At 45.7% G+C, this 72,089-nt stretch overlaps 3 protein-coding genes and 2 long non-coding RNA genes across 5 annotated transcripts in view; 3 read left to right on the top strand and 2 right to left on the bottom strand.

Annotated features, from left to right (window-relative positions):
* The window catches only part of LOC127318636 (uncharacterized), a 10,413-nt gene extending 3,542 nt beyond the window's left edge, over positions 1 to 6,871 (bottom strand). The window contains exon 1 of the long non-coding RNA XR_007862033.2: positions 6,787 to 6,871. This is a non-coding gene — a long non-coding RNA (uncharacterized lncRNA). The remainder of the gene's footprint in view (positions 1 to 6,786) is intronic.
* Positions 6,872 to 33,113: 26,242 nt separating this feature from the next.
* Positions 33,114 to 34,602, top strand: LOC127318622 (uncharacterized). The gene is made up of 3 exons (XM_051349109.2): positions 33,114 to 33,504; positions 33,619 to 33,791; positions 33,912 to 34,602. Exons 1-3 carry the CDS (start codon positions 33,222 to 33,224, stop codon positions 34,026 to 34,028), a joined length of 573 nt encoding a protein of 190 aa, XP_051205069.1. The 5' UTR covers positions 33,114 to 33,221; the 3' UTR covers positions 34,029 to 34,602.
* Positions 34,603 to 42,604: 8,002 nt separating this feature from the next.
* Positions 42,605 to 51,009, bottom strand: LOC139833019 (uncharacterized). Its single transcript, XR_011748001.1, has 4 exons — positions 50,630 to 51,009; positions 50,014 to 50,148; positions 49,819 to 49,921; positions 42,605 to 43,597 (listed from the first exon to the last, which is right to left on the bottom strand). It is a non-coding gene; the product is annotated as an uncharacterized lncRNA (long non-coding RNA).
* LOC127318696 (uncharacterized) lies at positions 44,985 to 47,463 on the top strand. Its single transcript, XM_051349168.2, has 5 exons — positions 44,985 to 46,478; positions 46,580 to 46,687; positions 46,768 to 46,950; positions 47,132 to 47,196; positions 47,299 to 47,463. Exons 1-4 carry the CDS (start codon positions 44,985 to 44,987, stop codon positions 47,189 to 47,191), a joined length of 1,845 nt encoding a protein of 614 aa, XP_051205128.1. The 3' UTR covers positions 47,192 to 47,196; positions 47,299 to 47,463.
* Positions 51,010 to 58,500: 7,491 nt separating the features above from the next.
* LOC127318697 (ribonuclease 3-like protein 3) lies at positions 58,501 to 60,400 on the top strand. The gene is made up of 2 exons (XM_051349169.1): positions 58,501 to 59,211; positions 60,086 to 60,400. Exons 1-2 carry the CDS (start codon positions 58,501 to 58,503, stop codon positions 60,398 to 60,400), a joined length of 1,026 nt encoding a protein of 341 aa, XP_051205129.1.
* The last annotated feature ends 11,689 nt before the right edge of the window (positions 60,401 to 72,089 follow it).

Raw genomic sequence — 72,089 nt, 5'->3', positions numbered from 1 at the left:
TCTCGCTATTGATTATTCTTCAACTTAGACATCCATACCGGGACAACATAGACAACAGATAATGGACTCCTCTTTTATGCATAAGCATATAACAACAATTAATAATTTTCTCATTTGAGATTTGAGGATTGTTGTCCAAAACTGAAAATTCCACCATGGAGCATGGCTTTAGTTAGCGGCCCAATGTTCTTCTCTAACATATGCATGCTTAACCATATGGTGGTAGATCTCTCTTACTTCAGACAAGACGGACATGCATAGCAACTCACATGAAATTCAACAATGAATAGTTGATGGCGTCCCCAGTGAACATGGTTATCGCACAACAAGCAACTTAATAAGAGATAAAGTGCATAATTACATATTCAATACCACAATAGTTTTTAAGCTATTTGTCCCATGAGCTATATATTGCAAAGGTGAATGATGGAATTTTAAAGGTAGCACTCAAGCAATTTACTTTGGAATGGCGGGAAAATACCATGTAGTATAGGTAGGTATGGTGGACACAAATGGCATAGTGGTTGGCTCAAGTATTTTGGATGCATGAGAAGTATTCCCTCTCGATACAAGGTTTAGGCTAGCAAGGCTTATATGAAACAAACACAAGGATGAACCGGTGCAGCAAAACTCACATAAAAGACATATTGAAAACATTATAAGACTCTACACCGTCTTCCTTGTTGTTCAAACTCAATACTAGAAATTATCTAGACCTTAGAGAAACCAAATATGCAAACCAAATTTTAGCATGCTCTATGTATTTCTTCATTAATGGGTGCAAAGCATAATGCAAGAGCTTAATCATGAGCACAACAATTGCCAAGTATCACATTACCCAAGACATTTATAGCAATTACTACATGTATCATTTTCCAATTCCAACCATATAACAATTTAACGAAGAAGAAACTTCGCCATGAATACTATGAGTAGAAACCAAGGACATACTTGTCCATATGCTACAGTGGAGCGTGTCTCTCTCCCATAAAGTGAATGCTAGGATCCATTTTATTCAAACAAAACAAAAACAAAAACAAACCGATGCTCCAAGAAAAAGCACATAAGATGTGATGGAATAAAAATATAGTTTCAGGGGAGGAACCTGATAATGTTGTCGATGAAGAAGGGGATGCCTTGGGCATCCCCAAGCTTAGACGCTTGAGTCTTCTTGATATATGCAAGGGTGAACCACCGGGGCATCCCCAAGCTTAGAGCTTTCACTCTCCTTGATCATGTTGCATCATACTCCTCTCTTGATCCTTGAAAACTTCCTCCGCACCAAACTCGAAACAACTCATTAGAGGGTTAGTGCACAATATAAATTGACATATTCAGAGGTGACACAATCATTCTTAACACTTCTGGACATTGCATAATGCTACTGGACATTAATGGATCAAAGAAATTCATCCAACATAGCGAAAGAGGCAATGCGAAATAAAAGGCAGAATCTGTCAAAACAGAACAGTTCGTATTGACGAATTTTAAAATGGCACCAGACTTGCTCAAATGAAAATGCTCAAATTGAATGAAAGTTGCGTACATATCTGAGGATTACTCACGTAAATTGGCATAATTTTCTGAGCTACCTACAGGGAGGTGGACCCAGATTCGTGACAGCAAAGAAATCTGGAACTGTGCAGTAATCCAAATCTAGTACTTACTTTTCTATCAACGGCTTAACTTGGCACAACAAAACACAAAACTAAGATAAGGAGAGGTTGCTACAGTAGTAAACAACTTCCAAGACACAAAATAAAAACAAAGTACTGTAGGTAAAAACATGGGTTGTCTCCCATAAGCGCTTTTCTTTAACGCCTTTCAGCTAGGCGCAGAAAGTGTGTATCAAGTATTATCAAGAGATGAAGTGTCAACCTTACCTTGGGCTTTACCCTTACCTTTCTTATTGTTTTTCTTTCCCTTTGGTTTAGGAAATATATGAGTTTCCCCCGGTATAGAGGTGAATTTCAGAGTGCCTTCTCCAACATCAATGACTGCTCCCAATAATTTCAGCAGGGATCTTCCGAGTGTGAGTTTTCCTGTTTCAACAACAAGATAATCAATGGATATTGTTCTTCCAAGAATGGTTGTATGCACACCTGCGGCTATTCCTTTAGGAATTATAGTAGAGTTATCAATGAGAGTTATTTCTTCTCCTCCTTCCTCGACTCCCCAAAGTTTCAAAGATTTATAAATACTTTCAGGCATAAGGCAAAATTCATACATAATATCACAATAGGCATGGAGAGTTCGATCACTGATGACAATTTTAACAGCAGGATCCCACAATGAGAGTTTAGAGTTCACTAAAACTTGTTCAAGACGATTACGAACATGGCAATAGTTATCATTCAAGCGAGATGTACTTATCTCGAGATTATTTAATCTACTATATATGCTAGTGAGGACTGAATCAAAGTTATTAGCAGAATCATGTGATGCAACCAACTTCTTTATGGCATTAAAAGCTTGATCCCCATTGCAGTGAAGGAAATCTCCTCCCAATAAAGTATCCAAAGCATATCTATAGCGAACCATAAGACCAAAATAAAAATTACTAAGGAGCAAACTTAGAGTCATTTGAGGTTCAGTTTTACGATAAGAAGTAAAAATTCTAGACCAAGCATCCTTAAAACTCTCCTCATCCCCTTGTTTAAAAGTGAAGACTAATTCTTCAGGCGAAGAAGTAACAGGTTCAGAGCTAGACATGGTAACAAAAGTAACTAATTTTTTGTATTTTTAACATAGAGTGCAAGACAATAAAGCAAACTAGATAAAGTAAATGCAAGTAAACTAATTTTTTTTGTGTTTTTGATATAGCAAACAAGATAGCAAATAAAGTAAAACTAGCAACTAATTTTTTTTTGTATTTTGATTTAGTGCAGCAAACAAAATAGTAAATAAAACTAAGCAAGACAAAAACAAAGTAAAGAGATTGAGAAGTGGAGACTCCCCTTGCAGCGTGTCTTGATCTCCCCGGCAACGGCGCCAGAAAATGTGCTTGATGGCGTGTATTTCACACGTTCGTTGGGCAACTCCAAGAGGAAGGTATGATGCGCACAGCAGCAAGTTTTCCCTTAGAAAGAAACCAAGGTTTATCGAACCAGGAGGAGCCAAGAAGCACGTTGAAGGTTGATGGCGGCGGGATGTAGTGCGGCGCAACACCAGGGATTCCGGCGCCAACGTGGAACCTGCACAACACAACCAAAGTACTTTGCCCCAACGAAACAGTGAGGTTGTCAATCTCACCGGCTTGCTGTAACAAAGGATTAACCGTATTGTGTGGAAGATGATTGTTTGCGAAAACAAGAGTAGAACAAGTATTGCAGTAGATTGTATTTCAGTAAAGAGAATTGGACCGGGGTCCACAGTTCACTAGAGGTGTCTCTCCCATAAGACGAACAGCATGTTGGGTGAACAAATTACAGTTGGGCAATTGACAAATAAAGAGAGCATGACCATGCACATACATATCATGATGAGTATAGTGAGATTTAATTGGGCATTACGACAAAGTACATAGACCGTCATCCAACTGCATCTATGCCTAAAAAGTCCACCTTCAGGTTATCATCCGAACCCCCTCCAGTATTAAGTTGCTAACAACAGACAATTGCATTAAGTATGGTGCGTAATGTAACTAGTGACTACATCCTTGAACATAGCACTAATGTTTTATCCCTAGTGGCAACAACACAACACAACCTTAGAACTTTCTCACATCGTCCCAGTGTCACGTGTGCATGAACCCACTATCGAGCATAAGTACTCCCTCTTGGAGTTACAAGCATCTACTTGGCCAGAGCATCTACTAGTAACGGAAAGCATGCAAGATCATAAACAACACATAAGCATAACTTTGATAATCAACATAACAAGTATTCTCTATTCATCGGATCCCAACAAACGCAACATATAGAATTACAGATAGATGATCTTGATCTTGTTAGGCAGCTCACAAGATCCGACAATGATAGCACAATGGGGAGAAGACAACCATCTAGCTACTGCTATGAACCCATAGTCCAGGGGTAGACTACTCACTCATCACTCCGGAGGCGACCATGGCGGCGTAGAGTCCTCACAGGAGATGATTCCCCTCTCCAGGCAGTGCCGAAGGCGATCTCTGGATCCCCGAGATGGGATCGGCGGCGCGGCGTCTCTGGAAGGTTTTCCCTATCGTGGCTCTCGCACGGGGGTTTCGTCACGGAGGCTATTTGTAGGCGGAAGGGCAGGTCAAGAGGCGGCACGGGGCCCCACACCACAGGGCCGCGCGGCCAAGGGGGGGGCCGCGCCGCCTATAGTGTGGCCCCTCCGTGGCCCCTCTTCGTCTCTCCTTCGGACTTACGGAAGCTTCGTGAGAAAATAGGCCCCTGGGCTTTGATTTCGTCCAATTCCGAGAATATTTCCTTACTAGGATTTCTGAAACCAAAAACAATGAAAACAAAGAACTGGCACTTCGGCATCTTGTTAATAGGTTAGTTCCAGAAAATGCACGAATATGACATAAAGTGTGCATAAAACATGTAGATAACATCAATAATGTGGCATGGAACATAAGAAATTATCGATACGTCGGAGACGTATCAGCTGTCAGCGGCAATGCCCTATTTCCCCTAAGCACGAAGTTGTATGACTCAGCTAGGTTGGTAGTCATCACACCATACCTAGCTCCATGTGTGTCATGCAGCAAAGACCACCTTTCTAATGGCTCGTGCTCTATCCACTCTGCAAAAATTTTAATCCGTCGTCCAGGCCTCCTTCTAGTATTGGGTGGGTCAAATCCAGGCAGGTCACATAGCCCAATAGGATCTGGCTCGGGGCCCTCTTTGGAACCTGTGTACCACGTGCCACTTTCTTTGCATGAGCTGCTACTAATGCAGCTCGGGCGGCTAACCTGTGCCGCACATGGTCCTTAGTGAACTCATCCAGCTTGCCGCGGAGAAAAGTGTACTTGCATTCTTGATTCTGCTTGCACAACTTCTTGAATAGATTCATAAGACCCTTGCTCCTAAACTGCGAGAAGAAATTGGCCCCCAGGTGGCGCATGCACCACCTACTCTGCATATCCTGCCATGGCGTCTCTTCATCAGGTCCGGCTTCTACCAGAGTCTTGATAGCCGCAAGTATACCTGCATGCCTGTCATGTAGCACGCACACATTTTCGCGATCTTTCACTATCGATTTTTTAACTGCACGAAGAACCATAACCAGCTAGCGGTGTTCTCGCTCTCAACAAATGCAAATGCGAGAGGCACACATCGATTGTTGCCATCCACTCCAATTCTTTGTCAGAATCTGTCCCTTGTACCTCCCAGTTAGAAAAGTTCCATCTACACACATCACCGGACGACCAGTGCATGAAAGCCTCGATGCATATGCTGAATGCGAAAAACACCGTGCGTAACCACGACATTAGGGAACTCTGGTATCACAAAGTCTTGTATGTCCACATGGGTGCCCGGATTCCGGTCCTTCAATGTGTGCAGGAGACGGACGACACCGTCATAAGCATCATAGAAGGTCCCGAATCTGTTCTCCAGTGCCGTCTGTTTAGCCCTCCATGCCTTGCCATATTCAATTACATACTTATATTGAAGGTGAACTCTTCTCTGGATGGCTTTAACCCCCATTGCTGTATTCTCTACAATCTCCTTGTAGAACAGGCGAGCAATAAGAGTGGATGTAAGGTTTCGGTGATCCTTCAACATACTCTTAAGGACACATGTGTGCGGCACGAAGTCGCTCACCACCCATGTTGTGTCATACTTCGGACAGTACCCATGCACCCTTGATGGACATCTAGCATCGCTGCAGACCACTGTCAAGAATTTCTGACTTGAAACGGTGGTTCTGAATACCCTTTGCGTGTTCATTGCCCACTGAGTGATTGCTTCCTGCAGATGTCTCTTGTCAGCATATCTAGCACCAACTGAGATGGTGTTCATGCTGTACTCCCAGGCAGAATCGTGCCGATCATCGACTATCATTGCCTCCGACAAATCATGGTTCCAAGAAGAGGGGATCGGATCCGCCTCTTCGTTATCATCTGAAGTATCGGATCCACCGGATTCATCTGAGTCAACCTCATTGTCCACTCCATCCTCGTCCATCATGTTCTGCATCTGTTCTTCTTCTTCGTCCACGCTTTCAAGCTCAACAGTATCGTCATGACCACCTGCTGCATGGCTACTCTGCCCGGATTGGAAACTGCTGCCGCCAGCATCAGAACTTTGACTGCTCTGGCCTGGATGGAACGCACCCTCGCCTTCTTGGAAATTCACCACCTTCGCCTCGGGAAGCATTAAGGCGATGGGGTGAGTTCCCCTGCGCTCGCACGCTTCCAACCAGTGCACCCACTGAGAGGTCCGCTCAATCGGCTTCAACCGCCAGAAAATCTGGGTACTGGAGCTGCTCCACAAAGCATGCACACAAACAGTGTATGCTTCGGGATTAAGCCCGAAATTCACGGTCAACCACTCCTTCAACTGACTAACTCGCCATGTTTTTGGGTTTGTCAGATGCAAATCCTCACACTGAAACTCGCTCAGATTAGCTCCCATTGGAGTTGTTCGGACCGTGCCATGACCGAAGTAAACAACGAATTTTACTCTATCTGACATATCTGTTCACCTATACAAATTACAGACTCGTCAAAAAAATCTAGCACCTACACTCTAAAATAAATACTTTCTACCGGTACATATTTCAGTAACTAATCTGCGAAGCTAACGAACGCAACATGCATCATTACACGATCTAATATCAGGAATTAGGGTTTACCCTTGAAGCGTGCCAAACACCTCCGTCAGCAGCTCAGCTCGTCCACCAGCAGCAGCTCCTCCACCACCACCAGCAGCTCCTCCACCACCACCAGCTCCTCCACCACCACCACCAACAACAACACCTCCACCAAAATGCTTCAAAATCTAACCCATGTATAGATCAGATGATTCTAGAGCTTTTGGTGGTCAAACTACAGCAAATGGCTGGACAAATTGCTCAGCAATGAGAGAAAACGCTGCTGGCCAAAGAGCAAACGAGAGAGAGAAAGCAGATGAACTGAGGCTGAAGGAGGAAGAAGAAGGGCAGAGCGCTCGGGCGAGGCAGCAGCGCGCGCGACGCATTTAATATCGCCTCGATTCGGGGTCGTCCTGCCCGACTCGGGCTCAGCGTGCCCGAAGTTACGGCCTCGGGATTCTCCGCCCCGACAGCATCTGCTCCTGTCCAGGGGACAGTCCGACACGGGCCTTCGGTGGCCGACACCCACGCTTCGGGGAGGAGCACCCCGAAATTGGCCTGAGACGGCAGATTCGCCTCGTCTCGGGCTCCTCAAACCCGATTTTGTAAATTCGGGTTCCCCCACCCGGACGGTGTATTATTTCTGAAATTAGCTGAAAACGAATATTATTTCTGGAATTAATATTAAAAAGTGTATTATTTAAAAAAAAATCGCCTGACCGGACACGGGAGTATTTTGTGCATGGCGGCAGGTTGTGCCATGGCGGGCTAGCAGACGCGATTAGTTAACTGGTTATTGTTGGTCTGGGAGGAGTCAATGTGAACCCTGCAATTCGAGTTGTTTCAGAGTTCCTTCGATCTGGTGTTGTGGTGTGTGTGTGTGTGTGGAGGCCTGGAAGGTGCTGCTGTGTGCCTTTGTTTTTGTGATGGACGATCTTGTCTGTTCATCCATGCACGGCAGGATCAAGACTCTGTCAGAGTTGCGTTGCGAGGCTAGCTTCTGACTGCATGTCTTCTTAAGAGTCATTGTGTCCACAATGCCTTGGACAAATTATCACTCTCTTACAGTGAGAACATATCCTGGTATGAAAATATCAAAATGGAAACAACAAGGTCGACAATTCTTGGGAAATTTCGAAGGAGCACAACGCGAGCGTTTTCTGCCTTCACGCCCTACCAGGACTTAAATCATCACCAAGATAAAGAGGAGGCGAGTGTGCGGAGCTTGGCCAAGGGCAAACGTTCCAGTTATGTAATTTCGGAGAGACTACTTTTCTGAAGTCCTAGGACATTCAAGACATTTGTTCTGTAAACTTCTTCTTAATCAATAAAATGGCAGGTCTTTTGCCTCGTCCCGGAAAAAATATTAAAGAACTTATGAGAATTCAAATGTTATGTTTCACCTTAAAGTGTGTAACTTTTTTTTACCTGGTTGAAACATTTTCCGCAACGAATGTTAGTTTGCACTTCACGATAATGTTGGCTAGCGAGGAAAAATGCACCCTATTTCATATATATCATCAATGGTATTGGAATAATAACTTTGACAAAAAGTAAATTTGTAATCATCCAAGTGAGGTACTATGCAGTTTTCCTATGTATTACTTGTCATGTGTTTATTTTTTCCAGTAACTCTTAGTTGTCTTTTGTATGGTATATTTTGATTCATTATGACAATGTACTACTCAATTAGTATACATTTCACATTCACAATCGGTGTAATTTGTTCTACTCAAAAGTACTTTTGTATTAACCATATAACGACGAAGCAATTGTTTGCAAATTTAGTTTCTTAACAAATCAAATTCGCCCTACAAAGAAACAAAAAGAGTATGTCTAATAATGAAGTGTGCACAATAATTTTGTATAAACAGAATAACGTGGAATTATTTTGTATTTTATATACTAATTTTCCATCAAATATAATTATTTCCTTTCCTACGACCTGAGTGGATTAACTAGGTACATCAAAAGGAGCTGTTGCCTTAAGCATGGCATTGTTTAGAAAACATAGTAATTTTGACCACTATTTCGGTTGCAGTATGTTGAGAAAACATAGTATTGTTTACCATTATTTCTGTTGTGAGACAATTAAGGCATACTAACCAGCATCCAATCTAAATATTCGTTATGATATTTGGAGTCAAAATTCTCAAACCACTTTTGTCCAAAAATGAAAATTTCTACGGGACCAGAGATAGTAGTAGTTTCATGAGGTGTTAATGATTGTATGGTTATCATGTGATTTGGAATAATTCTGTCACTTTCACTTAACCGGGATATATAAGTTTGGCTTCTCTTCTCTGCTGCCACCGTGTTATGTGCTGATTGTTCTTCGGCGATGTCACTTTAGACCTCGTTATTGCCTGGAGAGAGTCACTGGTGGAAAAAAGGGCTTTGGTCGCGGTTGGCAACTGCCATTAGTCGCGATGGCGCAACCGCGACCAAAGTAGCGCGACTAAAGGCCCCCCCCTTTAGTCGCGGTTCCTTACGAACCGCGACTAAAGGCCCGTCCACGTGGGCCGCAGGCGAGCGCCAGGGCGGAGGACCTTTAGTCGCGGTTCTTCTGGCCAACCGCGACTAAAGGCCTCCGCAGGGTTTAGGGTTTTAGCCCCCCTCCCCCTAAATCTGGTTTCTTTTTAATTTGTATTGTTTTATTTCTTTTGGGTTTTAATTTTGAAGGAGTTTCACATATTCTACGGTACTGTATACATACATGCATATGAATGTACAATTTCAAACAAATTTGAAATTAGAACCAAAAAGAATTCAAGAGGAATATACAATATATATTCAATATCGGATGACCATATACAATATATATTCAATATCGGATGACCATATACAATTTTGAACAAGTTAGTTACAAATTCTGGTGCATATAAAGTTCTACGTCATCGTAATAGTGTTCTCCTCTAGGATCGATGACTTCCCTCGCCAACCATCCAGCTAGTTCCTCTTGAAGTGGTCGGAAGCGAGCTTCTGGACTAAGCGTCTTCCGGAGGTTATTCCTCAGGATGTTGTTCTCACACGTCTGATCCCGCTCATTGCAGTATCTCCGGATCCTCTCACAAACATAGTATCCACATAGATTGGTCCCCGGTGGCTGAATATCCCCAGTCGTCCGCACTGCCATTTTAAAATGTAGCTCTTTTTTGAATTCACCGACCTTGGTATCTACGAACCGTCTCCAAACCCTACGAGGCAAAGAAAATTAAATAAACAAGAGAGTTATTAATTAGTTACTTGATATTAGGAAATGATGAACGAAATAGGCCGATCGATATAGAGCGCAAATGAATGAAAATAATTACTTTTGCATCATTTTTCTCATGTCGCCCCAAAGCGCCGGATCCATATTCAGAGAGTCGTGGACGAGAAATGAGGAGGTCTGAACTTTAATTACCATAAGAATCAAGTGGAACCAGCGGACCCGATACATGCACAGTCATGCATAATTCATCGATTAGCCACATACCATGCATGGAGTAAACAAAAGAGAATGTGCTCAAGACGAGTAAACACTCACCCAAAATGGTAAGGAAATAGAATATCACTTTTCTGTTGCTGTTTTCTAATAAACCGCCACAGGTCATCCTCCACGTCGGCGGGGTGGTGTTCTAACACATATGAATTAACGATTTGTGGGTCAATGAACCCAACATCATGGATGTTCCTTATTCGCATTTCCCGCTTCTTCATTCTGCATAATAGCGTACACAACAAGATAGTTAGGACAATATATATATATATATATATATATATATATATATATATATATATATATATATATATATATATATATATATATATATATATATATAGGCAATGAACGAGATGGGGTAGAAATTAATAAATCACTTACGTAACGTAGCAACTGATGATAGATTTGTCGAGGTCGCGCAGATTGAACAGCTGGAACAATTCACTCAGATGAATTTGTACCCAGTAATGTTTGAAGTGATGCTCATATCTAACTTCCGCATAGATATACTCTTTGGCGTTTTTATGTTTTATGTAACCCTTGTACCAATTTAGCAGACCTTTCATTTGTCGAGGTAGATCCTCTTCCTGCGCAGGCTCGACGAGAGGGCCATTCTTCACATATGTAAATACTACGTCCTTCATTGGCGCCTCATCAAGGCCTAGCAGTGCACGAAGAGTGATACCTAACTCGGCCGCTTGTTCTCTGGCACTCGTTACAGTCAATCCATGTGCTGCCGCAGCTGCTATGATATCGGGGGCATCCGGATCGGCGGCTTGCACTATGAGCGGGGCGATCGATTGTTTACTTTGTTCCCCGAGCTGGGCAACTTCTTTCCCCCTTTCTAATTTTGACTCGGCCTCGTCCTCCAAGGCTTTCTTCTCCGCCAACTCTTGGTTCCTCTTGAACGCGAGTGCTTGCCTACGAAGTTCACGTAAATAGTCGTCAGGCAGATTCTTCGCGGCTTGGGACGGTGATGGCGTGTATTTCACACGTTCGTTGGGCAACCCCAAGAGGAAGGTATGATGCGCACAGCAGCAAGTTTTCCCTCAGTAAGAAACCAAGGTTTATCGAACCAGGAGGAGCCAAGAAGCACGTTGAAGGTTGATGGCGGCGGGATGTAGTGCGGCGCAACACCAGGGATTCCGGCGCCAACGTGGAACCTGCACAACACAACCAAAGTACTTTGCCCCAACGAAACAGTGAGGTTGTCAATCTCACCGGCTTGCTGTAACAAAGAGTTAACCGTATTGTGTGGAAGATGATCGTTTGCAGAAAACAGTAGAACAAGTATTGCAGTAGATTGTATTTCAGTAAAGAGAATTGGACCGGGGTCCACAGTTCACTAGAGGTGTCTCTCCCATAAGACGAACAGCATGTTGGGTGAACAAATTACAGTTGGGCAATTGACAAATAAAGAGAGCATGACCATGCACATACATATCATGATGAGTATAGTGAGATTTAATTGGGCATTACGACAAAGTACATAGACCGCCATCCAACTGCATCTATGCCTAAAAAGTCCACCTTCAGGTTATCATCCGAACCCCCTCCAGTATTAAGTTGCTAACAACAGACAATTGCATTAAGTATTGCGCGTAATGTAACTAGTGACTACATCCTTGAACATAGCACTAATGTTTTATCCCTAGTGGCAACAGCACATCCATAACCTTAGTGGTTCTTGTCACTCCTCCAGATTCACAGAGGCATGAACCCACTATCGAGCATAAATACTCCCTCTTGGAGTTACTAGCATCAACTTGGCCAGAGCATCTACTAATAACGGAGAGCATGCAAGATCATAAACAACACATAGATATAACTTTGATAATCAACATAACAAGTATTCTCTATTCATCGGATCCCAACAAACGCAACATATAGAATTACAGATAGATGATCTTGATCATGTTAGGCAGCTCACAAGATCCGACAATGATAGCACAATGGGGAGAAGACAACCATCTAGCTACTGCTATGGACCCATAGTCCAGGGGTAGACTACTCACACATCACACCGGAGGCGACCATGGCGGCGTAGAGTCCTCCGGGAGATGATTCCCCTCTCGGCAGGGTGCCGGAGGCGATCTCTGGATCCCCCGAGATGGGATCGGCGGCGGCGGCGTCTCGGGAAGGTTTTCCGTATCGTGGTTCTCGGTACTGGGGTTTTCGTCACGGAGACTTTTTATAGGCGAAAGGGCAGGTCAAGAGGCGGCACGGGGGCCCCACACCACAGGGCCGCGCGGCCAAGGGGGGGGGGGGCCGCGCCGCCCTAGGGTGTGGCCCCTCCGTGGCCCCTCTTCGTCTCTCCTTCGGACTTCTGGAAGCTTCGTGGAAAAATAGGCCCCTGGGCTTAGATTTCGTCCAATTCCGAGAATATTTCCTTACTAGGATTTCTGAAACCAAAAACAGCAGAAAACAAAGAATCGGCACTTCGGCATCTTGTTAATAGGTTAGTTCCAGAAAATGCACGAATATGACATAAAGTGTGCATAAAACATGTAGATAACATCAATAATGTGGCATGGAACATAAGAAATTATCGATACGTCGGAGACGTATCAGCATCCCCAAGCTTAGTTCTGCTCGTCCCGAGCAGGTAAAACGATAACACAGATAATTTCTGGAGTGACATGCCATCATAATCTTGATCATACTATTTGTAAAGCATATGTAGTGAATGCAGCGATCAAAACAATGTATATGACATGAGTAAACAAGTGAATCATATAGCAAAGACTTTTCATGAATAGTACTTCAAGACAAGCATCAATAAGTCTTGCATAAGAGTTAACTCATAAAGCAATAATTCAAAGTAGAGATATTGAAGCAACACAAAAGAAGATTAAGTTTCAGCGGTTGCTTTCAACTTGTAACATGTATATCTCATGGATATTGTCAACATAGAGTAATATAATAAGTGCAATAAGCAAGTATGTAGGAATCAATGCATAGTTCACACAAGTGTTTGCTTCTTGAGGTGGAGAGAAATAGGTGAACTGACTCAACATTGAAAGTAGAAGAATGGTCCTCATAGAGGAAAAAGCATCGATTGCTATATTTGTGCTAGAGCTTTGATTTTGAAAACATGAAACAATTTTGTCAACGGTAGTAATAAAGCATATGCATCATGTAAATTATATCTTATAAGTTGCAAGCCTCATGCATAGTATACTAATAGTGCCCGCACCTTGTCCTAATTAGCTTGGACTACCGGATCATCACAATGCATTGTTTTTACCAAGTGTCACAAAGGGGTACCTCTATGCCGCCTGTACAAAGGTCTAAGGAGAAAGCTCGCATTGGATTTCTCGCTATTGATTATTCTTCAACTTAGACATCCATACCGGGACAACATAGACAACAGATAATGGACTCCTCTTTTATGCATAAGCATATAACAACAATTAATAATTTTCTCATTTGAGATTTGAGGATTGTTGTCCAAAACTGAAACTTCCACCATGGAGCATGGCTTTAGTTAGCGGCCCAATGTTCTTCTCTAACATATGCATGCTTAACCATATAGTGGTTGATCTCTCTTACTTCAGACAAGACGGACATGCATAGCAACTCACATGAAATTCAACAATGAATAGTTGATGGCGTCCCCAGTGAACATGGTTATCGCACAACAAGCAACTTAATAAGAGATAAAGTGCATAATGACATATTCAATACCACAATAGTTTTTAAGCTATTTGTCCCATGAGCTATATATTGCATAGGTGAATGATGGAATTTTAAAGGTAGCACTCAAGCAATTTACTTTGGAATGGCGGAAAATACCATGTAGTATAGGTAGGTATGGTGGACACAAATGGCATAGTGGTTGGCTCAAGTATTTTGGATGCATGAGAAGTATTCCCTCTCGATACAAGGTTTAGGCTAGCAAGGCTTATTTGAAACAAACACAAGGATGAACCGGTGCAGCAAAACTCACATAAAAGACATATTGAAAACATTATAAGACTCTACACCGTCTTCCTTGTTGTTCAAACTCAATACTAGAAATTATCTAGACCTTAGAGAAACCAAATATGCAAACCAAATTTTAGCATGCTCTATGTATTTCTTCATTAATGGGTGCAAAGCATATGATGCAAGAGCTTAATCATGAGCACAACAATTGCCAAGTATCACATTACCCAAAACATTTATAGCAATTACTACATGTATCATTTTCCAATTCCAACCATATAACAATTTAACGAAGGAGAAACTTCGCCATGAATACTATGAGTAGAAACCAAGGACATACTTGTCCATATGCTACAGCGGAGCGTGTCTCTCTCCCATAAAGTGAATGCTAGGATCCATTTTATTCAAACAAAACAAAAACAAAAACAAACCGACGCTCCAAGAAAAAGCACATAAGATGTGATGGAATAAAAATATAGTTTCAGGGGAGGAACCTGATAATGTTGTCGATGAAGAAGGGGATGCCTTGGGCATCCCCAAGCTTAGACGCTTGAGTCTTCTTGATATATGCAGGGGTGAACCACCGGGTGCATCCCCAAGCTTAGAGCTTTCACTCTCCTTGATCATGTTGCATCATACTCCTCTCTTGATCCTTGAAAACTTCCTCCACACCAAACTCGAAACAACTCATTAGAGGGTTAGTGCACAATATAAATTGACATATTCAGAGGTGACACAATCATTCTTAACACTTCTGGACATTGCATAATGCTACTGGACATTAGTGGATCAAAGAAATTCATCCAACATAGCGAAAGAGGCAATGCGAAATAAAAGGCAGAATCTGTCAAAACAGAACAGTTCGTATTGACGAATTTTAAAATGGCACCAGACTTGCTCAAATGAAAATGCTCAAATTGAATGAAAGTTGCGTACATATCTGAGGATCATGCACGTAAATTGGCTTAATTTTCTGAGTTACCTACAGGGAGGTGGACCCAGATTCGTGACAGCAAAGAAATCTGGAACTGTGCAGTAATCCAAATCTAGTACTTACTTTTCTATCAACGGCTTAACTTGGCACAACAAAACACAAAACTAAGATAAGGAGAGGTTGCTACAGTAGTAAACAACTTCCACAAAATAAAAACAAAGTACTGTAGGTAAAAACATGGGTTGTCTCCCATAAGCGCTTTTCTTTAACGCCTTTCAGCTAGGCGCAGAAAGTGTGTATCAAGTATTATCAAGAGACGAAGTGTCAACATCATAATTTGTTCTCATAATAGAATCAAAAGGTACCTTCATTCTCTTTCTAGGGAAGTGTTCCATACCTTTCTTGAGAGGAAATTGATATTTTATATTACCTTCCTTCATATCAATGATAGCACCAACAGTTCGAAGAAAAGGTCTTCCCAATATAATGGGACAAGATGCATTGCATTCAATATCCAAGACAACAAAATCAACGGGAACCAGGTTATTGTTAATGGTAATGCGAACATTATCAACTTTACCCAAAGGTTTCTTTGTAGAATGATCAGCAAGATTAACATCCAAATAACAATTTTTCAGCGGTGGCAAGTCAAGCATATTATAAATTTTCTTAGGCATAACAGAAATACTTGCACCAAGATCACATAAAGCATTACAATCAAAATCTTTAACCTTCATCTTAATGATGGGCTCCCAACCATCCTCTAACTTTTTAGGAATAGAGGCTTCACGCTCTAGTTTCTCTTCTCTAGCTTTTATGAGAGCATTTGTAATATGATGCGTGAAAGCCAAATTTATAGCACTAGCATTAGGACTTTTAGCAAGTTTTTGCAAGAACTTTATAACTTCAGAGATGTGGCAATCATCAAAATTCAAACCATTATAATCTAAAGCAATGGGATCATCATCCCCAATGTTGGAAAAATTTCAGCAGCTTTATCACAGGCAGTTTCAGATTTAGCGATTTCGTGCAGCTTTTTCGCTTTGCATTCGAAGTGGAAACATTGCTAACACCAATTCTTTTATTAGTATGAGTAGGAGGTGCAGCAACATGTGTAGCATTAGCATTACTAGTGGTGGTAATAGTCCAAACTTTAGCTACATTCTTCTCTTTAGCTAGTTTTTCATTTTCTTCTCTATCCCACCTAGCACGCAGTTCAGCCATTAATCTTATATTCTCATTAATTCTAACTTGAATGGCATTTGCTGTAGTAGTAATTTTATTATGATGATTCTCATTAGGCAAAACTTTTAATTTCAAAAGATCAACATCAGCAGCAAGACTATCGACTTTAGAAGCAAGTATATCAATTTTCCCAAGCTTTTCTTCAACAGATTTGTTAAAAGCAGTTTGTGTACTAATAAATTCTTTAAGCATGGCTTCAAGTCCAGGGGTGAACTCCTATTATTGTTGTAACAATTCCCATAAGAATTACCATAGCCGTTGCCATTATTATAAGGATATGGCCTATAGTTGTTACTAGAATTGTTAGGTAAGCATTGTTGTTGAAATTATTATTTTTAATGAAGTTTACATCAACATGTTCTTCTTGTGCAACCAATGAAGCTAATGGAACATTATTAGGATCAATATTAGTCCTATCATTCACAAGCATAGACATAATAGCATCAATCTTATCACTCAAGGAAGAGGTTTCTTCGACAGAATTTACCTTCTTACCTTGTGGAGCTCTGTCCGTGTGCCATTCAGAGTAGTTGATCATCATATTATCAAGAAGCTTTGTTGCTTCACCAAGAGTGATGGACATAAAGGTACCTCCAGCAGCTGAATCCAATAAATTCCGTGAAGAAAAATTTAGTCCTGCATAGAAGGTTTGGATGATCATCCAAGTAGTCAGTCCATGGGTTGGGCAATTTTTAACCAGAGATTTCATTCTTTCCCAAGCTTGAGCAACATGTTCAGTATCTAATTGTTTAAAATTCATTATGCTACTCCTCAAAGATATAATTTTAGCAGGGGGATAATATCTACCAATAAAAGCATCCTTGCATTTAGTCCATGAATCAATACTATTCTTAGGCAGAGATAGCAACCAATCTTTAGCTCTTCCTCTTAATGAGAAAGGGAACAATTTTAATTTAATAATATCACCATCTACATCCTTATATTTTTGCATTTCACATAATTCAACAAAATTATTAAGATGGGCAGCAGCATCATCAGAACTAACACCAGAAAATTGCTCTCGCATAACAAGATTCAAAGAAAGCAGGTTTAATTTCAAAGAATTCTGCTGTAGTAGCAGGTGGAGCAATAGGTGTGCATAAGAAATCATTATTATTTGTGGTTGTGAAGTCACACAACTTAGTATTTTCAGCGTTGGCCATTTTAGCAACAGTAAATAAAACAAACTAGATAAAGTAAATGCAAGTAAACTAATTTTTTTGTATTTTTGATATAGTAAACAAGATAACAAGTAAAGTAAAACTAGCAACTAATTTTTTTGTATTTTGATTTAGTGCAGCAAACAAAGTAGTAAATAAAACTAAGCAAGACAAAAACAAAGTAAAGAGATTGAGAAGTGGAGACTCCCCTTGCAGCGTGTCTTGATCTCCCCGGCAACGGCGCCAGAAAAAGAGCTTGATGGCGTGTATTTCACACGTTCGTTGGGCAACCCCAAGAGGAAGGTATGATGCGCACAGCAGCAAGTTTTCCCTCAGTAAGAAACCAAGGTTTATCGAACCAGGAGGAGCCAAGAAGCACGTTGAAGGTTGATGGCGGCGGGATGTAGTGCGGCGCAACACCAGGGATTCCGGCGCCAACGTGGAACCTGCACAACACAACCAAAGTACTTTGCCCCAACGAAACAGTGAGGTTGTCAATCTCACCGGCTTGCTGTAACAAAGAGTTAACCGTATTGTGTGGAAGATGATCGTTTGCAGAAAACAGTAGAACAAGTATTGCGATAGATTGTATTTCAAGAAAGAGAATTGGACCGGGGTCCACGGTTCACTAGAGGTGTCTCTCCCATAAGACGAACAGCATGTTGGGTGAACAAATTACAGTTGGGCAATTGACAAATAAAGAGAGCATGACCATGCACATACATATCATGATGAGTATAGTGAGATTTAATTGGGCATTACGACAAAGTACATAGACCGCCATCCAACTGCATCTATGCCTAAAAAGTCCACCTTCAGGTTATCATCCGAACCCCTCCCGGTATTAAGTTGCTAACAACAGACAATTGCATTAAGTATTGCGCGTAATGTAACTAGTGACTACATCCTTGAACATAGCACTAATGTTTTATCCCTAGTGGCAACAAAGACATCCATAACCTTAGTGGTTCTTGTCACTCCTCCAGATTCACAGAGGCATGAACCCACTATCGAGCATAAATACTCCCTCTTGGAGTTACTAGCATCAACTTGGCCAGAGCATCTACTAATAACGGAGAGCATGCAAGATCATAAACAACACATAGATATAACTTTGATAATCAACATAACAAGTATTCTCTATTCATCGGATCCCAACAAACGCAACATATAGAATTACAGATAGATGATCTTGATCATGTTAGGCAGCTCACAAGATCCGACAATGATAGCACAATGGGGAGAAGACAACCATCTAGCTACTGCTATGGACCCATAGTCCAGGGGTAGACTACTCACACATCACACCGGAGGCGACCATGGCGGCGTAGGAGTCCTCCGGGGAGATGATTCCCCTCTCCGGCAGGGTGCCGGAGGCGATCTCTGGATCCCCGAGATGGGATCGGCGGCGGCGGCGGCGTCTCCGGAAGGTTTTCCGTATCGTGGTTCTCGCATCGGGGTTTTCGTCACGGAGACTTTTTATAGGCGAAAGGGCAGGTCAAGAGGCGGCACGGGGGCCCCACACCACAGGGCCGCGCGGCCAAGGGGGGCCGCGCCGCCTAGGGTGTGGCCCCTCCGTGGCCCCTCTTCGTCTCTCCTTCGGACTTCGAAGCTTCGTGGAAAAATAGGCCCCTGGGCTTTGATTTCGTCCAATTCCGAGAATATTTCCTTACTAGGATTTCTGAAACCAAAAACAGCAGAACAAAGAATCGGCACTTCGGCATCTTGTTAATAGGTTAGTTCCAGAAAATGCACGAATATGACATAAAGTGTGCATAAAACATGTAGATAACATCAATAATGTGGCATGGAACATAAGAAATTATCGATACGTCGGAGACGTATCAGACGGTGTGTTCAAAAATGACTTAGCCCACTGCTTTTGCTTGTCAGAATATACTGGCTTGGGCTCGCCCTCTCTTTTCTTCTTGCACTCCTCCTTCCATTTCTCATGCTGAGCAGCCACGGCCGCTGCATTTTCCTCGACACTAAGTTCCCAAGGCCTCGGGATGAGAGGCTTCGATGATGGCTCTGGTATCTTTGTTTTCTTAGGTACATAAGGGTCCGGGTTAATAACCCAGGACTGCTTCGCTTCTTCGCCGGAGGTGGATTGGGGCGGTGTCGCCGATCACCCGCGGACGAGGACCGGGGCGGCGTCGCACCCGCCGGACGAGGACTGGGGGGCGGCGTCGGCTGACGTGAAGGAGGTGTATTAGGTGAAGCACCACCACCACCGCCGCCACCGCCACCGTCACCGCCACCGCCACCGCCACCGCCACCACCACCACCGTAGGGGGGTGGACTTGTTGGCGCCTCGCCTGGAAACTTGATAAACTTCTTCTGCCATAGAATGAACTGGCGCTTGACATCTCCAAGTCTTTTCACCCCTTCAGGTGTAGCAATGTCAATGTCCAGGTCCTCAAACCCTTGGACTATCTCCTCCACCGTCACACGAGCATAGCCATCTTGAATGGGGTTGTTGTGGTGGAGTGCTCCAGGTGGCAAAGCACTGCCGATGGCTACCTTCATGGACATGTTCCCGATAGGATAATACAGATGACATGCTTTCATCTCCTTTATATCGTCCACGGGGTAGCGAGGAGGCTCCGGTGCAGTAATTTCGACCACCAGAGGCTCCGGTGCAGTAATTTCGATCGTCGGTGCACCAGCCGGTGAGGCCTCCGTGGAAGCCACGCTGCTTCTTCTCCGCTGCTGGCTTCCGAGATCCATTGGATGATCTTCATGCTGCGCCCGAGCTGCATCTCTTTCGGCGACTAGTACACTCACGGTTTTCTTCATCACATCCATTTCCGTTACCAACTTCGCCACAACATCTGCATCCCGATCCATCTTTCTCTTACGGCTTCTGTAACCGTACGGGTCATCGTTCTGGGGGAACCCTACTTTCCACGGAATGGGCCCCATGCCTCGTACACATCCTCCGTGTTCAGGATTCCCGAGGGCTTTTGTCAGGGCGTCGTTCTCTCTGTTGAACTTGATCCTCCCCTCTTGAGCTTCCCTCATTGCCTCAATAAGCTTTTGGGTGGGTGTAATTATTTTGCCCTGATAAACACACTCCCCTGTCTCCGGGTTCAGCGATCCCCCATGCCCGTACCACCAGCTTTTGGCCCTTGGGTCCCATCCCTCCATGCACTGACGGATTCCTCGCGCCCTCGGCTCGTTCTCCATCTTCTCCCACTTAGGCTGCCAAAAGCGATACCCTCCTGGCCCCATGATATGATTGTACTCCTTCTTGGCCGCATTCTCCTTATTTTTTTCGATATTTCAAGGAACTGCTCCGATTTCTTTTGCTTCACAAATTCTGGCCAATCATGTTCCAGTTTCTCATATTGTCCTTTGAAATCCGGAGTCTTGCCCTCCTTGACAAAGTCATGGGCTAGATTTTGCTTGTATTTCCGGAATGCGTTGGCCATCCTAGAAAGAGCGAACTGTTTGACTAGCTTGCACCTCTCCTTGTTTTCCTGAATCTTGTTACCCGCCTCATCGTATCTGCGGTATTCCGGAGGTAGAACGAAATGTTCCATAAGCTTCCTGTAGCAATCTTTTTTTGTTCTCTTATCGACAAAAGTGAAACCAAGACGTGCCTTCTTTGGCTCATTCCACTCCTGGACGGTGATCGAGACGTTGTCTCTAACAACGGCTCCGCATTGGCTGACAAACTTGGTGGCGTTCTTGCTGGGCTCCAGCGGCCTGCCGGTTTTTTCATCGACAACATCGATGGTGCATGTTTCGTTTGGTTTCATCGTCTTGGTTGCGCCACGCTTTGACGACGTACTCGATTTTTTCGACGATCCGGCCGAGGGCTAAAATAAGAAAGAGAGTCGCGCGCGTTAGTACACACACATTTATTCAAATCAGTTAGTTTGTATCACCAGACGCTCAATATGTATATATATATACCTCGGCGCCGGAGGTGGTTGCTACTTCCAATTGAAGATCGTCGTTTATCGACGTTTCTTCGGCATCATCCGCTTGTCGACGGCGCCCTTCATCTTCACCCTCAAGGTTCAGATAAGAAGAGATATCATCTTCTTCTTCTCCGGTCGGCACATATGGAATATCGCCTTTTATGATGCCGAACATATGGTCTTCAGCGTCCGGATCATAGTTGTCCAGAATCGGGTCAGCTCTATCGTCCGCCATATGTCAGTCCTGAAAACATGTAGTCAAAACAAATTAATTAAGTGAAGAAGGGGGGCGGTGGCGGTGGCGAAAGGGCGGTGGCGGTGGCGAAAGGGCAGTGGCGGTGCCGAGGACAACACGTACACATAACCCTCGCCGCCCCCTCGATCTCGATCCAAAAAAAACACCGCGCGTATACGGAGGGGGCGACGAGGGGCTCGCTGCCCCCTCCGTATACGCGCGGTGGTAAAGTCAAATTTTAGTTCGGCGCGATATCCCTCTCCTCTCTCTCATTGCATGCGATCGGGCGCCGGCGATGACGATGGGGACGTACGTACGGGCGCGACGACACATACACGGGGTGGGTGGGGCGGCGACGACGGCCGACGACGGACAAAGCGCGACGAGAGGGCGGCGACGACGGAGAAAAGGCGCTGACGGCGAGGTCGAGTACGTGCGGCGTTTTTAGTTAAATTTTTAAGTCAATTTTTTTAACTTATTTAAAAACAATTTAATTAAGTTTTTAGTTTTGTTTTTTGAATTTGTAACTAATTAAGTTTGTTTAGTTTTGATTTTTGAGTTTGTTTAGTTTTATTTCTGGTTTTCTTCATGATTTTAACTAATTAAGAATTTGTAACTAATTAACTTAGTTACGATTTTTTTTTTTAAAAAAAGAAAAACCGGGGGGTGCCGCCCCTGGCACTTTTTCTCTCGTCTCCCTCTCTGATCTGCCAGGGGCCGGGGCGACGGCGGGTGGCGGCGGGCGTCGGGCGGCGATCGAGCGAGGGCGGCGGGCGCTGCTGCCGCACGGTCGGCGAGGGCGGCGGCGGCGGCCGGCGAGGGCGGCGGCGCGGGCGCGCGACATAACCGGCGGCCGGCGCGCGCGCGACAAGATATGGCGCGCGCGCGCGCGTCGATGGACTTACGGCGGGCGCGGAGGACGACGCCGGCGGGCGGCGACGGCGGCGACGGCGGCGACGGCAATCGGGCGCGAGGCGAGGGCGTGGCAGCCGACGGTCGGCTGAGCGAGAGGGCGAGGGCGCGCTGGAGGAAGAAGAACTGGCGCGGCGCGCCGCTCGCCGCGTTATTTATAGCCGTAGGTTTAGTCGCAGTTGGGGTCACCAACCGCGACTAAAGTTACCTTTAGTCGCGGTTGGGGACCCCAACCGCGACTAAAGCCATTTTTCACCCCACATTTGCGGTTCGCGGAAAAGTAGCTTTAGTCGCACAAAGCAATCATGCGACTAAAGGACTTTTTCAAAATTATTTCATGTTAAAAATACAGAAAAACTCAGAAAAATAAAACTAATTCAATTCAAAATTTTAAAAATACAAATAATATATCAAAAAATTCAGAAAAATAAAACTAATTCAATTCAAAATTTTAAAAATACAAATTATATATCAAAAAATTCAGAAAAATAATACTAATTCAATTCAAAATGTTAAAAATACAAATTATATATCCAAAAAATCAGAAAAATAAAAATAATTCAATTCAAATTCTTAAAAATACAAATAATATATCCAAAAAATCAGAAAAATAAAACTAATTCAATTCAAATTCTTAAAAATACAAATAATATATCAAAAAATCAAAAAAATAAAAATAATTCAATTCAAATTCTTAAAAATACAAATAATATATCAAAAAATCAGAAAAATTCTTCCCGCCACTTTCTTCCCGCCACTTTCTTCCCGCCTCTTTCTTCCCGCCTCTTTCTTCCCGCCACTTTCTTCCCGCCACTTTCTTCCCGCCTCCTGTCTTCCCGCTCCCAATTTTCCCGCCATTTGTCACTACATATAGGTAGCCCGGCTTGGCCAGCATTATCACATCTCTACAATCTCTCATCACTCTTTCATGGCTTCCACCGCACCCACTCTAACCTACCAGCAGGTGGAGGAGCTTTGCGCATCGAACTACCCTTGCCCACCGGGCTACCGCGTCCCTGCCGGCTGGAGCCTAAGCGCCGGCGGCGTGCCGGTCCCTCCCGTCCCTCAGGGTACTGCGCGCCGGGCGGCCATCACGAACCACTACTACCTCGACCTCACGCCGGAGCAGCGGATGAATCCCCGCTGGCATCCCGATAACCAGCATACTTGGGACGCCTTCTTCATCAATCGGCGTGAGAGGGCGCTCGCCAGGTATGAGGAGGACCGGTGCGCCTCCTGGAAACTTCCACGAGGCCGGCCGTCGGCTATGGTGGTACGGCCGGACTCTGCAGAGCGTCATGGACTACATCACGGCCGGCGATATCCCCGCCCGCGCTACCCTCGATTCGAGCCACGAGCGCCGCCCGACGACAGCGACGACAGCAGCGACGACGACGCCGGCAACTTAGAAGGCGACGACTACCAGTACAACGGCGGCGGCTATGAAGACTACGAGTATGCATATTATAAGCCTAGGCAGGAGTATGACTAAATCACTCCAAATTTCATGTATGCAGGAGTATGACTTAGTCACTCCAAATTTCCTATATGCAGGAGTATGACTTAGTCACTCCAAATTTCATGTATGCAGGAGTATGACTTAGTCACTCCAAATTTCATGTATCATCAGTGCTATCTCGAGTCAATTGAATCATTCGAAAATGGACACCAAACACATCACGGGTAATATAATTCACATGATTCATTCAACAAAGTTTGGTACAATAAATTATTACACATCATTTCTTCCCTTGTGTCCCTGCTTGCTTACGATTGTGCCGTATACATGGATCATCTTCATCTTTTAACTTAATGATTGTGTCTGTGTTCACTTTTAATGGGTAATTTAATCAAACATATTATAATCTTCTGACATTTCTTTATTGTCCTCCACTCCCCCGATGTTTCTTTTCCACTGAAAGAACAATGTGGCGCTTTGAATCATCGCATGATGTACTGATCGTTTTCTTATCTTTCCGTTTCCTCGGTTTGCTACTCATGTCCTTCACATAGAAAACCTGAGCGACATCTTTCGCTAGGACGAATGGTTCGTCAAGATAACCAAGATTGTTGAAATCCACCATTGTCATTCCGTATTGCTGGTCCACCTTTACCCCACCTCTGTTAGCTTGAACCATTTGCACCGGAACAAAGGGACCCTAAAGGAGGGTCCATAGTCAAGTTCCCATATCTCCTCTATGTAACCATAATATGTGACCTTTTGCCCATTCTCGGTTGCTGCATCAAAGCGGACACCACTGTTTTGGTTGGTGCTCTTTTTATCTTGGGCGATCGTGTAAAATGTATTCCCATTTATCTCGTACCCTTGGAAAGTCGTTATAGTCGAAGATGGTGTCTTGGCCAACATGTACAGCTGATCTACAACCTTATTGTCACTCATTAAATGTTTTCTCAACCAACCGCCGAAAGTCTCCATGTGGGCCTTCCTAATCCAGGATTCAGGCTTCCCGGGGTTGTCCGAGCGTAAAATATTCTTGTGTTTCTCAAAGTACGGAGCCACCAAGCTGGAATTGGTCAGAACTGTGTGGTGTGCTTCAGTCAGAGAATGGCCGTCCATACATATCATTGATTTCCTTCCGATCGTGCCTTTTCCACTTAGTCTCCCCTCGTGCCGCGATTGAGGAAGACCAATCGGCTTAAGGTCGGAACAAAGTCAACACAAAACTCAATTACCTCCTCATTTCCATAGCCCTTGGTGATGCTTCCTTACGGCCTAGCACGGTTACGAACATATTTCTTTAATACTCCCATGAACCTCTCGAAGGGGAACATATTGTGTAGAAATACGGGACCGAGAATGGAAATCTCATCGACTAGGTGAACCAGGAGGTGCGTCATAATATTGAAGAAGGATGGCGGGAACACCAACTCGAACCGACAAGACATTGGATCACATCGTTCAGTAACCGTGGTAGAACTTCTGGATTGATTACCTTCGAGAGATTGCATTGAGGAATGCACATAGCTTCACAATGGCTACTCGAACATTTTCCGGCAGGAGCCCCTCAAAGCAATCGGAAGCAATTGCGTCATAATCACGTGGCGGTCGTGAGACTTCAGGTTTTGGAACTTTTTCTCCGCCATGTTTATTATTCCCTTTATATTGGACGAGAATCCCGACGGGACCTTCATACATCGCTTCAGGCATTCAAAAAAGATGACCTTCTCTTCTTTGGTCAGAGCGTAGCTGGCACGACCTTGAAACCGCTCCGAATGCCGGTCATCAGGGTCTTTCAAACTTTGCTGGTCCTGCCGTGCTTCCTTTGTATCATTTGACTTCCCATACACGCCCAAGAAGCTTAGGATGTTCACGCAAATATTCTTCGTAACGTGCATCACGTCGATTGCAGAGCGGACTTCTAGGACTTTCCAATATTCTAGCTCCCGAATATAGATTTCTTCTTCCACATGGCTACGTGCCCGTCGCCTCCCTTCGGAACTGATTGTCCGCTAGGACCCTTTCCAAAGATGACTTTCAAACCCTTGACCATATCAAATACCTCAAGACCAGTGTGTTCCGCAGCTTCGGCCGGTGATCTGCCTTGCCATTGTAATGCTTGCCTTTCTTTCTTCGGATGACCTTTCGGAAGAAATCGACGATGCCCAAGGTACACGTTCTTCTTACAATTTGGCAAATGTACACTTTCAGTCTCATGTAAGCAGTGCGTGCATGCATTGTATCCTTTATTTGACAGTCCCGAAAGGTTACTAAGAGCAGGCCAATCGTTGATGGTTACGAAAAGCAACGCTCGTAGGTCAAATTCCTCTTCTTTGTGCTCATCCCACACACGGACACCAGGTCTGCCCCACAGCTGTAAAAGTTCATCAACTAATGGCCTTAGGTACACATCGATGTCGTTGCCGGGTTGCTTCGGACCTTGGATGAGCACTGGCATCATAATGAACTTCCGCTTCATGCACAACCAAGGAGGAAGGTTGTAGATGCATAGAGTCACGGGCCAGTACTATGGCTGGAGCTCTTGCTCGCCAAAAGGATTCATGCCATCCGTACTTAGACCAAATCTTATGTTCCTTGCGTCACTGCAAAATCTTTGAACTCTCTGTCGATCTTTCTCCATTGCGTTCCATCTGCGGGGTGTCTCAACTCCCCGTCCGACTTACGGTCCTCTTTGTGCCATCGCAACAACTTGGCATGCTCTTTGTTCCGGAACAGACGTTTCAACCGTGGTATGATAGGAGCATACCACATCACCTTGGCGGGAACCCTCTTCCCGGGTTTCGGCCCTCAACATCGTCACCAGGGTCATCGCCTACGATCTTATAACGCAATGCGGTGCATACCGGACATTCATTCAAATTCTCGTATTCACCGCGGTAGAGGATGCGATCGTTGATGCATGCATGTATCTTCAGAACCTCTAAACCTAGAGGGCAGACAACCTTCTTTGCTTCGTACGTAGTGGCGGGCAACTCGTTATTCTTTGGAAACATATTCTTCAACATTTTCAGCAAGTTTTCAAATGCCGAGTCAGCTACACCTGCCTGTGCCTTCCATCTCAGCAAATCCAGTGTGCAGCCCAGCTTTTTCAGACCATCATCGCATCCGGGGTACAGCGCCTTCCCGTGATCCTCTAACATGCGATCCAAATTCTCCTCTCTTTTCAGTTTCGCAGCGTCTCCGTGCATCAGCAATGGTCCGACCAAGATCATCAACGGGATCATCACGTGCCTCTTCTTCACCTTCCCCTTCACCATCCCCTTCACCATCAGCATCCTCCATGAAAGTATCACCGAAATGAGCAAGATAGCTTTCATCGATGAAATCATCCCCTTCTTCATCTTCTTCCATTATAACCCCTCTTTCTCCATGCTTGGTCCAACAATTATAGCTTGGCATGAAACCGTGCCGAAGCAGGTGCATGTGAACATCTCTTGAGGAAGAGTAACCCTTCTGATTCTTACATTTAACACATGGACAGATAACAAAACCCCCGCTTGTTCGCATTAGCCACTACGAGGAAATCTTTCAAACCCGCACTGAACTCGCCGGAGAGTCGGTTACCGTACATCCATTGTCGATTCATCTGCATTATTATAATATAAAATATATAATTAACCATCATGCATTTGTTAAACTAACTAGCTACAAACAATATAAATTAAACAATGAACTACACACACATGCACATTTTATCAACGACACATCAAAGGTTCAAGTTGCTAACCGCGATCGAGGAGGAAAAAATAAATGAGAAAGCTCAAGTGTGGCTCCAACACTTCATATCATGTTTGTTTCATGCTCTTGGGGTATTTCATCAAACACCTTATGTGCATAAGAGGAACCAAAAGCAAACCTAACACCCACTTGTGAAGCTTGTGAAGAGAATGGCACCAAATGGCTAAGTGTTGGCTGCTGGATGGGTATATATAGGGGAGGGGCTTTAGTCCCGGTTGGCCTGGCCAACCGCGACTAAAGGCCTTCGGGCACCTTTAGTCGCGGTTGGCCTGGCCAACCGCGACTAAAGACCCCCCACGTGCACCGGCTGGCCACCGAGCGCCCTGGGCCCAGGCCTTTGGTCGCGGTTCTCCTCCCGAACCGCGACTAAAGGTACCATTAGTCGCGGTTCCTGCAGCATCGCGACTTATGGGGCTCACCCGAAGCCTGTTTTTCCACCAGTGAGTGTACGGCTCCCCATTAATCTCAGAACCCAATAATTTGAGCGCGAATCTTCCCATTGGTGCTGTCAACCACAGCAACATATTCTGGAGAGATATCCATCAAGTACATAGTCACGAGGAGACATCGATAGGGCGTGATGAATTCATGGGCGAGACGCAAAATCTTTATTCCGTTCTGATTTTCCATCCCTCTCGAGCCAGCAGATAGGCACAAGCGAGAAGAAGAGAAGGGAAAAGGAAAGAAAAGAACGTGAGGGAAGTAGGCAACCACAAACAACTCGCGTTGATCAGCCAACCCTAGGCATGACGGACAAACTAACAAACTACATGCCACCTACTGTTTTAAATACTGATGACAAAGTGTGAGTGTTCAGTGTTTTCAGCGACAGCAAGCTACAGTAGTATGTAAACGCATGGCACGCTGTTGAAAATTACTACGGCAGTGAATATAAAACGCATGGATCTTGGCTTTGCTTCGTCTTCCCGGCGGCGTGCCTGAAACGAGTAAGCGGCGCACATGGCCGGCCTCGTGAAGCTCGACGGCGTTTGAGTCCGATTTGGTGCGCGCAGACGAATGTTGACTCCGGCTATGAATTTCCCAAGAGACTCCACTGCCTGTTTGGGGGCAAGAGACAGGAGTAGACAGAGATACACTAATCTATGGCAGGTTTTTGTTTGCTCCACGCCATGCTTAACTCGATGGTACTAAGAGATATACTAGTATATAGACCATGATGCTTCCACAAGCACTCCGAGATAACTAGTCTAAACGAGTGGTGCTACCATTTCTGTGAGACTCTGGTAGATGCATTTTCCCCTTCATGCTGTGATTTTCCAAGCTTTTTCCATTGCGAATTCCTGATGGAATCGAATGTGGTTCTATCCGCACTTGAAAATGGCATTGTATTGTTCACATGCTTCACAACGATGTTGCCTTGCAGGTTCACTTCTGGTTCTGGATCATCAGGGATTTGGTTTTGCGGAAATGGATCATCAGGGATATGGTAGCATATGTATGACTCACTACAATTTGGAGTATATAATCGAACCTTTTCGACATCTTGGAAAGTAAATTGAGCTACAACTCACATGGAGAAACACATGTAGCATCTACATGCATATCATATGAAATATCTGTTACTTTACAAGGTCATTTCCTTTTGTTATTATATGTGAGATGTTGCTTCACTACACCCGGAAAAAAGAGAGCGAATGTGCTATATGGTGGGCCAAGAGATGGCGGAGGTGTGGAATTGGATGTGGTGAAGATGATGCTTTAGCGCCAGCTGTGCCAAAGTGGTTGCGTGGTACTGTCCATGTGACCATGTCTAAACAGTTCATGTGGTAACTGTGAGCCTGATGATCGGTGAATTGCAGTAGTGTCCGTGGCGACATCATAGGGTTAAATTTGAGGGTGAAAATCTAGATTTGCCTTCATTAGTTGTACCTGACAATCCTGGTTGTTACCTTGTTGAAGGCATTATTTGCGAGCTCGGTCATTCTCCAGGATGTTACTTCATGGTTGGACCGTTCACCGTTTTCTTTTTAGAGACGTTGTTTTTAGATAACCACTTATGTAGTTCGGGTGTTTTCATTGGCGGTGGCCAGATCATGTTGCTACGACTCTTTGATCACTTTGGCAGGCCCCCTTTTTTTTTACTTTGTGTTGTGTGCATCCTTGGTGTCTCGACTATTCTTGACACCACGTTGTTGCGGAGGCTGGGTGTAATTGATATTTTCTTGATATTAATATATTTTCTTTATCGAAAAACTTGTTTTTTGCATCTAGGTGCACCAGTTACCTATATATCTATATATAATCAACTTTTACTCAAGCGATGCAAAAGACATTAACACTATGAAAATCGATTGACAAAATAACAGTAAATATATATGATTCTTTTGCTAAAACAAGCACTAAAAAATCACCACGCCAACCTTTGACATGCTACTCATACAATTAATATAACCACCTAAACAAGATCAACCCACCTGACAAGGAGAGACTAGGTGCGATATGGCAGGGATCTTGAGAGTATTGATGTCTTTAGGATTTGGATTGTGATGCACGACAATGTGCTCGTGTGACGTTCGGATCGATACATCCAGTGAGTGTCGTACGGGTTTGATTCGACAAAGGCATGTACTAGTTCATGTATTTGTGTGCACATTGGAAGAAGGAAGGCTGAGTCGGTTTGGAGTTCAAGTCCGCACGTCGGATAAGTAGGGCAGTAATTTCAAAAACTTTAAAGCATCTTTTTCTAGAAAAACACATTAAAGCCTTTTTTCCCCGAGCAATTATGGTTAATTACTCGAGTGTAGTTTCAAATCGTTGCCATGTGCCATCCACATTTAGTCAAACCAAGAAATGCATTTGTATAGTGGTGATAATTATGACGATGATAGTGATTTGAGCACTAAGCAACAAATTTCCCTTTTGGATTGTGTGTTAGAGACTTTTTAGTTATCATAATGATGGATGACATGCCTCCATCCATGTCGGTGACATTATGGACCTGGACTTTTTTCACGAAACCCAAGGAAAATGCATGGACCCTCCATGGTGTCATAGTGATGGACTGAATATTTTGGCACATATATGTTCGCTAGTAAAATTTCTTGTGCACCACGTTAATCGTGATTTCTCGACCGCCTAGTCAAAATCGAACGGATGTGGCGGAAAAGAAATTTAAGATAGTGTGGCCAAGTAAGTCGAGCAATGTTATGAGGGGCTAAATCATGTAAACCTAACTATTTTTTTCTCAAAAATCTAGAGGATTAGCAAGCATGTGCTATCAGTGCACGGTGTTTTAGTTCAAATTTAATTAAAACCGCTACAAGAGTTATGGAATGGAGTGAATACCTACCAACTCAATGATGTACATGGAAGCTATGTGCCAACGCGAAGTTGATATTCACGTAAACCGTCGGCCTGAGTTTATCGCTTCTTAAAAAAACATCGTTGTGTAAACACCCCCTATATTTTAAAGTTTTGCTGGATGGTGTTCATAGATTTTTCCTCTTTTTGTTGGAGAAGTCTTTACACGTTAAAATACTTGTGTCCCATGTGGTTTTGCTTTGTTCGTTCTTCATGTTGCTTGTCGCATTTATAACAAACTTAACAGTGGGACCAACTCGTTTGTCATATTTCCACCTCACCTTCCTGAGTAAAACCCCTTTCCACTTCCCTCGCCCATTTTATCGTGTAGGTTGGTGCCACGTGTTGAGATGACCACGTAAACAAGTAAGTATGATTTTTAAGCTTAAATCTCATGAAAGACAATATGCTACAATTTATTTGGGTCACTGGAACCCTAGGGAGAAATTATCATAAGAAAATGTAAAATACTGTGATCATGGACGGAAATTCCTTTGTGTTTCCATTTTTTAAATTCACAAAATATGTATATGGTACTTCACGGTTCATTGCCTTTTGTGCCTAAGCTCAGAGACATGCTAGCAACTTTTGGCTTGGTGGTGAAGTATCTATCGTGGACCTCCAATACAAACGTCTCACAAGTCTCACATTATTGTCATAATGCCATAAATGCGAGCTCCAGCTCATTTTGTCTAGAATAGTTTTTGGATTATTCGGCAATCACACTTTCAAAGGGTCGAAAGTATGTGTATTTGTTTGGTAGGGGCTGGCTTGGGCCAACTGGTAGAGGATCAACACCTATTTTCCTTCATACTTTATTGATTTGAATATCACACGTACAAGATTACAAAAATGGATCTTAATAAGGCTTTGACAAGGAACTCGGTATGATGGGAATAATCTAGGGTTTTGCTTATCCATTGAGTTGCTTCAGGCATGGAGAGTCAAGTTCCATCTTCTGATGCATCCTTCTTCTATATTTATAGGTGTATGTTTTGGAGATTCATCGTGATGTACGTGAAAAGTTCCATGTCTTCCACAACAAGTCTTGTTGTGATCTTCCATACTTGATCGCCCGGTAGAGGTATTTTCATAGTTGTTTGGGTTTAGCTTGGCCAATCAGGTTGGTGAAGTTCAGATGTGGCTCTTACATCACATATGTATGGACTGATCTCATATACACATTTCCTTTTTCTTACTTGTCGCCAAGTGACCACGAGAACCTGTTGCGTACTATCGCTGGTGTGTGATATTTTTGCTAATTATTAGAGTGTATATAGATATAACTTGCTTGGGAAACATCCCCTACACCCTCCATTTGTTTAGTTCTTAAGGCCTGCACTTATTTTAAGAAAGAAATGGCATCGACACGAGCAACAAAATGAATTACATGCTACAAAACTATACCACCGAGAATTCTTTTGGATATGATGCCGATGATTAATTTTAGGGTATGTATTACCCATAAACTGATTTTCTCTAGTAAAAGTTTTTTCAAAAATGTACCGGCCTTATAAACCCGAATGGAGTGAGTACATATTACATGGAGTAATCCATAGACATATTCGTGAAAACATATAGACCCATTACCTAACATTTATCCAACAAGAACCTACAACCTGCCCTCAATCAAATCTACAACGGCTACACGTTTTCCTGTTCGAAACCGAATACAAACTTACATGTAACGATCCTTTACAATCCAGTTGGTAGAACTGGTCGCAGCCTGCAGGGAGCCTGTCCACCTACATATGAACTCCCAAATTGTCGACATATGGCGCGTCCACGACATGCCCGGATAAGAAGACAAGCACAATGTCCAGACTCCAGAGATCCCCTAATTAACAAGTTGACTCCTTCCTTTATCAGCGCCTAGCAACAACCAACATTACACGTCCACAAGCAGATTAAGAACTCGTTAACCACCTCGCTAATGACACTCCTCTCCGCTCCAGCTCCTCTCCATCTCGGCTCCATAAAATAACCCCAGCTCGCCCCGTCCTTCTCACAGAACTCAGAATCCAGACGCAACAACTCACGGTCCGGAGGAGGACTCGGGCAGGGCAGACGCCACGAGCAACGGATCGATAAGCCGCCGTGTGACCGGAGGAAATGGGCAACTGCCAGGCGGCGGACGCGGCGGCCGTGGTGATCCAGCACCCGGGCGACGGCAAGGTCGAGCGCCTCTACTGGCCGGCCACCGCGGCCGATGTCATGCGGAAGAATCCCGGGCACTACGTCGCCCTCGTCGTCCTCCACGTCTCCGATGACGGTGACTCCAAGACCGACCCCGCCGCTGCCGGAGGAGGAGGCGCCAGGATCACGAAAGTGAAGCTCCTCAAGCCCAAGGACACGCTTCTTCTTGGCCAGGTCTACCGCCTGATCACCTCCCAAGGTTCGTGGCTTCGTGCCCTGTGTCCATCTTGGATTCCTCTGTTCTTGGCCGTTTCGATCCCCCTTGTATTACTGGTACATGGAGATTAATCAATCTGGCTGTTGGTGCGTGCAGAGGTGACAAAGGCAGTGCAGGCGAGGAGGCAGGAGAAGATGCGTGTCTGCGACGAGGTGATCGAGCAGCAGCAGCAGCGGCCGCGGCTACACCGGCGGCGACAGCCGCCCAGGCCGAGGAGCGACGCCGCCACTGAAGCCAACGACGAACAGAGACAGCCCACCGATCACCAGGTAATTGCTACACGCTTGACAGGTTTCTCCTTCTTTTTCTTTTTTTATTAGGGACAGGCTTCTCCTATGCATATCACAATGGCAACCGCTCATCTGTCAATTCGCTTCTTGGTTCCTCAGGAACGGAGGCGGCTGGAGAAAGACCGGCACCGGAGCGTCACCGGCGGCGGCGGCGGCGCTGGGAGAGGCCGGCACTGGCGGCCGTCGTTGCAGAGCATCACTGAACTGTCGATCTGACCGCAACGCACTTTTATGGTGGATTATTAGAATAGGAAAGGTTTGGAGTTTGGAGCTAGAAATGTACATTAAGAGGAAGAGGAGCGACATGCTACCATTAAAAAGGTTGCTCTGTCCTTGTTAGTCGTCAGTTGAAACAGTGATCTCAATGTGCGAAACATACATCGCCTTTTGACACTGTTTCAATCCGTCTGTTTTTTGAAAAAAAGAAAGGCTCGATTCTTCCTGTATAGTACAGTACCCTGGCGGGGTCGACAATCGAGAACTGAAATCTACTATGAGATCGAGTGTGATCCGTGCATCCACCCTGAGAATCCGAGTCGCGCAGCATCTGTCAGGTGCTGAAGACATCTGCTGAGGTGGATCTTGTCTCGAGCGTTGGCCAGCAAGATCACCTGCTCCATCCAACCACTGCAGTGAGGCTGTAGCGAGGAACTGTACCGAACATGCGATTCTTCAGAACAGATCCGGGTCCGTACTGACAGGAGGTCAGGGCGGCATCCAGGTGATCGATCTATCATGTGCGATGAACTGTAGAGATTCTGCATGTTTTCTGCATGTTATAGTTTTATTATTTGTGGAAGGAAGGGTATCCGTCCGAATGTGTTTTCTAACTTTTATGTGGAAATAATGCGTTTTCTGCAGCGGCTAATTGCTATTCTTGTTGCTTGAATTGACTCTTCAGATCAAACCTTATAATGTACGTACTCACTACGGAGTATTATTGATTGACGCGCATGGCTGATGGATGCTTTGGCTAACTAGAGTAACGGGGTTCATGCGTGTTAAGGGCATCTCCAACGGGGCGACCCATCCCGCGCCCGCGCGTTCGGATGGGTCGAGCCGGACAAAAATGCGGCCCAACACGGGGACGCACCGCAAAAGCGGATAGCCGCGGCGTCCGGAACGAATCTGGGTCGGGTTTGCGTGGCCGCGGATGTCACGCGGCGTCCTCGCGTGTCCGGCTGGTCCGCGTGGCTGCCCACATGTCGGTGCCCTAGTCCTATTAAATGTGGACTGGGGAGAGGGACTGTCCCTATCCAGCAGTCCCCACTATCCACTCCGGCCGCACGCGCGAGCTCGAAGCTTCCGCGCTGCCATGGCCCCGAAGCGTGAGTTCGCGCCGTCCGCCAACGACCACGAGGGCGCGGCGACGGCCGATCGCGCCGCCGGCGTTCGCCATGGGGCCGCGGCGACGCCTAGACGCGACCGGATCTACGTCACCGTAGCGGTGGCGCGGATGTTCAGGACGCCGGCGTCCCAATGCCGTGGGGGGACGTGCACCTCCCCCACGGGCGGCACTGAGCCCAGATCGGGTTCCGGTGCCGCCCATCCCGCGTCCGGCCGCGCCCGCGTCGCGAAGATCCGGAGGTGCCGTGCTCAGCTCCCGGCGGACCTCCAGGAGGACCCCGCGTACGGCGACGCAAGTCCCAACTGGGACTTGTGGTTCGAGGTGGAGCATGATGCGCGCTGGCGCACGTGCTTCTCGTCGGCGACGGCGCGGCCTCGGCGCAGCCGCGCACACACAAGGCGGGCAGGGCCGCTGCCCGGCGGCTGTACATCGACGAGCCGCCCCGGCAGGCCCCGACGGCAGCCCCCGCCGCAGGCCCGGCACCAGGAGGACGAAGACGACCCGGAGCCGCAGGCGGCGCTCGCGGCGTCCCGCGAGCGATGCGACCTCGACGAGCTGGCCGGATGGCCGCACCTCGCCGAGACGGCTGCGCGTCTCCGCCCTGGCGGAGAAGGCCGAGAAGGCCCGGGGAGAACGCCCGAGCGGAGGCGTGGGCCTTCCTCGAGATGGCGCGCCGGCGGGGAGGGAGGACACGCGCACGGCGGCGCTCCGTGAGGAGGAGGACCGCCGTGCCGCGCTCCCGGCGGAGGAGGAGAGAGCCCGGCCGCGCTCCGGGCGGAGGAGGAGGAGCAGCTCCGCAAGGAGTCCGCGCGGAGGGCACGGCTGCGCGCAGGCCGAGCCCGCCGAACCCGCACTCACTTTGGGGAAAGGGCGCGATGGTCGCCACGGCCGGAGTCCCCGCCGCCCTCCGGCGTTTCTAGCCGGAACAGCGCTTCGCCGCCGGGGGGCGTCGTCGTCATCGACGCCGACGACGACGAGTACTACTGGGGGTAGTACTGCCGACGGCCACCGCGTGCTCGCAAACCCTGGCTAGGGTTTGCTTTTTTTTAGTTTAAAGCCCATATAGGGCTTTCTTTTGTGTAAAATTTGCCCAAAATAGGGCTAAGTTTAATGACCAACTAGTTTAAATTTATGTTTTGTTGTTTTCCTTTTTATTTTGATTTTTGTTTTATTTAATTACATATGCACTGCGTCCGCGCGTTGGGCGCAGCGCGCGACCCAAACGGACAAACGGACGCGGACCGCTGTCCGCGTGTCCGCTCGGCGACCCAAACGGCTCAAAACGGACGGTCCAGCGCGTCTGTTTGGGTCGCGTGGTTGGAGATGCCCTAAGTGATGATGGGCATTGGGCAGGCTAAAAAAAAAGGCTGAAAAGGCACTGTCATCACTGATCACGGTGTGCTCGCCGCTTGCGTGATGGAAAAGGGCAAAAGAGTGCATCATGGTTGAGGAAAGTCTAAACTTTCAAGATCAGTAGAAAATAGTCGCGTTGCAGGAATTAGGGAAGGGAGAGGGACTGACCACGAGTCGTGCTATTCAGCTATGACAATTTCTCTTCTTAGGCAAGCGAGTCTATATCAATCCAATGATAGCAAAATGATGGGTAAGCCGCAAACACTGATTTCTTTCTTTCATTTCTTTTGACAGGACGGGGAAAACAATACTTTGACTACCAGATTTATTTATCAGTGAAGAATCATTCAAAATGTACTAGTATAATATGGAAACATGCTTTGATAGTGCATACGTGCTACCAACAGCTCGAGTTCACAAATTAGGCCGGCATAGCAAAATCATGGGTACGCCGCTAACACTAATTTCTTTCATTTCTTTTGACAGGACGCGAACAATACTTTGACTACTACACATCTTTATTTTTTCTTCTTCTAGAATACTGACTACTGCACATCCATTTGTGTTTAATCATCAGGACTCCTTCAAAATGTAGTATAAAATGGAACCCAGTTTTGATGATACATCGCGCGTAGCATCAAGTACTACCAACAGCTCGAGTTCATAATTAGGCCGGCATATTTCAAGACCCATATCAAATGGGAAATACTACCTCTGGACACATTTAATCGACGCACTGACCAGCTAATGGCATGAACGAGCATGTCTCCCTCCGCGTCGATTAAATCCGACCGGAGGGAGTATATAGGTAGGCCGGCTGAAGACCTGTACATGCATATGTACAATTGTATATCCTGTTTAGGAAGGGGTCATGTCAAGAAAGAAGTACAAATGTCTCAAGAACAGTGTGCTCAACTTTCAAAGGTACAGTACAAGGCGAGAAACTATAAAAGTAGTAGTTTTGCCTTCCAACAAGACTAGAGTAAAAGAACAAGCTCAATAGGCACGATAGCATTTTCAGCACCATTTTGGAGTCCAATTTTGATGCTTCTGACCATCCGATATTTCAATTAAAACCACTGTTCAAAAACTAGGCCGATTCAGCGATTACTAGGCTGATTAATTGCTAATAGGGGTCTAACCGTGTCGATTACCATTAACCTCTTGTGTTAATCCTTTAGCCCGATTAATCGTATCGAAAGTCCGATTACTAGGTATGTTCCCGATTAACTACTGCACTTGATCAAAGAAGTTATAAACTTTTCAATGCATATAGCTAGTACAGGTGCTACCCCTCCCTAATAAAGTAGGTTTTGCAAAGCTCCCGCTTGATTGCAGCCTTCAACAGCTCGAATTCCGATGTCGCCAACTAGTTCCTTGCCCTCCCATACCCATTACTCTCAGTTGCCTAGATACAGGAGCTCGACCACCTTGAGTAGCTTGTGCAGGAGCTCAAGGGTGCCTTTGATAGGTTAGGTGGTTGAGGTGTAAGAGGGGTCATACCCTAGCTAGGTAGGTGGTGGGAGAAGATAAACTTCAGAGGTGAGAGGATAAGAAGTGGAAGGAAGAAACGCGGCTTCGACTAGTGGATCCCGATTCGCTCGTGATCTTGAAGATTAAGTCATGGAGGAGAAGCATACATGTTTTTTCTGGGATTTTAGTCTCTAGAGAAGTAGGGCCAGGCATATAGAGGCTCATATACTATTATTTTTCTTATATAAACTTGTTTTTACGTGCTAATTTGTGTAGGTTACACCGATTAATATCCAACTGATTAAATCAGTTAATCATCCGAATTTTGATTAATCGCTACTCCCAAGCCGACCGAGCAGTTAACGATTACCGATTTCCTTACCATTGATTAAAACTGTATAAATACCAAGGCTGTTAAAAACATGGAACTAAAAAAACAGTAAATATATATTTACCCAAAAAAATGATGTTTCAAGAAAAATAGTTGATTCAACGCTGCTCCAACAAGATTAGAGGTTTCGTATGAACTAAGGAGTAAGCCCACTTCGGTGAATAAATTCAGGCAGTAGCGCTTGTTATTTTCCACCACTTTGAAAGATCATGGTTATCTCACCTCCAGTCTAAAGCTGCCAACTTTGAAAGATCATGGTTTATTTCACCTATAGTCTAAAGCTGCCCACTTTGAAAGGTTGTTGCTATTGATATTCAGTCTTGCAACACGTATTTACATTGAACTGCATTAGAACACACAGCCTGACCAGTAGATTGCTTGACCGTGGACAACTGAAACTTTGCTGTCTTATTACAATGCTTTCCAAAATATAAGAAAGGCATAAGCTGAAAGGACCATTTGTAAGTTACACTAAATCTTTCCAAGAGATCAAACAGAGCTGCTTCCAATTTAAGATATGGGAGCTGCACAAGAGTACAAAACAAAGGAAACTAAACGCATGTGAAAAATAACATGTTTGACAATTAATTCGAAGAGCTTCAGACTAGACCATATGGTTAACCTGAAGGAAACACATGGTTATTATTTTTCCAGCGATGTCTACTTCACCTTGTTAAGTATGCCTCAAAGGAAAGGTAGAAAAAAAAGTATCTACCTGTAACTTAGGTGCCACCCAAGGTCAACATGTTTGACAATTAATTCAAAGAGCTTCAACCTTCAGGACTAGACCAGCAACAGATACGGTTAACCAGAAGGAAACACATGGTTATTATTTTGTTTTTCCAACGATGTCTACTTCATCTAGTTAAGTATGCCGCAAAGGAAAGGTAGAAAAAGAAGTATCTACCTGTAACTTAGGTGCCACCCAAGGTTAATAGTCCAATCTTTTTGGGATATTCACTTTGGCTCATATGAGCATTTGCTCCCACTATGTGAATCTACATTTCGAAATGTCAAAAAGTTCTAAAGTAAAAAAATTCATGTACATCTACACATTTTATGTTCGTGCACAAGTTTTCAAAAGAAACTAAAAAAAATTGTGGCTCCTGTAAAAAAAGACAAATTTTGATGCTATAACATGACTACGTACAGGATATTTTTTTGTCTTTTTTGTACACGCCACATAAAATATTGTTTCTCCATGAAAACTTGTGCACTAACAAAAAATGTCACGATGTACACCAAAAAATTTATGTCAGAATTTTTTGACAATTTAAAAATTGTTTTTTAATTATTTTGTATAATGGGAGCATTTGCTCCTATGAGTCAAAACGCCACCTCCAATCTTTTTAGCATGTCCACATCTAGAATTCTAGATAGCCTTGGCAGCAACCTGTTGGTCAATATCAAGTAAGAAAGATGTACTCTACAAATGTACTACACAAAATAATCCACTCAACAACCCCAGCTTGTAATCATGTTATGTGTGAACGTAACAAAAAAACACTTGCAGCTCATCTGACTGACCATGTGCTAGGATAGTAAACCACTATCTCGCTAACCCAATTTCACCTCCCCAGAACTACACTAATGGTGCTAGAAGTCCTAACCTCGGTAGGTAAACTGTCAGATGCATTTGTTCAAATACCTCCAACATAGCACCCTATGCCGATATGCATTGATTCTCGTGCAAGCAGTGCTGTAACTGACTGAAAATGGCAAGAGAAGATGATAAACCCCTAAGCTTCAGTGCCAGCTACAAGATCGCCTCTAAGCTGCAAAGGCTTTATTAGATTTGTTTGGTCAAGTGTGCAATTTAAAAAAATGCTCTATTGTCCCCATTTCTTGTGGCGAAATTGATTTGGGTCTGCTGCTATTGCCGCATCTTCCTTTGATCTTATTTGGGCCTGCTCTGCTATCACTCACCTCCCTAACTAAAGCAGAGCTACAAGGGTTAATTGATAAAATTGCCAGAAGATTGGCCACATGGAAAACTTGGCTGCTAACTCAAAGTGATCGGTTGATTTTGGCGAAGTCTGTTATATCAGCAGTCGCCATGTAGCACATGCTCTCACTCGATTTACCACTATGGGTGTTCAAGTGCATCAACAAAACTCTGAAGATCATTCTCTTGGCTTAAATCAGAGGATACAAAGGGCGGCAACTGTTTGGTGACATGGAAGCAGGTGTGCATCAACAACTCAGTATGGTGACCAGATTCTTAATTTCAAGATGATCAATGAAGCGCTTGGCACTGATTTGAAAGGGTTGGGACCCTGTGGCCTTGGAAAGATCTGGAGTTCAAGCTATCTCGTGATCGTGAAGGTGAGGATATGATGCAGCCCCGCTCAAGGACAAAACTACAGCATGGCCAACTTTTCCCCCAAGTGAACAATGACCTGAGCCCGAGTGAAATCCATACATAATAAGGTTAATTCACTCCTTTCTACACTTGAACTCGATATATCCTTGGACGGATTGCTACCTCTTACCTATGTCTATATGTCGTTAGGTACCAATCTCGTCAAGGACCCAAAGGCAGCGTCAAGGAGCCGAGGAGGGGAAGAAGCCTCGTTGCTCATGAACAAGAAGGGAATACCAAAGAAGAAGAAGGGGAAGGGCTCCAGCCGCCAGCCACGACAAGGCCGGCACTGCCGCCCCCACCTGGCCGGCACTGCCAGAGCCAGCCGGCACTGCCGCCCAACTCGCCTGAAGCAGCCAGGGCCGGCACTGCCGCCCAATACCACCGGCACTGCCGGCCCCACCGGCACTGCCGCCCCGAGCACACCGGCACTGCCGGCCCCATCAAAGTCAACTTCATCTCAACCATCTATTTATCATCTATGGTCAGGAATACTTTATTGTAATGCCCCTTCTACCCCTGGACGGATCTGGGCCTACATATATCTCATCCCCCACCTCAATTAGGGTTTAGAAAAGATTTAGGCTTAAACTAATTTGAGCTTTGTCTCCCTAGAACTATGTTCTTTGTATCAAGGCACTCTTGAGGGATTTCTGCTCTTCATGGATGATTCAAGGCTTCTACCTCTTTCATCCAAGTTCTAGTTGGATCTCCATCACCGATCTCTCACTTCTTAGATTCTACCCAAGGGTCTCTCTAAGAAGTGGTTCTATTGGCTTGGTCTAACCTACCAAGGGAGTAAATTGGTTTGTGTTGGGTTGTGTGTGTGTGTGTGTGTGTGTGTGTTTGTATTTGGATCTTGGGTTCTTCATCCTCTCCCACCTCATTCATCCATTCATTTGGTCAAATTCGTGGGATCTGAGCACATCCTAGCCCTTAGGCCACATCAGGATATGTTCCAGGCGGCGATGAAGTGCAAGATTGAAAACGGGGACAGAGCTAGCGTTTTGTTCCATCGATGGATTGATGGGCCTAGGGCAGGGATAAAAATTCTATGGGACCGGGCCTCACTTCCTACCATCTGATGCCCCTTCCCAGATCGTGCCACGTCACCCGATGCACCAATCTCAAAGCTCCCTAAGTTACCTAGTTTACGCTATGGAGGAGATTGGCAAGGCGGCAACATTTGGAGACGAGGAAGACAAAGACTGTTGCATTGATTTTGGGCGCTCTGTTCCGATTCCTTTAGCATCGGATATCCTGAAACAACATCACCACCCAAAAAGATGTCCATGGGAGAGGTCTGGAGTGGGCTCGTGAGGGAGATCCCTTCTCCACCCGTGTCCCCCTCCCTACGGACGCTTGCCGCCACAAAGCTGTGGTGCTGCTGCTGACCATGATTGTACTCCTCTGTTCATCTATATCCAGCAAAGAGCTTGTGAAGTATTTGTGTTTTGTACAAATCGTTACCCCAAACATTGGTGTTTGGTGCAAAGAAATATCATTGTTGTGGTTCTGTGCAAAAGAAGTCCCAACAGTTGGTGTGATCTGCTATTTCCTCACTTTCAAAGGTACAATACAAGGCCAGAAACTATATACCGTATTAGTTTTGCCTTCCAGCAAGACTAGAGTAAAAGAACAAGCTCAATAGGCACGAACACCAAAAATTAAAATGATACTCCCTCTGCACTAAAATAACTTGCTCAACTTTTTCTAGATACAGATGCATCTATATACACTGAAAACATGTCATGTCTAGATGCAACCACATCTAGACAAACTTGAGCAGCTTATTTTGGGACAGAGGGAGTAGCATTTTCAGCATCATTTTGGAGTCCAACTTCGAAGCTTCTGACCATCCGATCTTTCAATTAAAAGTGTATAAACTGTAAAAACATGGAACTGAATAAACCAATAAACATATTTACCTAAAAAATGATGTTCAAGAGAAATAGTTGATTCAACGCTGCTCCAACAAGATCAGAGTTTTCGTATGAACTAGGGAGTAAGCCCACTTCGGTCTATAATTTCAGGCAGTAGCGCTTGTTATTTTCCACCACTTTGAAAGATCATGGTTATCTCACCTCCAGTCTAAAGCTGCCCACTTTGAAAGATCATGGTTTATCTCACCTATAGTCTAAAGCTGGCCACTTTGAAAGGTCATGGCTATTGATATCCAGTCTTGCAACATGTATTACATTGAACTGCATTAGAACACACAGGTTGACCAGTAGATTGCTTGACCGTGGACAACTGAAACTTTGCTGTCTTTTTACAATGCTTTCCAAAACATAAGAAACGGCATAAGCTGAAAGGACCATCTGTAAGTTACACTAAAACTTTCCAAGAGATCAAACAGAGTTGCTTCCAGTTTAAGATACCAGAGCTGCACAATAGTACAAAACAAAGAAAACTGAACGCATGTGAAAAATAACATGTTTGACAATTAATTCAAAGAGCTTGAGCTTCAGACTAGAGTACTAGACCATATGGTTAAACAGAAGGAACACATGGTTATTATTTTTCCAGCGATGTCTACTTCACCAAGTTTGCCTCAGAGGAAAGGTAGAAAAAAGTATCTACCTGTAACTTAGGTGCCACCCAAGGTTAACATGTTTGACAATTAATTCAAAGAGCTTCAACCTTCAGGACTAGACCAGCAGCAGATACGGTTAACCAGAAGGAAACACATGGTTATTATTTTATTTTTCCAACGATGTCTACTTCATCTTGTTAAGTATGCCGCAGAGGAGAGGTAGAAAAAAAAAACTACCTGTAACTTAGGTGCAGCCCAAGGTTAATAGTTCAATCCTTTTAGCATGTCCACATCTAGAATTCTAGATAGCCTTGGCAGCAACCTGTCGGTCAATATCAAGTAAGAAAGATGTACTCTACAAATATACTACAAAAAATAATCCACTCACCTACCCCAGCTTGTAATCATGTTACGTGTGAATGTAACAAAAAAGAAACTCTTGCAGCTCATCTGACTGACCATGTTGCTAGGATAGTAAACCACTATCTCGCTCACCCAATTTCACCTCCCCAGAATTACACTAATGGTGCAAGAAGTCCTAACCTCGGTACGTAAACTGTCAGATGCATTTGTTCAAATACCTCCAACGTAGCACCCTACTACGATATGCATTGATTCTCTCGCAAGTAGTGCTGTAACCGAAAATGGCAAGAGAAGATGATCACCCCTAAGCTTCAGTGCCAGCTACAAGATCACCTCTAAGCGGCAAAGGCTTTATTAGATTTGTTTGGTCAGGTGTGCAATTTCAACAAATGCTCTATTGCCCCCATTTCTTATGGCGAAATTGATTTGGGTCTGCTGCTATCGCCGTATATTCCCTTGTTCTTGTTTGGGCCTGCCGCTGTCACGCACCCCCCTGACTAAACCAGAGCTTCAAGTTCAAGGGTTAATTGATAAAATTGCCAGAAGATTGGCCACATGGAAAACTTGGCTGCTAACTCAGAGTGATCAGTCAATTTTGGCGAAGTTTCGGGTTATCATCCTAGCGTCCATCCGCGGGGAGAGTCTCATCCTACCTAACAACGTATAGTCAAGGGAGGGATCATTCCCCCTTTGGCCAACGTTTAATTTTGGCGAAGTCTGTTATATCAGCAGTCGCCATGTAGCACATGCTCTCACCCAATTTACCACTATGGGTGTTAAGGTGCATCAACAAAATCTGAAGATCATTCTCTTGGCTTGAATCAAAGGATACAAAGGGCGGCAACTGTTTGGTGGCATGGAAGCAGGTGTGCATCAACAACTCAGTATGGTGACCTCATGATTCTTAATTTCAAGATGATCAATGAAGCGCTTGGCACTGATTTGAAAGGGTTGGGACCCTGTGGCCTTGGAAAGAGCTGGAGTTCAAGCTATCTCGTGATCGTCAAGGTGAGGATATGTTCCAGGCGGCGATGGCGTGCAAGATTGGAAACGGGGACAGAGCTAGCTTTTGGTTCGATCGATGGATTGATGGGCCTAGGGCAGGGATAAAAATTCTACAGGACCGGGCCTCACTTCCTACCATCTGATGCCCCTTCCCAGATCGTGCCACGTCACCCGGTGCACCAATCTCAAAGCTCCCTAAGTTACCTAGTTTAGTCGTGTAGTGTCTATTCTAAACGCAAGCAACAGTAGCCGCCGCAACGAGGCCCTTTGTTCGATCTCGGTGTCTCGCCGAGAATTGCTACCGTCGTCTCCGGTTGATTTGTAGACAACGCGCTCTGTCGATGGGAAAATCTGGCGCCGTAAACGTGAGGAAGGTGGCCAGGGAGGTGCTGCTGCAGGACAACCAGGGCCAACACGCCGCCGCGCTGCAGCGAGCCGATGCGCTCGCTGTCGACCATCCGACATCGGCTCTGGCGCAACGCCTTGCGGGGGTTCTCCACCTTGCCGCCGCCGTCCGCGCCCGCAGAGACGCCGCTGCCAGCGCGGAGCAGGACATGGCCGACGCGCACCTCAACTCCGCCCGCAGCAGGCTATCCACCGCCAAGCGGCTCGTCCCCCATTGCGTCGACATCGCCACCGCGCTCGGCGACACCCTCGCACAGTCATCCCTGCACCGTGAGGCGGAGGTCGAGTATTGCCGCGCGCTGGCCATCTCTGCCCCCGTCGACCCGGCCAAGCACAATTTGGCGTACGGCTTGTACGGCCCTGAGGCCACCAGCATGGACCAGAGGTTGATGTGGGCTAGGGCCAGGGCGCAGAGAGCCCTCGACCTTCTGAGGATCGCTGCCGAAGTCGATCGTGTGCTCAACATCTTCAGGCGCGACGGCGCGCATGCGGCACGGCCGCATGCCAAGCTCGTCGCCGAGCGCTTCCCGGGCTCGGCTCGAGCGCAGCTCCTCGAGGCGTACATGGACCTGCAGTTCTTCTGTGGCCTTGAAGCGGCCAGCGACAAGAGGGCTTGCCTGCGACGTCCGCTTGCCTCTGTGCACCGTGCGGCGCAGAGCTTCCCCAACTCAGCCTCGATCGCTGCCTTCCGTGCAAAACTATTGTTCCTCCTGGGTGAGTACGACGCCGCGGAAAGAGAGTGCAGCCGGGCGCTCGACCTGAAGATTCCCCACGACCCCGATGAAGATTGCATCCCTCCTGGATCCATCAGCGGGGCTGATCCTAGCGCGAGGCTGGTCTCGCTCTCCGGGCTGTTCCGTGAACTGGTTGTTAAGATCCTTGGGTTGGCCGAAGATTATTGGAACAATTCCATGACCGCCGAGAGGCGGAGCGACTTCATGAGCGTGAGGCTCGAGACTCTCCAGGAGGAATACAACAAGGTGGACCCGTCCTCGCCTGCTACATTCACCGTATCGGCTGCGCTAAGCTTTTTAAAGGAACGCAAGTCTTGGAGGTTCTGGGTTTGCCCCTTGTGTGATGATTCCATGAAGCACACCGACACTGCTTCGTTGCTGGATCACTTGTGCAGCAAGCACAAAAAGGAAGTCTTCCCAAGGCTTAAGTCGATTTTAGACCCTAAACACGTGCGAGAGGGCGATGGTTCTTTTGGCGGTGTAACTTTTGGTCAAGACCCCGACCAGCATGACATCATGCGCTTCAAACCGAGGAACGATATATTCAAATGGATGTTCCATGGACCTAACACAAAGATAATAGCACCGAAGCCGTTTGCTGAAATGAGGGAAGAGAAATGCAACACAGGAATTAAATTTCTCAGGATCATCAAGAAAAAGTTGACGACGTTGCCTGCAGATACATCTGGCACTAAGGTAAATTTGGACTTATTAGTATTTCCTCCTTGTGAGTACTTATTCTTCACGATAGTTGATTTCATCCAGCTCTTGTCTAACAATTGAGCTGTGCATTGCAGTCTGCCATGATTATTTTTGAAATCCAGGAGGAATGGCTTACCTTTGTCGAGCGTTCTGTCTTGGATTACCGACAAGTCATCCTGACGCTTGCGAGATCACTGCTATGGGTTTGTTTCTGTCTGGATTGGGCTTGTTCATGCTTATTTTCTCATGTAGTGTCCTTACTGATAACCATCTTTATTTCCAGAGAGAATTAACGAAATGCATGGCCCAAGATCCAAAAGTTTCTGCTCAGAAAATCAGTGCTGCTGATATTGATGCAGTATTTGGCAATGCTACTGAAGACCATGTCACCACTGCTATTGAGGAGGAACAGACAAAGGAAAAGTATCATAAAAGTGCACACGACAAAAAAGCTGAGCTCCATCAGGTATAGCTAAGCTGTTTGTCTCGCTTTATTTCAAATATTGAACAGAGATTTTAATGTTGACTAGTGTTAATGTTTCAGTACAGTTGACCTGATTAACTAACAACACAAGTACGTGAAATATCGATATTCCATGGAGTCTAATTGTTATCTCACCACTGACTACGTATGGAATTATTAACAGGAAAATTCCTTTCAGTCTTCACACTTTGATCAGGCTCTAAATATTAATGGGGATCATTAATAAAGGTGAGAATCTACAACGTTGTATTACTCCCTAGAAGGGTACTACCTTCTTTAATGTGTTGCAGCTCACACCAGACGGCTCAATCATTATTGTCATTTGTGCAGTTGCAACCATGCACAAAGGAGGCAAATGGCCATCTACTCCCTCGCTGTTCCGGCTCCTTGCGGTGCTGCTGCTGTGCTAGTGTTCCAGATCTTGTAATATTCATTAGTAGTTGAACTGTGACATCATTCTAGTAATGTCGAGACCAGAACTTGTAATAGTGTGGTAATTACCTCCTTTGCCAGAAGTTCGTAATTTATTCTTAACTTGCATTCGTCTCTGATTATGCTTGTGAAGATGTGATGGTAGTTGAATTCTATATGTGCATTATTTTGATCTATGATCTGAATATCCAAAAAAAAAGAGCCAAAGTCTTGCCGAAATTCCCAACAGTTGGTACTTAATCGTTTAGTTGATTAACTAGCTCAACCATTTTTTTTTCTGAAAGAAATATCTGATTTTTTCTGGTATGTGAGGATATCGATTGACCATGAAGTGGTGATCAATCAACTGCATGTTTGCTAGGGCGATGCCATTTGGTCGAGCACTTTTGTTAAGAGAGAAAAAAATACTAGCTTCAATCGATCGACCTAGCAGGTGATGCTCCACTGGAGACAGGTTGAGCAAAGCGGATGAGTTGTTTTGAGTGAAGTCGACTCCGCCATGCAACAAAGAAAAAAAAAGGAAGGAGACTCCGTTTGATCGATCCTGGTCTCCTAGCTTGTTACCAAGCAAGTCTACAACAACCCAAGGATCCTTGTTGTGACTTCATGTGCACGATGTTTGAGACTACTACAGGAGGAATACAACAAGGCTTGAGACTCTATGTCAGGATTGTAATGAGATTCCTTATTTTGTCTTCACTATATTCCAAATATTGTACTGAGATTTTATTGTTGAGTAGGATTGATGTTTATGTATAGTTGACCTGATTAACTAAGACCAGGCGTGCTTTGAATCACGATATTCTTTGCAGTCTAATTACTGCCTCACTAATTGATCTGACTACATACGGAATTGTTGACATGTTAAGTAATTTCAGTCTTCAAACTATGATCAGGTTCTAGATATCAGTGGGAATCATCAATAAAGGTAAGAATATACTATGTTGTACTTCTCTTCTTTACTCCCTGGAAGGGTACCTTTGTACTCTTTACATGATACAAGTACCATGTTTAGTCCTTATAAGGGTCATTCAATCAATCTGTGCTTCGTCCCGTGTGTCAGAACATGTATCCCCACCAGATGGATAATGTTAGTTAAACATCACAATATACATCGTTATCATTATGATCGAACATGACTAAATTGCCTCCACTCGTGAAGCTTGCGTGATCAGAAGCGATTCACTCTCATTCTAGTTCTTGTTAATTTTTGTTGGTGCTTCAGTATTGCAATTCTTCACTCTTGCATGAATGCTACCGTTGACATCAATATCGGAATCATGGCACCGCTGGAAAACTTCACTGGCGGTAACAAGATTGCCTGAGGGCACGCAAGATGCCTCTATCTCTTGCAGAACCAGGAGCCTTTGGGATACTAATGGAAGATGCGGGGGCTTCTCTTAACTATTTTAAATCTGTACTTTTTTTTGCTATGTCTTTAGTTTATGCTTAAGTAAGTGTATGCTTCAAAAAGGAAAAAAAAGGCCCTTATCCGCCTTCTGGTAATTCATGCCTCGTCAATTTATAAAATCTAAAATTTTGAAAGGGAGGTACAACTAATTTAAGTCTTGTTGATTTGGAGCCTAACGAAACAATAGCAGGGAGGCTGCAGGTAAGGCTCCAAATCACAAGATCAACCTTCCGAGCTTCACTTATTTATCACTTGAGTCGACATCGTCTTGACAAGAAATGACCCTAGGGTAAATCTACCCCTCTCGGGTGCCTAAAAGCTACTTCTCTCGAGTGTAGCCTAAACGTAACAACCATGGTTTTAAATAGTCGGCTATAGCATTTCAGGAGACCTGCCGCTGCGGCTATGCCCTTTGTAGGCTAAATGAGAAAAAACCGCTAATAGCCGGCTATAGCCTAATTTACCCTCTAATTTAGCCACTAAACCTCCTGTATTTTGAATTTATCTTCTCTTTTATTTTTTATTTCTTGTTTTCCGAATTTGCATTCAGTACACTTAGATAAAACTTGTGAGTTGAATATCTGAATACTTGTTTGCCTTGAATAGTTAAATAAGTTGTATCACGAATCGTATTTGAGTCATAGTTTTCCTCTTCTTTTGGTAAGATATGACAAAAATATTTCAAATTTTTGAAAAAAGGCTAAATGGAATAGCCCTATAGCCTTTTATAGCCTCTAAAAAAATTGCGGCTAAATGAGATAGTCGGCTATTTTAAACTATGGTAACAACTTGGCAAATCTAAGAGTGTATTAAGAGCATCCTACAGACATATGGGTACACCTCCTAACGCAACACAATCTATCATGTGTTTTTTATATGTCCCCCTTAATCGCGTTAAAGAGAAAATGTTTTGAGCCTTACATGGTGGAATATGTAGCATAAGCACCCAGGCATACTAATTTAGAGGCGTGTTATATCAGAACATAAATGGGCAAGCAACCATTTACCTGAAATCCAAATGCTAGGGAAAGACAGTCAAGTAAATCTTGGATAGATTTTCTTCCCTGGAAGAACATCTATGTTCCGTATTGCATCAATAGCACTTTTTATCTACGCCATTTACAGCACAAATATGATCATAAAACTTGCTGTGAATTTTCGTAAATAGTAGAAACAGTGGGAGCAAACAAAATATAACTAACCTCCAGGAGTTCCAGAACTGCTTCAGAAGAACCAGGAAAATTGCTGGATCTCCTTTGCGTCATTGAATAGAAAAAAAATGTAACTAACTCCAATTTTAGATAATCCATTTTCTTCAAAAGAAAACGTCACTCTGCCTGCCATCAGGACAAAAGGATTTAGGATAAGAGAAGAGAAGATGTGGCAGCAAAACAGGCTGTGCCCCTTTGAAGATGATTATAACCAGGGAGAATTAAGTCAACATATTTTGAAAAGCTAACAAAACCAGAGACACATATAACAGTAAGAATTGTGTTGATGTTATCAATAAAATGCCTTTTAGAGAGACACCATGGAAGAGTTGCCAGAAAAGGCAGAAATCAAGTGGTTTAGTACTATCTAGAAAGCGGTATATCTTGCAATGTCATCAATTATCAGAACAAGCAAGCATGTGATAAATTAGATCCAACACAAGAATAAATATTCGAGTAATAAAGCGCCCTTTATCGAAAAAATACAAGAATAAATATTCGAGTTATACATAGCAGATGGGGCATTTATCTCTGGCAAAGCCTAAGCAGTATGGACATGGTACAGATACGAAATGCATGAATTCAGGAAGCGGGGAGTTGTTTGTACCGCCGGAGGAGGCTGGCGCTGTTTAGCCCTCGAACGCACGGTAGCCGTGGCCGCGAATCCGGTGAAGACTATGCCCGCGCCTGCGCCTCCTTCGGTGCCCTCGGCATGCTCGCCAGGCGAATGGAGAGAGCGGGGAGGACCACGCCGGGGCGGTGAGGACGCAGATGAGGGGGCGCCGGACGTCGCCGGGGCGGTGGGGCTCGTGCTCGGTTTGCTCGATCGGAAGTAGTCGAGGACAGCTTCCGGGAGGGCGAAGACGTCGAGGCCAGCAGCAGGGAGGCAGGGGCGTGAGCTTCCTTTTCGCCGGCGGCGACGGCGACGGCGACGGCGAGGAGAAATGGGAAGGGGAGGAGGATGAGCGGGACAGAGTGAGGATTAAGGTGGTGGGGCCGTGGGGTTGAGTGTTCTTTTTATACGGTCACTCCTGTTATATACTGTACTCCGTATAACTCCATAATTTTCAGATTTTACCTGTCCGTATTACAGCATCTCCATACTGCGGTGCCGCATTTCACGTTTACGATGTATAAAGCCAGTCACTGTTGTCAATTCAGATGTCCAAAACAATGCAGATGTTGTACTTTTGGGCAGCGCAAATATATATACTACTGAAATTGATCCTTGACGGTACTTCCCGAAAAATTCAGCACAAGCACAAACACACTAGTTCATCAACACACTCGTACTAAAACAGATAATAGACACGAAACACAAACTAGAACCTAATCTCAGTTGAAGAGATTCTTCGCTCTTGTCGGTGTTCTCTTCCGTTGCGTCGAGCACGAGGTCGAGTCAATCGTCGGAACCCATAGTCGATGGATCGGCATACTGCGCCTCCACGAAAGACTTCCTCTTTGCCAACCCCGTCGTACTCCTCTCCGCCTTCTTTTGTGCATAGAAGTTGTTTTCATACTCCACCCCTAAGGGGTGGAGTCTCCTCCAGTCAGCTATAGCGCTCTTCTCCGCAACAGAGAGCCGCTGTTGCGCCCTTTGGTGGCGCTAATGTTCATCCAGCGAAGCAAGCTACGGCTACAACACCAACATTTCCGCCTAAGCCCAGGACCAAATTTCCGGAAACTTCATGTCCCATAACGGCCGGTCGAACCTCCACATGGCGGCAATGTATGCATGTAGCTTCCTTCATCGAATCAAAGGTCCCCAGGCCCCAGCCATCAGCTCTCACCACCGTCGGTGATTTTCACTGTGAAATTTTCGGTCAGCCACATGGGAAGGCATCTTCGAGTCGGCGGGAAAAGGATCGCCGGGAGTCAGCAGAGGCGGGGGCCGGCTAGATCTGCGAGCAAAGCTGAAGGGTTGTGGTGGCGGGGAGGTAGCGGTGGGTAGGAAAATTTCAGCGACCAGTGGGCTGCGCGCAAGTAGGTGAGGTTTGCGACGCGCGCGACCGGGTCTCGCGCAAGCCGTATAGATGCGTGGCCTACGGTTTTTTTGCCGTGCTGCAAAAGTTAACGTCGCCGACGCATTGTCGGGCCTCTGTTGGAGCACTGTCGGGCTGTGAGAAATTTTTTTTTGGACGTGGCCCTAGTTTTGAGTCTCTATTGGAGATGCTCTTAAGCTTTTTATCTAAGAAAAGAAACACGTGGTATTAAGTTTTTTTGATAATTGTATTTTTTATAAACTACTAGTAATATTTTATTGAATATGCTAAAAGTGTATCACCAAAAATTTGCAATCCTGTATTTAACCGTGCGGTTTGTGGATGTTAAACTTCATGGAATGCTGGATAGAAAATGTGATAGAATATGTTTTCTCAAACATATTTGGCTATTTGCTTAGGGCGTACCCCCATCTAGCATAGCTCCGAGTGCTAGGCGCTACGTTATTGGCTGGCTTAAGGCCGAGACAGCTCAGCCCGCATGCATTAGTTGCTCCGAGTCCTGCATAAGAGATGGAGAATGATTCTATTCCCCCGGAGGCTGCGTCCCTCGCAACCTCCGGGTCGCGCGCCGTCGATTGATTACATCGTACGCCCACCATCACACGTCGCTGGCGCAAGAAAAAAGTAAAGCGACATACGTGGGGGCCACCCACGATTTCCTTTTCCGCATCGAAATTCCCCATCTCTTCCCCATCTTTTCCAACTGCATCCCGCGCCGTGTTTCAGCCCAGCGCCGCCGCCTCCCAGCCGCTCACCGCGAGCACCATGGGGCTCCCACCGCGCGCCGCCCGTCCTTGGTGGGCTTCCGCTGCGCGCCGCCGCCGCGCCTGGTCCCAGTTCGTCGCCGCCCGAAGCTCGCCAACATCACCGCCTGGAGGTCGTCGTAGTTCTCTGCGTCGATGCGGTCAAGGGAGGACCTCAGGACCGAGCTCGTCGTGCAGATTCGGCCGGCCCTAACACCCGACGCCGGCGACAACCGAGCTTCCCCGCCCCTGCTCTTCGCCGCGGTGGCTGTTCCTGCTCTGGCGCCGATGGCCCGACCTCCCCGCGCTGGCCTCCTCCTTCCTCGCGTGGCCCCGCTCATGGTGTCCTCCTCTCAAGGCTGAGATTGTCAGGCGCCACCCTGACGGAAGATTCGACGAGGCTGGCCGGCGGCCGCCGCGGGGGAACCCATGGCGCCGCCGCTGCTCGCACTGCCGACGACGCTGGTTTGCCGCCGCGCGCCACGACCCATGGCTGGCCGCCGCGACCAGTGTCGCCCGCCTCGCTATCGCACGCCTCGTCCCATCGCCGGCCGCCTCCGCGACCAGCGTCGCCCGCCACACCATCGCAAGACATGCTATTTTGGCACTGCTACCATTGCATTTTTTATGTGCTACAAATGTTATGTGGTTATGTTACTTTAGTTTAATTTTATTTGCTACAAGGTCTCCGGCGAGGCCTTCGGCGAGTCTCCAGTGAAGTCTGTATCCGACGAGTTGTTTTCTTTTTTACTCTAAACGAACCTTTTTTTTTGCTTCAATGATGCTATGACCTCCTACCACCGGAGTTGCAAGGCGTCGGCGGCAGAGCTACAACCGGTTAACACGGGAGCTGCAAGCCGCCGCCACTGTGCTGCAAGGAGCATCGTCGATTGCTGCGAGGGCCCATCGCCGAGGCTGCAAGGCCTCGGAGGCGGAGCTGCAACCAATCAACGCGGGAGCTACAAGCCGCCGTCAGCGCGCAGTTGGAAGGCGGATGCTGCGATCGGCGGCGGCGGTGCTGCAAAGTGGCGCGATAGGAGGCGGCGCTGCGACCGGCGGCAGTGGTGCTGCAAGGCTGCGCGACCGGTAATGGCGTTGCTGCAAGGCGGCGTGCCCGACCGTGGCGGTGTTGCTGCAAGGCGGCGCGACCGGCGGCGGTGCTGCCATAGGAAAGCAACAACGCTACTATCAGGTGGAGGCAATGCCGCTATGGTTAGCGCGATGGTGCTACCACCAGTCAGTGGCGGAGCTGCAAGAAAGTGATGGTGCTACCATCCGGAGTTAGAATACTACTGGTGGTGCGCCGGCGAGGAGTTTCACGGTGCTATAGTTGTTTATTTTTGTGATACAAATGTTACGTGGTTCTGATACTTTCATATAATTTTTTGCTACGAGGGTCTCCTGCAGGGTATGTCTCTGGCTAGTTTTCTTTTTTATTTCTAGACGAATCGTTTTTTGCTTCAATGATACAAAAGCGGAAGGTTTTTGCTGCAACGAAGCAAAATCTGAACAAGTCTTCGGTTTTTAGTCGAACCGTTTTTTTTCCTTCAATGAAGCAAAAGTGGGATTTTGAGACAAAACTGAGCTCTTCTTCTATTTTTAGTCGAACCGTTTTTTGCTTCAATGAAGCAAAAGCGGGACTTTTTTTGCTTCAATGAAGCAAAAGTGGGATTTTGAGACAAAACTGAACACAGTAGTTGATCTAACGGTTCAAATTCGTTTGATCCAACGGTGGAGGACCCGGAGGCTGGGGAGTTTGCAGCCTCCGGAGGATCCTCAGCACTCTCCATAAGAGATGCATTTAGTCGCAGCTCAGTTACCAATCGGGACTAATGGCCATCGACGTGATCGCATCAAAGTGTTTGGGCTGGAGAATCTTCAGTCCCGGCCCATAACTTCAACCACGACTAGATATTATTTTCAGTAATTATGTTTTTCATTTTTAATTTCATTTTATTTTTTATTTTTTTCTTTGACTTGTTACTCTCTCACTTGGACCATTTTTAAGAGCAAGTACAATAAGTCCTAGTCAGCTGGCTATAAGGATTAAAATAGTATATTATTGCTTAGTTGGAGGAGAGAGAGGAGGAAAGAGAAGGAGAGTGGGCTCTTATGCAAGAGCTAGCTCTAGCACGTGCTCCTAGGCACTTTGTGAGAGTGAAAGGTGGGCCACACATTGATTAAGTACTACATTTTTATAGCTCACTATTGTATATGTTGGCTCTAAGTTGGCTATAGATGACATGGCACTTGACTTATAGCCAGCAGCTGGCTATATTATTGGAATTGCTCTAATACTAATTACACTAGTAGACTTGGTCATCACTTCTCGGTCGGTCACTCATCCGCACACTACTCCACCCTCAGCACGCTTGCTGCGCTCCCGCGAATGTGATTGTACCTTGTTGTAAATACTACCATATCAATTCTATTAACTCTTATACCATTGTGTCACAATTCTATTAACTCTTACACCATTGTATCACATTTCGGACAAATAATATATGATTTATTATTAGAAAAATGTGAGTGATTTAAATATAAAATAATTATGTATTTATTAATTTATTATTATCAAATAATATATGCATTATTCATATAATATTGCCAAATAATTAATATCTTGAAAATCTGTAAACCGGAATTGGACAAACAATATATGATTTCTTATTAAAAAAATGTGAGTGATTTGAATATGAAATAATTATGAATTTATTAGTTTACTATTATTATTATTATTATTATTATCAAATACATTATAATAAGAAGCCCGTGGAGGAGGAGCCGGCGTCGGAGCCAGCCGTGAAGGCGCCCAAGACCGAGAAGAAGCCGGCGGCGAAGAAGCCCATGGAGGAGGAGCCAGCGCCGGAGCCTCCCGCGAAGGCGCCCAAGGCCGAGAAGAAGCTGGCGGCGAAGAAGCCCGTGGAGAAGAAGCTGACGGCGAAGAAGCCCGTGGAAAAGAAGTACACCCGTGTTCGATGAGCCGGGTCCACTTCTCCACCATTCTTGCGCGGAGCGTGACCGTGACCTTGAACGCCGCTTCCATCCCTTCGGGCTTGATGTAGTACACCCGTGTCCGACGAGCCGGGTCGCGCACGAGATGCTCCATCGACGAAGAGAGGGTCGGATGAACAGTATGTGGCAAGTTGCAAATGGTGAATGAGGAGAGAAGGCCGGATGGAGAGAGTGTGTGTGGCAATGGTTAAGAAAATGGTGAGCTTATAAAGCAATGGGAAGAGGAAGATGAACAGTGGCTGGCTGCACCAGTGCCGGCGGCTCGGATTCCACGCCGATGCTCGGTTTCGACGCGGCCAGTAATGGCGATGCGCGATCGGACTCTGCGGGAAACGGAACGTTTGACTTTAGGTCGCGGTTGGGAATACGCACCGGGATAAAAGGGGGTGCCGCAGACGCGGCGTGGCGCAAAACCCTTTAGTCGCGGTTTGGTATACAACCCGGGATCTTTGGGTCTTTACGAGCCGGGGACCTATGAGTGCCGTACGCTTTAGCGTTTACAGGGCGACGTGGCCAGTCCTTAGGTCCCGGCCTAGGACACGGCCGGGACCAAAGGTGCCTGACCAAAGGCCCTTTTTTCTACTAGTATTAGTTTATATTTAGTCTGTTTTATAATCACCTAAAACATCTTACATTTCTAAATGGAGGGAGTAGTAGTTAATATACACCAACTCATAAAATAGGTTGATCAAGAGACGCGATCATCTTGTAGTGCATATGCTAGTACACAACGACTCTATTGTCATTGGTCAAAACCCTCTTTGGCAACGGAGAAAGGCTCGTTCTCTATAAAAAAAATATTGTCACTAAAGTTGAGATCCAAAGTCTCCCACCTCGTCCTAAAGGACATTAAAATATATGTATAAGTAACTTTATCAAAAAATGTATAAGTAAGAAAAAATAAATGCATATTAACTAAAAATAAATAGTAGCAAGATTTTACCTACTACCTCCATTCATAAAAAGCAATATATTTTCCAGATATACAACTCCTTCCAAGAACATAAGCTCCTGCAAGCAAAAATTACTTTATAAATATCAAAAAAAAAAAAAATGCTTATCTGCAAACTTCAAGGAAAAAACACTCAAATATTGTGACATGTGTTAAAAAGACAAGTTGGATGCCAAAAGTTTGTGGCTTGTTTAGACTACTCAAATTTATCATTTTTATTGGGAAAACATATATGTGGATTTTTGCAAGCAAACTTGAAAAAACAAAAAACCATAGTAACAAAAACAAGTACACAAATTTTAGAATTTTTTATTTTGTTTTATATTTATTTCCAATTTATATTCTTCATTCGGGAGCTTATGCTCCCAAGACCGAAACTGCATGCCCTATATTTTTAGCCAAAAGTTGAGGTCTTAGGGCATGTACAATGGTAGGGAAGGCACCTCTTCTCTTTATAGTCCACATCATATAGAGAAAACGATAAATATTAGAGATACAGTGTATTATCTCCTATTATCATCCCTTACAATAAATGAGAATTAAGGGTTTCTATAAGAAAATTATGTGGCTAAGGAAAGACAAGTCCTAGAATGGGGAAAATAGCCTTCTCTTAGTATTTCATAAGAGATCATCCTTTAGCTAAGGGAAGACAACCTTTTTTTTTCTTATTCACTCTCCTCCAACTAAGCAAAATTTCGTTGTGGCAAGCGTAAGGGAAGGCTGATGTCACCCTATTGTACATGCCCTTATAATTTTGACCAATGTTACAGACAAATAATTTAAAGATCAACAATATGAATAAATATCTATGACAATATATATTTTATGGCCCACTTTCACGACACGAAGCTCTATTTTGTGTTCCCATCAGATGACATTCTGATCCATATGGTGAAATCAGAGGCAGGGAATATCATGAAGGCCAGACTGAAGGACTAGCAATGGAGGTTCGAGTCTCTGTAATGTTGAGAAACTTGCTTGGTGTTCTGGATGTTGCAACAGCAGTATGTAAGTGGGGGCGGCAGTATAGGTGAAATTCAGAGTCTCACCTCTTAGGGTGAAAATCACCTTAATTGGTTGTGCCTGTCAATGAATTTGTTGAAGGCATTGTTTTAAGAGCGGAGAGTATCTTCAGGGTGAAAACCTCCTATATTTTAATCGGGCGACGACGGCGCTTGTGCATTGTTTCCTTCCTTCTTGAAGACGTTTCTTTTGGAGAGACTGGAGTTCAGATATTGTCTTGGTGGTGGTTGTATTGTTGCTGCTAGTGCTGGAACACCGTAGCGGAACTTTTCTTTTCTTAGTTTTTTGTTGTTGTTGTGTGCATCCGTACTATTATTAGGGTATTGCGTTGTTGCAGATACTGGGTGTAATTGGAATCTCTATCGAATATTTATCAAAAAATTGCCGGATATATTTACGTTAGCGTGCAAAACAGGCGGTTGGAATGGGAATCTCTTGGAGTATCTTTCAGTTTCAGCCTGAGATGGAAACTAGACTGACGGCTCGTGGGTGATCCTACGATTTCAGCGGTTACCCGTTTGTTTGAGGGGCAGGAAACGCGGGATCTACCTTTGCATATACAAACCTATCAAAGACATGTATATGGTATATGTTGATTTGGTTGTTGGGGAAGATACACACGATCTCCTCGTTGTTGCTTATGAAAAAACTATTAAACCCTCGCATTCACGGCATCAGTCTTTCTGAACCTCTCGAAACCCTTCCGGCCGCCGGTGCCAGCCCAGATCCCATCTTCCTTACCATGAGCACCACGGTCGCTGCCATTGCCACGGGCGTGGAAGCCGCGGCCGATCTCCCTCCCAACTCCGACGATGAACTGGTGAAGATGAAGGAGTATGTGTCCAGGGCCATCCTCTTACTTCAGATGGAACTGAACCATGAGCAGAAGTTTCTTGGCCACGACACATCCGACGTCGCCGCCGATGATGAGGCGGCCGAACCCGAAGTCCACAAAATCTGCGCGATAAGGATCTCCAACGCCGTCGACGTCACAGCCGTGGAGGCCGTCCTGGGGTACACCTTCAAGAACAAGGCCCTGCTCAAGGAGGCGCTGACGCATACGTCGTTCCGCGCGACACACCAGCTGGTGGATGCCGAGTTCACGTTCAAGGATCTCGAGTTCCTGGGTGACAAGGCCATCAGCAACGCCGTGACGCGCCACCACCTGCTGCGCAACCGATCCAAGTCCAGCTCGCTCACCCGCCTCCACAGCCTCAACGTCGACAACGAGAAGCTCGCGCGCGCAGCCCTCGCGCACCGCCTCCATCGATTTCTCCGCCACGAGGTGCCGTCGTTCCAACGGGACGTGGACGATTTCGCGGAGGAGATTGCCGGGTATCCGCTCCACTCCAACGGGCAAGTCTGCACGCCTAAGCTCCTCTCTGACATCGTTGAGTCTCTCATAGGCGCCGTCTCCATCGACTGCAACGACGACCTAGAACAAGTTTGGCAGGTAAGGGAACGGCCACTCGGCTACGGCACATATACTAGTTCGCCTGTTATTTCTCAAAAGAAAACATACAAATTTCTTCAAGAGTTAAACTCTGTTTAAAACAGCCCACTATAGCCTAGCTATAACCTTTCGACGAGGCTCGTGGCTACGGCTAAAGTCTTCGAATACTAAAATGAAAATAGCCGCTAATAGCCTGGCTATAGCTATTTTGTCCTAATTTAGTGGCTATTTTTCTGCTTAACGGATCTAAAAAATTTAACCCAAAATTTTTAGAGCGACCCTATTTATAGACATCACTATATCATGAACTGCTGCAACTTAATGATGTTGTAATGTAATGTTTGGAGATGACTATGTCTTTAACTATCTGTGAACTATGTTTTGGACATAACTATATGCAAACTATGTTTTAGTTATGTGCATCTCTTATATAACTATGTTATGTATTTGTGAATTATTGATGTAAGTATATATTATATATGGTTATATGCTGCCAAAATATTGAATTTTCCCCCTATTATTTAGCAAAAATCGGCTATATATATTTAGCCCGCTATAGCCCAGCTATAGCGTTTTGTAGCTTCAGAAACCGTCGCGGCTATAGGCTATAACCTGCTATTTTAAACAGAGAAGTTAAACAATGTAAAGTTTAATTTTAATCAAGTAACATCTACGTGACAATACAAAGTCAATATTATCGTCACATACACCATTAAATATATTTTCATATGATTAGTATTACATCTATTGATATAGATTTTAAGAACTTGGTTGAAACTTACTTTGTTTGACTTTTGAAATATTTTTTATAAAGCCTCCTTTTGAGAAATGGAGGGACTAAATCGTTTCGCTGATATAGAAAACGCTGCTGCAGGTATTTCAGAGGCTGGCTGATCCGCTGATCAGCCCCGAGACTATGGCTGCGATAGGGGAGCAACCAATGACTGAGTTCAACGAGCTGAACCATCGTATGAGGGTCAAAGCGAAGATCATCACGAAACAGTCAGCCAAGAGCTGGACCGTGAAGGTTTATCTTGCCGGAGAGACAATTGGGAGCGCAACCTACGGCAGGAGCAAGGATGTCGCAATGAATCGGGCAGTCAAGTCCTCGCTGGACACGATCAAGGACAAGATCGCGGGTCAACACCCAAGTGCAAAGTTGCCAACCCAAGTTTGGAGGAAGAAATGATCCCGAGCATTGTGTTTCAATGGTTGCAATGGAGCATGGGTGACTGGGTCTCCCCTACTTTCTATGAGGATTTACTACGCCCTGACCCTTCTCCACCTGATTGTGCGAGTCGTATCGACCGTATCATGGTGGAGCTGACGGAGCTGTTGGATTTCAAGAATAGTTGTAGTGTACCTGTTTGCTTATGTTTATTGTAATGTTGAATGTATTATATATACTAGCTTAGTTCTTCTTCTTTTTTGCGAAACTCGGATACTAGATCAGTAAGGCGTGTTTGTTGTGCACCAGGTTTTTTTGTCCCATAAGTTATGCTCGTGTGAGTGCAACTGGTGGGTTTTTCCTCGTGTGTGCCGAATACACAAACCTTATTTTGTTTTCCACCCAGCATTGTCTGTCATAATGTATTAATGGCAAATTGGATCAATTCATTTGCACAGCCTATATTTCAGGATCAACTATACTGTTACAATGGATTTCTCAGAATTCACATGTATGCACCGATGCATCGAGCAACAAACTCAATAGTCGTGTACTTATGTGGCCAAAATCATGGAAAGTTGAACTCTGAAAAATCAAAGTGTCGGTCATTGAGCACTAATTAACAAAGTTTGAAAGTACTCATTACGAATGGAAGCTTCAAAGCTTGTCAAGCTTCAAAGCATGTTCAAGCTTATAACGATGTGGCCATTCAGAAGATCAATAATGTCATGTCAGATTGGAAACCGAGAAAATCAGAAGTAACAAAAGGCTACATGATTGGTTCAAAAGACTCACCCAGATGGGAACCTTTTAGATACAGCTTGGAGGCTCATCGAGCAACCCGGCAGTCTATGTGCACGGCTGCTCAAAGCTAGGTACTTCCCTAATGGGAACCTTTTAGATACAATTTTTATTCGGAACCCCTCTCCATCCTAGCAGGGTGTGATGCTTGGTCTTGAACTACTCAAGAGAGGAGCCATTTGGAGAATCGGCGATGGTTCCCAAGTTCGTATCTGCCTATCTGGCGAGATAACTGGCTGCCGTGAAGTGACTCCCTAAAAGTTTCAGGTAAAAAGAAGGAGACATGCATGAGGTGGGTATCAGAATTGATAAGCCCCAACACAAGATCGTGGGATCAGAATAAAATGTGGACCTACTTCTTTCCACATGATGCTGAAGCCATACTGGCAATCAAACTTAGGCAAAGATCTACAGAGGACTTTGTTGCTTGGAACATGGAGGACAATTGTGTTTTCACAGTCCGGTCTGCCTATCGGCTAGGCTTGCAACCGACTATGGACCGGCTAGCAACTGGCCAATCGAGCTCTGCTCCTTTGGGAGATTGGCCGGTATGGGACTACATTTGGAAAGCCCGGGTTCCACAGAAAATTCGGGTGTTCAGCTGGAAGGCGGCAACAAATACTCTCACTGTTCTAGAGAACGTGCACCGGAGGATTAGCAAAGTAAATCCTACTTGCTCAATATGTGGAACACAGGTGGAGGATGGGCATCATGCTTTGGTTACGTGCACCCAGCGCGTGCCTTGCGTGAAGGCATGCGTGTTGTTTGGGCTCTGCCACCTGAGAAGGAATTTCTAATGACAGGGAAGGTGTGGTTTCTAAATATGATCACAACTGCTGCGCCATAATTAAGAGACAAGCTCATGTTCTTATTTTGACGGGCATGGCACCACCAAAATGACATTGAGCATGGAGAAGGAAAATCATCAGTGGCTGCCTCGGTTCCCTTTCTACAACACTATCTGACATCGTTTATGGAGGAAAACGAGAAGATGATGGACAACAAGGGTAAGGGTCTGCTCCACCCGAGCCAAAGTGTAAGACCTATCCCTGATGAGGAGTCCACTTGGCGACCACCTCCTGTTGGGTCGCTGCTGGCGAGCGCGGACGCAGGATGGGATGCCCTTAGCAAGAAGGCAGGGCTTGGCGCCGTGGTGCGTGATGAAAAAGGAGGTGTCGTCAAATCGTCCTACAGTTATATACAGTACTACGCGAGTGCGGAAGAAGCTGAAGCCAGGGCATGCTTAGAGGGACCGAAACATCTCAGTGACATCCAGAGGTTCCCAAGCACTGTCGAGACTGACTGTCAGCGTGTTGTCCAGTCGGTTTACTCCCTAGTCCCTGACCGATCAGCTTCATGGAGTATCTACTCGGAAATCCAGGGCTGGGGCTGAAGAATATTGGTAGAAGTAGTAATCAGGTGGCCCATGGCCTGGCACAACTAGGGAAACGAGAGTCTAGTGGGGTTTTAAGCGAGTCAGTTCCGATTTGCTTGTTGGCATTGATTGCTAATGATTGTAAAAACTATGTTTTATGATCAATAAAGCACACGTTTACCCTAAAAAAGAAGACTCACCCAGATAATCAGCTCAGAAGACTACGTTTACTAGTTTCTAAAATAACCACAAAATGCACCTTATTTATGATCATTAGCCAAGTCATGAAGAAATATGCTATTTTAACATGCCATTTATTGGGAAACAATTAGAGATTTGGACGCCTTTACCTTTTTTAATTATTAGACATAACCGTTTATTTTTCATTATTACCCAAACAAAGGCCTACACTATTTAACTTTGCATAAATATTTGGTGTAGTAAATGAAAGAAAGAATGTCGAAGATTTATTCATGCCGGTAGAGTCGAGGTTGTGTGCCACCTTGTGATGCATCGCCTTTGTCATCGGGTCCTTATCTGTTCCGGTGCCACCGTCATCAGCAATGGCATGTCTGCCACTCCGACACGAACAGGGCGGAGGACCCAGTAGGGCGAGGTAGGGCGGCCGCCCTACCTTGAATTTTGTCGAAAATTCAAGTATATGTATGCATGGATCGATCAGTTCATCTGTACCATCGTCAGTTCCTGAGTTCGTCAGTTTTTTTTTGAGGTAAAATATAATATATTAAGTCAGCAAGCCGCCTCATAAAAACCTTTCGGTCCCCTTAGGTACCCTGGTAAGAAAAAAAGTGTGTCTGAAACTTGCTGCTTGAAATCACAGTATGGTTACATCGTTTAGTAGAGCTTGCCTAATGAAGCTAGAGGTTCATCGACCTAGTTACAAGATGAAGCTGAATTGAAACTTTTTTTTTTTTTTGAAACGGAGGCAAAAGCTTTGCCTCATCTATTAATTAAGAAGAAGTTGCTCGATTTTTAGGAGAAAACCGAGCGAAAACCTACAACAACAGGACACCCACAAGAGAACAACATCAAAAGAAAGCAACCTCTAAACCAAGTAGAACCGACATCCGAGAGCACAACGTGGCAAAGAAGACCCACTAAAAGGACATGACAACAAAAAGAATCCAACAACTAATCAACCGGCTCTCTTCCTTCTTATGCTCCTGATAGATACTTTTCTGAGAGACTTCTCCACCCTCCTAATCATATCCTCTGAGGCCTTTCCTGCCAAGACGCAGTCAATGTCCTTGCCATATCCAGGGCTAGCCGCCTCCAAACTAGCGAGCAAGCCACAAAGCTCTTTTGCAAAAAGAGCCTCAGAACTAGGCGCCAACACTGCTCCACAGTCCAAAGAGGCGAGGGACTGGCAAGGCTCCAACTGTGGCGGCGGGGGTGTCATGGCCACCTCCAAGGTCTCCAAAGAGCATAACACCAGCGGAAGCACCGCAGGAGAATCACCACACAACTCATGTCGCTCTGGCGTGATCTGCAACACCGGAGCCAAGGTCTCGTCTATGCCCTCGCTTTCCGAGGCAACCGACACAACAGGTTGCAGCGACTGGTCGGGGCTGCCACGAGGAGAGAAACAACTGTAGAGATATTCTTCCTCAACCACAGATGACTTTTTCTCAGCGGAGCCAAGTGCAAGTGAAACCTGCACGGTGGCGAGCTCATGTCCACCTGAAGAACATGCCTCCGTCGGCTCCAAAGAATCACCAACATGTGCCAACAACAACTTCAGACTTGCCACCTCCTCACGGAGGGGGCGAGTCGCCTCCTCGACGCGCGTAGCAACCAATTGGGTGAGCTCCATGCGCAGCAAGGAAAGTTGGCACTGAAAGCGGGAGTCCAAACTGGCGTTGACATTGAACTCCTCACAACACCTTGGAGAGAGCCTTGGCGGCGATGTTGGAGGAGACGACGAGTGGCACACGACCTCGACCCAACTCCGGGGCGGCGACGAACGACAAGGCTGAGCGGGCGGAGAGCGGCTCCGCTGAAAGGGAGCACGTGCCGGAGAACGAGCACGAGTGTCCAGAGAGCGAGAACGAGCAGCAGGAAAGCGTGCACGGCAGAAGCGCTCCCGATGACCAGGACGACGACACCGGATGCATCTGAAGGGCGCAGTGCATGTGTTGACATGGTGGTCACGCTCGAGGCACCGAAAACATCTCCCACGAGCCCAACGCTTGAAAGCGAGACTACGCTCGAGGCCTTCATTCTCAAGCAAAGCCGACGGCTCGCGGTCAGGGCGTCTGCCCCGACCCACCTGCACCCAGCCATCCTGGTCGCCAAGAGTGTCAACAGCAGAGAGGCTGCCGCACGCCTGCACAACAGGGACAACGCCGTTGATGGAGACATCATCCGTGGTGCCACAAACTGAGCCGGAAACGATGCCTTTGCTGCAGGCCAACGGTGACTGCGGAGCCAACTTTTCATCCCCGTCGTCATCGCTGTCGGAGCCCAAAGAAGAAACCCAAAGCAAGCTCGGGGCCGACGGTGCATCACAAGCACGAAGGGGCACCTCGGCAGCACCACCCGAGGGAACCGGCGGAACCGACAAGTACCCGAGTCCTTCGACCAACACGAAAGGGTTGCAGAGCAGCCCATCAAATGGGCAATGACCGGTTGGAGGAGCAGCCGCCATCACAGACCTATGGCGGTGACCACGACGAAGCAATCCCATGCATGCAGAGAACGGCTCGAGGGTCGCTGGCCATGCCTGAGGAGATGGCGACGATGGGCATGGATGCAGCGGGAAACGGGGCCGAAGCTGTCGTCTTCAAGCTCTTCATCAACTGCCCCTGAATCGCTTGACTGGACATGCCACGCCTCGATCCAACGAGCTCCTGGGGGGCCTCCTCCTCATGCCCCGAGCCAGCCGCGGTGCTACCAGCAGCCAGGGGCGGGGCCCAGTCCGGAGCCAGTGGAGGCTGCAGCGGGGAGAGCACCTCCAAGCCACCGGCGAGGGGAGCCGCAGCGGCAGCCGGCGGGACCTGGACGGCAGCCATGGAAGCCTTGGAGCGCCGACGAACCATCATTCGCCCCCGAATGGCCGGGTCGGACCTGCGAGAGGCGAGGGCAGCTGCAGCCAGCGCAGTGGCGCTGGGTGGCGCGGCCAAGCAGGCCGCCGTCGCGAGCATGGGAAGCAGGACCGAAGCGGCAGGCCGCGGCGCCAGCAGGCCGAGCCCTCACATGCCGCGTGCGGGGCTGGGAAGAGGATGTCGAGGGGATGCCGGATCTGGTTGAGGTGGCCGGAGAGGATGACGGGGGAGGGAGATCAGGCGGCCGGCGGCGCAAGCTCAGCCCCCGTCGCCATGTCGCGCTTGGTTGGTGGGCGTCCCGTCAGTTTTCAATTTTTTTTCACTCCGCAACCTCTGAATTGAAACTAGAGCTAGCTAATTCATGAGCTACAATATTACTCTCTCTCTCTCCCACAATGATTAAAAATAACCTTCCCTATCATCTCTGCATTAGACAGAATGTCGGCATAAATAGCAGTTGAATCATTCCAGATTCTATCCTGTCCTGAGCTTGAATAACTTCCATTGAATCTGATTCAGCCTCAATCACGTTGCATCCCAAATAGTTTGCAAGAACTAATCCATGTAGATCAGATAGGGCTTCTGCCATGTGTGCCGATGCCACAAGCAGTATAAAGGTATTTGATGCTGCAACAAAAACTCCTTCGCTATTCCTCAGAACGGCGCCAGATGCTCCAGTTTTATTCTCTTCGGAAAACACGGCATCAACATTAATTTTAAGACTGTGTTTGCACCAGGCTTTAACCAAGCCTTTTTTCCCTGGGTTGACATTGGGACTTTTGTCCTCGCTCAATTAGCTGTCGTTGTACGGATCGCCTGTGCTCCGGCGTCCCCCCCGGCGAACGACGTTGAGGTGAAAAACACATGGACGGTCAAGATTACCCGATACCGGTTCGGCGTTGTGTATAGCGGGCCGCGCGGGAGTCAGTTATACTGTATTTTGTACGTATACGGGGAAGACGTGGCGAGTAAGCTGGCAAGGGAGAGGAGGCGTCGGTGACATGTAGACATACGTGGCGAGGGAGCGGAGGCGTCGGCGCATATAAAATACCACGACCCGCTCGGCCGCTTCCATTTCCCCCTTCCCCACTTCTCCGAACCCCATCTCTCCGCCAAAAAACTCTCCTCCCTCTCCCTCTCCCTCTCCCTCTCACTCCGCCGGTGGTTTAGGTAGTGGATCGTCGGCGATCCAGTAGATCTGGCGCGGACGATGTTAAGACGCTGGCAGTCGTGGAAGGGGATGCATCGCCGAAGGCGGTTGGAGGGGATGGCGGTGCTGGAGAGTCGAACAAGACGGCGGTCGCTGCGAGGATGACCGCCGTGGAGACCTCCGTCATCGGCTCGGTCGTCGTCGGCCCGGTGGTGGCGGCAACGGCTGATCTGGACGCCGACGAATCTGCTAGAGGGGGAGGGCATGGCGATGCGGGTGCATCTAGCGTCGCAGGCGCTGATGCTGCCGCAGCCATCATTGTGGCGGCGGATCTGGTGGAGGAGGCTTCATCATCCGCGGCCTTGAAGGCGGTGGCGGATCTGTTCGGTGCGCCGGCGTTCGGCGACGTCTGGGAGGTGAAGGCCGACATGCAGACGGAGGTAAGTGCTCAGTCCCTTTTTTTCTTTGGATTAACGGGTCTGGGAGGCAAGCATCGGTGCACAGATGGTTTAGGCGCACATGCAGATTATCGCATTATGTGTTGGAGATATGCCCAAGAGGCAATAATAAAAGTGGTTATTATATATCTTTATGTTTATGATAAATATTTATATACCATGCTATAATTGTATTAACCGAAACATTGATACATGTGTGTGATATGTAAACAACAAAGAGTCCTAGTATGCCTCTTAACTAGCTTGTTGATTAATAGATGATTAGTTTCATAATCATGAACATTGGATGTTATTAATAACAAGGTTATATCATTGTATGAATGATGTAATGGACACACCCAATTAAGCATAGCATAAGATCACGTCATTAAGTTATTTGCTATAAGCTTTCGATACATAGTTACCTAGTCCTTATGACCATGATATCATGTAAATCACTTATACCGGAATGGTACTTTGATTACATCAAACGCCACTGCGTAAATGGGTGGTTATAAAGGTGGGATTAAGTATCCGGAAAGTATGAGTTGAGGCATATGGATCAACAGTGGGATTTGTCCATCCCGATGACGGATAGATATACTCTGGGCCCTCTCGGTGTAATATCGTCTAATGTCTTGCAAGCATAAGAATAAGTTCATAAGAGACCACATACCACAGTACGAGTAAAGAGTACTTGTCAGGAGACGAGATTGAACAAGGTATAGAGTGATACCGATGATCAAACCTCGGACAAGTAAAATATCGCGTGACAAAGGGAATTGGTATCGTATGTGAATGGTTCATTCGATCACTAAGTCATCGTTGAATATGTGGGAGCCATTATGGATCTCCAGATCCCGCTATTGGTTATTGGTCGGAGAGAGTACTCAACCATGTCCACATAGTTCGCGAACCGTAGGGTGACACACTTAAGGTTTGATGTTGTAATAGTAGAACTTGAATATGGACTGGAGTTCGAAGTATTGTTCGAAGTCTCGGATGGGATCCCGGACATCACGAGGAGTTCCGAAATGGTCCGGAGAATAAGATTCATATATAGAAAGTCATTTTATAAGTTTGAAAATGATCCGGTGATTTACGGAAGGTTCTAGAAGGTTCTAGAAAAGTCCGGAAGGAATCACTAAGGAAGGAGGAGTCCCAGAGGGACTCCACCTCCCCATGGCCGGCCAACCCTAGTGGGGGACTCCAAGGTGGACTCCACCTAAGGGGGCCGGCCACCCCCCTTCATGAAAGGGTGGGAATCCCACTTGGGTGGGAGTCCCACCTTGGGTAGGTTTCCCTACTACATGGAAGGTTCTTGAGTTGGGGTCTTATTCGAAGACTTGTAGTTCAACACTTGGGGATCCACCTATATAATGAGGGGCATAGGAGAGGGGGCTGGCCACCACAAGCCCTCAAGGAGGCCGCACCCCATAGTGGCCGGCCACCCCTCTCCCAAACCCTAGCCGCCCCCTCTCTCCTCCACCTCTCCCGCACGCTTAGCGAAGCTCCGCCGGAGTTCTCCATCACCACCGCCACCACGCCGTCGTGCTGCCGGATTCAAGGAGGAGCTACGACTTCCGCTGCCCGCTGGAACGGGGATAAGGACGTCGTCTTCATCAACACCGAATGTGTGACCGAGTACGGAGGTGCTGCCCGATCGTTGCACCGTGATCAAGATCTTCTACGCGCTTTTGCAAGCGGCAAGTGATCGTCTACCGCAGCAACAAGAGCCTCATCTTGTAGGCTTTGGAAATCTTCAAGGGTGAGTCTCGATCATATCCTCGTTGCTCCCGTCTTCTAGATTGCATCTTGGCTTGGATTGCGTTCTCGCGGTAGGAAAATTTTTGTTTTCTATGCAACAAATCCCTACAGTGGTATCAGAGCCGTGTCTATGCATAGATGGTTGCACGAGTAGAACACAATGGTTTTTTGGGTGTTGATGCTTTTGTTGTCTTTAGTTTGAGTACTTTGCATCTTTGTGGCATAGTGGGATGAAGCGGCTCGGACTAACTTTACATGACCGCGTTCATGAGACTTTTTCCTTGTTCAACATGCAACTTGTATGGCATAAGAGGCTTTGCGGGTGTTTGTCTCTCCTACTATAGTGAAGATTCAATTTACTCTTCTATTGACAACACTAGTATCACCATTGTGGTTCATGTTCGTAGGTAGATTAGATCTCTCTCGAAAACCCTAAACCACGTAAAATATGCAAGCCAAATTAGAGACGTCTAACTTGTTTTTGCAGGGTTTGGTGATGTGATATGGCCATAATGTGATGATGAATATGTATGAGATGATCATTATTGTATTGTGGCAACCGGCAGGAGCCTTATGGTTGTCTTTAAATTTCATGTTGAGTAGTATTTCAAAGTAGTTGTAATAGTTGCTATATGAGGTGAACAATCATGAAGATGGCGCCATTGACCTTGACGCTACGCCGACGATGATGGAGATCATGCCCGAAGATGATGGAGATCATGTCCGTGCTTTGGAGATGAAGATCAAAGGCGCAAAGACAAAAGGGCCATATCATATCACATATGAACTGCATGTGATGTTAATCCTTTTATGCATCTTATTTTGCTTAGATCGCGACGGTAGCATTATAAGATGATCCCTCACTAAAATATCAAGATAATAAAGTGTTCATCCTTAGTAGCACCGTTGCCAAGACTTGTCGTTTCGAAGCATCTCGTGATGATCGGGTGTGATAGAATCAACAAGTGCATACAACGGGTGCAAGCCAGTTTTGCACATGCGGATACTAAGGTGGCCTTGACGAGCCTAGCATGTACAGACATGGTCTCGGAACACGTGTTACCGAAAGGTAGAGCATGAATCATATGATTGATATGATGAACACTTTGAGTGTTCGCCATTGAAATTACATCTTGTCTCGTGATGATCGGACTTAGGTGTGGTGGATTTGGTTCGTGTGATCACTAAGACAATTCGAGGGATATTGTTTTGAGTGGGAGTTCACCTAGATTTTTAATTAGGGATTTCTATTTTCGTGCCCTCGGTTCCTTAGTTGTGCTCAGTTTTCCCCAGCTCCTTAGTTTTTCCTCAGTTTTCCCCAAGACCTTGTCTGAAACCATCACAGATGCTGTAACGGCCGGTTGCCCGACGGTTGACCGTTATCTTCTGACTAGTGGGGCCACGTAGAGCCCGCAAAGACACGTCAGACCATCCATCTTTGTTTGACCGTAAGCATCGCTGTATCCCTGACCAAAACACGCACGAGTGGGGCTTCGGTATATCGAATGACAAGTGGGCCATGGCGTTGATACAAGGGGCAATACACGGGTAGGAATAGATTTTTAAACGGAGCTGTACAGCGATGGCACGGAGGAGGTGGCCTGCGGAGTGCCGAGATGAGATCGACGTCCACAAAGAACTGCATGAGGCGAGACCAGACGCATTAGATAGATATGAACTAGACGCGTTTAACCATGCAAAGAAGAGAAGAAATGGTCAACGACATCGACGACTACCTCAAAACTTTGACTGACCGTGTCCGACACGAACGCGAGCAATGTAGAGAAAACTAGTGTCTCTCCTTTCTGGCGTGTATAGATGGGTGCTAGAAGAGTGTGGTGTCGAAGGGAAAGACCTCGCGGTGGTCTGTGGCGTCCAACATAGCGGGGCGGCGTGGCCGTGCCCACATCGGCGTGGATGCATGTTCGGCATTGGCATCAGCATGTACGTTCGGCATTGGCCTCGGTGGTATCTCTGGTGTGTCAGTGATCGAATGAGGGGACGGGATTGAAGGTGCATCCCGACGGTGACCTAGCAGTGGCGTCGAGCATAGCCGTTCTGACCATGCCGATATCGGCATCGGCAAAGTTTGGAGGTTGTGGTGCTCGAATCAAGGAGGGATTTGTTTCTTGTACGCCAAAAGTGATTTGAAACAAGTTTCGTGTTGAAGGTTAGGTAACGAAAGTTTGTAACTAAGCCCAAAATTATACTAGCGCCATGGTGAGGTTCTTTTTGATAGAGCTATATGGTTGGGCAAACTTTTTTGACACTTTTTAGATAGGGTTCCTTGTTGTTACACGTATGGCATCATGTATGGCAAATTTGGGATCATTTGGAGATGTTCGAAAAAATCAGTTTGCTTAAACGCATGCCGTTTCGTCTTTTGAAACCAGCTTTTCTAACAAGGTGATTTATTCTACCTCCTCTAAATGACCTCAAATTTCATACAGCTGATCTTCTATACATAGATAGATAGATTGTTTCGTTTTTATATTTTTCGAACTTTTTATTTCCCTTTATAATATCCAATTGATTTTCAGGTCAAAACCTCGAAAAACAGCATCATGTATGGCATCATTTTCGCCATAAATTTCAAATTTTGTGAAACTTTCCCTTTTAGATATTCCTTGTTGTTATAGATATGGCATAATGTATGCCAAATTTGGTTAGGTCTCACTGAAACCAGCTTTTGTAACAAGTTAGGTTTTTTTGACCTTCTCAAAAGGGATTTTTTTCTACCTTCTCTAAATGACCTCAAAAATCATACAGACGATCTTCTATACAAAGATAGGTAGATTGTTTCATTTTTACATTTTTTGAACTTTTATTTCCCTTTATAATACCCATTTGTTTTCAGGTCAAAACCTCGAAAGTTAACATAACTAGATGGTGAACCCTTCCAAACTTCAAATACAGAGATAGATAGATTGGTTCGTTTATCATTTTTACCGTGAATAGTAATGGCTACAAGAAATCGGTGATGGTCTATCATTTTTTGCGTGAAAAGTAATGGATACAATAAATCGGTGATGGTTTATCATTTTTTGCGTGAAAATTAATGGCTACAACAAATCGGTGATGGTTTATCATTTGGGATTTTCGTGAAAATTAATGG

The sequence above is a fragment of the Lolium perenne genome, chromosome 7 (genome assembly GCF_019359855.2).
Source record: "Lolium perenne isolate Kyuss_39 chromosome 7, Kyuss_2.0, whole genome shotgun sequence".
Classification (NCBI taxonomy): domain Eukaryota; kingdom Viridiplantae; phylum Streptophyta; class Magnoliopsida; order Poales; family Poaceae; genus Lolium; species Lolium perenne.
This window is presented reverse-complemented; position numbering and strand designations above follow the sequence as displayed.

Coding starts and splice junctions, on each gene's coding strand:
- LOC127318697 (XM_051349169.1), top strand. CDS start 58,501: ATGAGCACCACGGTCGCTGCCATTGCCACGGGCGTGGAAGCCGCGGCC. Junction 59,212..60,085: donor ACCTAGAACAAGTTTGGCAG/GTAAGGGAACGG, acceptor ACGCTGCTGCAG/GTATTTCAGAGGCTGGCTGA.
- LOC127318622 (XM_051349109.2), top strand. CDS start 33,222: ATGGGCAACTGCCAGGCGGCGGACGCGGCGGCCGTGGTGATCCAGCAC. Junction 33,505..33,618: donor CCGCCTGATCACCTCCCAAG/GTTCGTGGCTTC, acceptor TGGTGCGTGCAG/AGGTGACAAAGGCAGTGCAG. Junction 33,792..33,911: donor GACAGCCCACCGATCACCAG/GTAATTGCTACA, acceptor TTGGTTCCTCAG/GAACGGAGGCGGCTGGAGAA.
- LOC127318696 (XM_051349168.2), top strand. CDS start 44,985: ATGGGAAAATCTGGCGCCGTAAACGTGAGGAAGGTGGCCAGGGAGGTG. Junction 46,479..46,579: donor CAGATACATCTGGCACTAAG/GTAAATTTGGAC, acceptor TGTGCATTGCAG/TCTGCCATGATTATTTTTGA. Junction 46,688..46,767: donor TTGCGAGATCACTGCTATGG/GTTTGTTTCTGT, acceptor CTTTATTTCCAG/AGAGAATTAACGAAATGCAT.